The sequence below is a fragment of the Schistocerca piceifrons genome, chromosome 5, assembly GCF_021461385.2.
Source record: "Schistocerca piceifrons isolate TAMUIC-IGC-003096 chromosome 5, iqSchPice1.1, whole genome shotgun sequence".
Lineage (NCBI taxonomy): Eukaryota > Metazoa > Arthropoda > Insecta > Orthoptera > Acrididae > Schistocerca > Schistocerca piceifrons.
This window is the reverse complement of record NC_060142.1, coordinates 136,840,169-136,912,257: the sequence shown is the minus strand read 5'-3', so window position 1 is coordinate 136,912,257 and position 72,089 is coordinate 136,840,169.

The window sequence follows — 72,089 nt, the reverse complement described above, 5'->3', positions numbered from 1 at the left end:
CTTCAACCAGCTTTCTGTACCTATAACGATTTCGGCTTTTGTGCTTTCTATCAGCGCTTGAAGTTCCGGTACTTTACCAACGCAGCTTCGCCAGTTTACAATTACAATACCAATTGCTGCTTGGCCCCCGCATGTCCTGACTTTGCCCCGCACCCTCTGAGGCTGCTGCCCTTTCTGTACTTGCCCGAGGCCATCTAACCTAAAAAAACGCCCAGTCCACGCCACACAACCCCTGCTACCCGTGTAGCCGCTTGCTGCGTGTAGTGGACTCCTGACCTATCCAGCGGAACTCGAAACCCCACCACCCTATGGCGCAAGTCGAGGAATCTGCAGCCCACACGGTCGCAGAACCGTCTCAGCCTCTGATTCAGACCCTCCACTCGGCTCTGTACCAAAGGTCCGCAGTCAGTCCTGTCGACAATGCTGCAGATGGTGAGCTCTGCTTTCATCCCGTTAGCGAGACTGGCAGTCTTCACCAAATCAGATAGCCGCCGGAAGCCAGAGAGGATTTCCTCCGATCCATAGCGATACACATCATTGGTGCCGACATGAGCGACCACCTGCATATGGGTGCACCCTGTACCCTTCATGGCATCCGAAAGGACCCTTTCCATATCTTGAACGACTCCCTCCGGTATGCACACGGAGTGCACATTGGCTTTCTTACCCTCTCTTGCTGCCATATCCCTAAGGGGCCCCATTACGCGCCTGACGTTGGATCTCCCAACTACCAGTAAGCCCACCCTCTGCGACCGCCCGGATCTTGCAGACTGAGGGGCAACCTCTGGAACAGGACAATCAGCCATGTCCGGCCGAAGATCAGTATCAGCCTGAGACAGAGCCTGAAACCGGTTCGTCAGACAAACTGGAGAGGCCTTCCATTCAGCTCTCCAAAAACACGCAAAGAAATTAAGAATTAAACTATGTAACAAATAAGTGAGCTAAGAGTATGCGACCTCGAGACGACCTCCCACTCTACCACAGGTGAGGGATCAGCCTCAATGTGGGCAGTATCTCGGGCAGCCACAGTCGTAGTCCGATCGGGGGATGCGTGGGACGAGCTGGCCGTCCCCGACAAAGCCCCATCCGAACCCCCTCAGTGATGCCCATTGGCAACAGCCTCAAGCTGTGTGACGGAAGCCAACATTGCCTGAAGCTGGGAGCGAAGGGATGCCAACTCAGCCTGCATCCGAACACAGCAGTTGCAGTCCGTATCCATGCTAAAAACTGTTGTGCAAAGAACGTCTGAACTAATCTACAGAGAGCACAAACAATTCGACACAAAATTTAAACTGTTATTAAAATACAAGATTGCCTAGTAAATGCAGTAATGCTGCTACTTGCGCACTGCTGTCACACTGCTCGGCGGCGGAAGGAGACTACGTGATTTTACACAATTCAGGTACTAAAACGCGATGCTACAACTCTCAAATACTACAATACGCCCGAAATTTATGAATTAAACAACGCAAATACCAAAAACACGCAAAGAAATTAAGAATTAAACTATGTAACAAATAAGTGAGCTAAGAGTATGCGATTTGCTGCTTCTGCTGCTTATCCAACGGGGGCAGGGAGCACACTGGCTGTGACCAACCGACACTGGCCGTTCAAAACAAAAACAGAAGACAGACGACTACGCGAATTTACACTATTCAGGTACTAAAACGCGATGCTACAACTCTCAAATACTACAATACGCCCGAAATTTATGAATTAAACACCGCAAATACCAAAAACACGCAAAGAAATTAAGAATTAAACTATGTAACAAATAAGTGAGCTAAGAGTATGCGACTTGCTGCTGCAGCTGCTAATCCAACGGCGGCAGGGAGCACACTGCACACTTTCTGCTTTCCCCTCTTTGCTTAGAGCTGGGTTTCCATCTGAGCTCTTGATATTCATACAAGTGGCTCTCTTTTCTCCAAAGGTCGCTTTAATTTTCCTGTAGGCAGTATCTATCTTACCCCTAATGAGTTAAGCCTCTACATCCTTACATTTGTCCACTAGCCATGCCTGCTTAGCCATTTTGCACTTCCTGTCGATCTCATTCTTGAGACGCTTGTATTCCTTTTTGCCTGCATCATTTACTGCATTTTTATATTTTCCCCTTTCATCAATTAAATTCAATATTTCTTCTGTTACCCAAGGATTTCTACTAGCTCTCGTCTTTTTACCTACTTGATCCTCTGCTGCCTTCACTACATCATCCCTCAGAGCTACCCATTCGTCTTCTACTGTATTTCTTTCCCCCATTCCTGTCCATTGCTCCCTTATGCTGTCCCTGAAACTCTGTACAACCTCTGGTTTAGTCAGTTTATCCAGGTCCCATCTCCTTAAATTCCCACCTTTTTGCAATTTCTTCAGTTTTAATCTACAGTTCATAACCAATAGATTGTGGTCAGAGCCCACATCTGCCCCTGGAAATGTCTTACAATTTAAAACCTGGTTGCTAAAGCTCTGTCTTACCATTATATAATCTATCTGATACCTTTTAGTATCTCCAGGGTTCTTCCAGGTATACAACCTTCTTTCATGATTCTCGAACCAAGTGTTAGCTATGATTAAGTTACGCTCTGTGCAAAGTTCTACCAGACGGCTTCCTCTTTCATTTATTAGCCCCAATCCATATTCACATTCTATGTTTCTTTCTCTCCCTTTTCCTACTGTCGAATTCCAGTCACCCATCACTATTAAATTTTCGTCTCCCTTCACTATCTGAATAATTTCTTTTATCTCATCATACATTTCCTCAATTTCTTCGTCATCTGCAGAGCTAGTTGGCATATAAATTTGTACTACTGTAGTAGGCGTGGGCTTCGTGTCTATCTTGCCCACTATAATACGTTCGCTGTGCTGTTTGTAGTAGCTTACCCGCACTCCTATTTTTTTATTCATTATTAAACCTACTCCTGCATTACCCCTATTTGATTTTGTATTTATAACCCTGTATTCACCTGACCAGAAGTCTTGTTCCTCCTGCCACCGAACTTCACTAATTCCCACTATATCTAACTTTAACCTATCCATTTCGCTTTTTAAATTTTCTAACCTACCTGCCCGATTAAGGGATCTGACATTCCACGCTCCGATCCGTAGAACGCCAGTTTTCTTTCTCCTGATAACGACGTCCTCCTGAGTAGTCCCCGCTCGGAGATCCGAATGGGGGACTATTTTACCTCCCGAATATTTTACTCAAGAGGACGCCATCACCATTTAACCATACAGTAAAGTTGCATGCCCTTGGGAAAAATTACGCCTGTAGTTTCCCCTTGCTTTCAGCCGTTCGCAGTACCACAACAGCAAGGCCGTTTTGGTTAGTGTTACAAGGCCAGATCAGTCAATCATCCAGACTGGTCCCCCTGCAACTACCGAAAAGGCTGCTGCCCCTCTTTAGGAACCACACGTTTGTCTGGCCCCTCCGTTGTGGTGGCACCTACGGTACAGCTATCTGTATCGTTGAGGCACGCAAGCCTCCGCACCAACGGCAAGGTCCATAGTTCATTGGGGAGGACTGGAATTCGGTTATAGGGGAAGGAGCAGAATAAAAATGTTACAGAAGAATATGAGATGGCAGCAGGAATGAGAGAGCAGAAAGAATAACTGAATTCTGCAATAAATTTAAGCTAGTAATAGCGGATAGTTTGTTCAAGAATCACAAGAGGAGAAGGAATACTTGGAAAAGGCTGGGAGGTACGATACGAGTTCAGTTAGATTACATCATAGTCATGCAGAGATTCCGAAATCAGATACTGGATTGTAAGGCGTACCTAGGAGTGCATGTAGATTCAGATAGTGATGAAGAGCAGCCTGAGGCTTAAGAGATTAGTGAGGAAGGATCAGTACCCATAGAAGTAGGATACAGAAGTACTAAGGAATAAAGAGATACGTTTGAAGTTTTCTGAGGCTGTAGATACTGAGATAAGAAATAGCTCACTAGGCAGTTCAGTTGAAGAGGAATGGACATCTGCAAAAGGGCAGCCATAGAAGTTTTAAAGAGAAACATTGGTATAAAGAAGGTAACTGCGAAGAAACCATGGGTAACAGGGGAAATACGTCAGCTGATCGATGGAAGAAGGAAGTATACAAATCTTCAGGAAAACTCAGGAATGTAGAAATACAAGTCGCTCAGGAATTAAATAAATATGAAGTGCAGGGAAGTTAAGGTGAAATGGCTGCATGAAAAATGTGAAGAAATCGAAGAAGAAATGACTGTCGACAGAACTTACTAGCCTACAGAAAAGCAAAAGGAAAAAATCGGGAAAATTAAAAGCAAGGGTGGTAACATTAAAGTGTACAATAGGTATTCCACTGCTAGATGCCGCCGAGAGCGCGGATATGTGGAAAGGGTACGTTTTTGAGGCCTCCATGAGGGGGAAGACTTGTCTGATATGATAGAAGAATTATTAGGAGTGGATATTTAATGGATAAGAGATTCAATATTAGAAACGGAATTTAAAAGAGCTTACGAGGACTTGAAACCGAAGAAGGCAGAATGTATAGATAACGTATCATGAGAATTTCTAAAATCGTAGAGACAACAAAACGACTATTCACGTTGGTGTGAAGAACGTATGAGTCTTGCGATATACCATCTGACTTTTGGAAAAATATCATACACACAATTCCGAAGATTGCAAGAGCTGGCAAGTGTGAGAAATGTTGCACAACCAGCTTACCACCTTATGCATCCAGGCTGATGACAAGAATAGAATATAGAAGAATGGAAAAGAAAATTAAGGAAGTGTTAGATGACGATCAGTTAGGCCTTAGGAAAGGTAAAGACACCTGGGAGCCAATTCTGACGCTACGGACGATGATGGAAGCAAGACTAAGGAAAAATCAAGACACGTTCGTAGGATATGTTGACGAGAAAAAACGATTCGACAATTTCAAGTGGTGCAAGATGTTTGATATTCGGGGAAAAATAGGGATATGTTATAGGGAGAGAAGGGTAAGATACGACATGTACAAGAGCCAAGAGGTAATAATAAGAGAGGAAGATCAAAAAAGTGCTCGGATTAAGAACAGTGTAAGGCAGGGGTGCAGTCATTCGTGTCAATTATTCGATCTGTACATCGAAGAAGTGATTATGGAAATTAAAGAAAGGTTCAGGAGCGGAATTAAAATTCAGTGTGAAAGGAAATCAATGACAAAATTCGATGATGACATTCCTATCCTCACTGAAAGTTAAAAAGAATTACAGATATTGCTGAATCGAATGAATAGCCTAATGACTACAGAGTATGGACTGAGAGTAAATCGATGGAAGACGAAAGTAATGAGAAGTAGCAGAAATGAGAACAGCCAGAAACTTATCATTAGGATTGACGGTCACGAAGTAGATGAAGTTAAGAAAGTCTGCTACCTAGGCAGCAAAGTAACTCATGACGGACGGAGCGAAGACGACATAAAAAGCAGACTAGCAGTGGCCAAAAGGGCATTGCTAGACAAGAGAAGTCTACTAGTATCAAACATAGGCGTTAATTTGAGGAAGAAATTTATGAGAATGAACGTCTTGAGCACAGCATTGTCTCTTAGTGAAACTTGGGCTGTGGGAGAACCGGAACAGAAGAGAATCGAAGCATTTTAGATGTGGTACTGTAGACAAATGTTGAAAATTAGGCAGACTGATAAGGTAAGGAATGAGGAGGCTCTCCAGAGAATCGGCGACAAAAGGAATATATAGGAACACTGACAAGAAGTCAGCAATAGTACCAGAGTGATCTGTAGAGGGTAAAAACTGTAGAGAAAGACAGAGATTGGAATACATCGAGCAAATAATTGAGGACGTGGGCTGCAAGTGCTACTCTGAGTTGAAGTTGGCACAGGAGACGAATTTCCTAGCGAACCGCATCAAACCAATCAGAGGACTGATGACTCAAGATCAAATAAAAAAATTAAATATGGAGTTTCACCGAATGCATTGAAGAGCGGTGCAACATCACTGTGTTGAAGTATTTCCGCAGCGACGGAAACAACATTACAGTGCTTCTGCATCTTAGGGTTTCTACATACTCCGTCTTTTGTTTGTATGTTTTGGTGATTTCATCTTACAGACGTTTACTGTTCTGAAACAGAAACAAATATAACTTTGGTATGAAACGTAATAAATCAAATGGTTCAAATGGCTCTAAGTACTATGGGACTTAACATCTGAGATCATCAGTCCCCTAGACTTAGAACTACTTAAACCTAACTAACCTAAGGACGTCACACACATCCATGCCCAAGGCATGATCCGAACCTGCGACCGTAAATGCCGCGTGGTTCCGGACTGAAGCGCCTAGAACCGCTCGGCCACAACGACCGGCCGTAATAACTCAGTAACAAGCCACAGAAGACCACAGATCCCTTGTACTAAAATGCTCAGAAAATGTCTCTGGACAACCTCTTAAATTTGGCTGTAGATATCTGACACACTGTGTACACATGACAAAAGAGTCAGTGAACGTGAAAGCATTATCCAGAAATTATATTTTAGACAGATACTGGCCGAGTTACGACCTGATTCTGCCAATAGTGACTAGCTACCAATAATATTCTTGAGCAACAACAAATTTTCTCCTATTTTCAGATGATTGTCGTCAGTTATGGGTTTTTTATAGAAACCCTGAGCGTAAAAGTACTCAGTAAGCCCTACGTATCAGGCTATGAATAGCGGCAATTAAAAAAAAAATGCAGAGATTTTTTTAAAAGTACAAATTGCCATTTGGCTGTGTATTACGTGCATTACTACTATATTTATCTTCTGTTCTGTCTAGATTCCAACTTTTTGCCGTTATCAAGTAAAATGCCAACAGTTCTTAGAACATTAGTATGTTATGGCTGTTAAGGCAGGCCAAAGTAAGACCTGATTAGCACTGTATTTGATAACGGTATAAAAACCGAAATTTGGATAGTACAAAAGATAAATGTAGTAATACACAATCAAAAGGCGATTTACTCTTTTTATAAATGTTGCATGACTTTGGGTCAACACTATCGAAAACTTTTTAGGGTAATTAAATAAAAATCAAACTCTATACTAAGGACTTTTTTAATTTGCCATAATTATTCGACTATGCTAGAAAAATCAGTTAACGGTTATTCAATGTATCAGAACAAGAGCAAAGAAACTGGATTAATAAGTTTGTATGAATTTTACCAAAACAAAGCAGCTACTTAAAGGTATATATAGTTTACTACATTTTACATCCCTGCTGTGTGATACTTAACTACAGAATATACTTCAGCCTCTTCAACTTACTGAACTCGTTAAAGTTACCAGTACGTTATTAGGTATTCAGTACCAAACGCTATGATTTTCCATTTGTAGTTAAAGATAAGACCCGTTTGTAATACAATTTCAAAAGTTTCCAGTATGACTGAATATCAGGTTTGTGGTGGCCACACGAAAACTGGAATTTGTTACTTACCAATAATGTTTCTTAAAATCTTAGTACGAGAGGTATTCAGAAAGTAAGGTCCCAGGGGGCTCAAAATCGAAACTGCAGTGAAAATCCGATGAAGCTTCGCACAGATGCATTGCGCAGTGTCTCTAGTATCACGTGGATCATGTCACGTTGCTGCTCTCAGTTCTGAGCACGCAGTGAGCACGAAAAGACGCTTAGAACATAAGCACCTCCCACCAAGTATGATGGCCTGGTGTTAGATTTCGCCTGATGTCATGCAGCCCACATAACATAGCTGTCATGCAGAAGGAAACGCACGACAATTCCTGTCTGCACTCTGCAGGTAAACGGACGTGGCTAAGACGTCATACATACTTAGCTGTCTCCAAGAATGCTGTACCTAATCAAGTATTTGAACAGAACTTAAAGATGTTTAGTGGATCAAGTGTTTTCGATGGGAAGTGTTTGATCACCTGTAATAGAGCTGAGTTTCATCTCAGCTCACATGAACCGCTGGCAATGAAGACAATGTCCTGGCACAGACAACGAGCTGTAGATCAGTTTAGAGAATTGGCAGAAAGCGCAGATGGCTGCCTTCTATGACGAGGGTATTGGAAAGTTAGTATAACGCTACGACAACTGTCTAAATCAGAGGGGCGACTATGTGGAAAAGTAGCTGGAAGGTGTAGCTAACTGTTGGAAATAAAACATTTTTGATTTTCACAGTGGTTTCCATTTCAGACCTTACTTTCCTAATAGGCCTCGTAGTACACTTGTGAGAACACGAATTTAGAGATCAGCGGCATACCAGGCCAGAAATACTTGTATGTAACATTTTGCAGAATGTATTTACACTTTTGTTATTCAAGGCACAATTATTTGTAATATTGGCACTACGTCACAGCACAAAAAGTTTCCTTGAACCACTATCCTAAATTATTGTTTTGATTGGAGGAACATCTATAAAACTTCGATTCCATAGACAATGTCACTTTACTCCAAAGTGGATGCGTTGCTGCTGTAATTTTATGCACAACTGTTTGCACACGATTAACTTTTATGGACAATTTGTTCAGATGCATGTGGTTTCCTTCGTCAATACCACAATAGTTTTGCATTATGTGACTCCCTTCCAATCACGAGGGAAATGGAGTAATGGTAAGGCAATAGTCATGCATTCAACCCCCTTCTAGGCATCACGATTCATGTTTTCCATTTCTTCCTTAAACAATTTTGGGTGGAAGCCACGATGGTTGAACTGAGAAAGACAATGCCGATTTATATTGGTCCATTTTGAGCTCATACCCTGAGTCTAACACTCTCGTCCTAGGCAGTCTGTTAAACACTAACCTATCATCCCCCTCCTTTCACTGCTACACATCTGAAGAGCACTTCCATGATTTTTTAAAATTATTATTCAGTTAGACAATGATGTTTTGCCATTAAGTAGCAAAGTTGTACATCCAACGTTTCCACAAGTCTCACAAGTTTCTCAACTATGTACTTCCGATTTTAATATCATTTTGAACATGTTTCGACGGAACATCAAATTCTGCAGCATTGTCATTTGTGAAGCATCTTTTTCCCATGTTCTACACATCCGCTTCTGTTCATCTTGAGTAGCTTCCTTTGCTCTTACCTTCTCGGAAGGTTAAAAGTGATAAATACTTATGAAGAACGTTTTCCACTTTTCTCTTGACTGTAACGAAATAGTCTTTCATAATATAATTAAATGAACCAAAAACTAATCGTAGACGGAAGAAACGCACCAGATTTTACTTTTGGGCGGGTGCAACAAAACTTATCTTAATCAGCTTGATCCACTTAATATCTTTAAGCTCTGTTCAAATGTTTGATTAGGGACTACAGTTTCAGTGATATCAGTATGAAGGCATTCACTCACAACTGATGATCGTGCTGCTAAACTGTGACAGTGACGTCCCTGCTTATCTAGATGCTGTTAATTATAATAAATCTGTGAGAGAAGGGGAAGAGACATATTGTCCTCAATTTGCTTATAAGAGGGCTGCCCAGAAAGTACTGCACCGCATTTTTTTCTCAGCAGAAACGTTACTTATGTATTCTCTGGGGTCTCCTGAGTGAGGGAGCCATGTTTCCGTCACTTCCGACAGATAGCGTAGCTGCAGGACAGTTTCAAAATGGCGTTTGTATGGGATGTACGTTACAAGCAACGTGCCGTCACTGAATCTCTCACGGCAGAGAAACAAACCGTGGGGAATATTCACAAACGCTTGCGCAAAGTGTATGGAGCATCTGTTGTCGACAGAAGTACAGTTAGTCGCTGGGCATTGAGGGTGAGGTCATCAGAAGGCGGTTCGGCATCGTTCCACTATTTGCAGCGGACCAGGAGACCATCCTCTAATGTCACACCTGACCTATCCCCCTCGGATTTCCACTTGTTCGGGCCATTAATGGATGCCATTCGTGGAAGACATTTTGAGGACGATGAGGATGTGATTCACACAGTGAAGCACTGGCTCCGTCATCAGGACAAATATTGGTACCGACAGGGCATACAAGCCCTTGTTTCGCGCTGGAGGAACGCCGTAGAACGGAATGCTTTCGTTGTGTAATCCTCACTGTGGTCAATAAAGAATCGTAAAAGAAAAAAATGCGGTGCATTACTTTCTGGGCAACCCTCGTAAAAGTCGCTCCACGCCGCAGTCTACGAGGGTGATCACGGGGAACGCAAGCGACAGGCCGGGGAAGAAGACGTTATCGGATTCTGACTTAGCACTGGCTCCTGTCCGCTGCTCGCCAGATGGAAATTGAAAGGCAACCGAAAACTCGATTATTTCTTACCGAAGTTGAGGCGAGGAAACTTTTCTGATTTAAGCAGAAAAGATACCGCAAATCCCCTTTTCGCCTCTTCAAAAGAAACTTTATTTTTTATGTCCTCGTGACATTTGTGATCTGAATCTAATAACAGCTAAAAGCCCCGGTATTATTCTGTGTAAATAGCTTGTTATTTATTGTGGCAGCTTTCAACTCGTTGTGATGCCACGGAGCCAGATAAGCGGCTGCTGAGAAGAAGTTACCCAGAAACTTTTTTATCACACATTGTTCTGTTCCTCCGGAGTACTGAAGTACAATATCATACTGATAAGAGTTTTTTTATACGAAGCTATTCCTTCATTGCACACGGAAAGTATCCCATGTTCCATTGTTCCATTTGCTGATAAACATTCAGCGAAAACGAAACTTCAGTCACAAGCAGAAGAAACCACTATTTGTAAATAATTAACTGTACATTCGCTGAGCTAGTAAATCAATAAACAAATAAAGTAACTAACTATCTCTATTCTGGTGTCTGACTGTAAACACGCAAACACACACCAATGCAGCAGCCTGCAGTCATCACCCGAGTAACATGGTCATCTAATATCACGAAAAGGCGCCATTAATATTACTGTTATGTGGAAATAGTAGCATCTAGGGAATGATTTGTTCTAGTGATGGTGGGTAAGGGGCGCAAATGAACAATATCTGTTCTCTACGTAACACGGGAGTTTGCTTACGAAAGTTAATGCGTCACTGCTTGATTTGGTTGGTAGGTGGCAGGCTAAAAGTTGCAAATTCTTCCTCGGTTCAACTATCTATCAGTCGCCCCTTAGATATTTATTCTATATGTTATAGCTTCTTTCATCTGAGGGAATAATTTGTTGATTCAAAAATTTCCGTGTCGCTTCATCAGACTGTGTGTGTCAGTTCAAAAATCGGAGGAATAACAAATGGCTCTGAGCAGTATGGGACCTAACATCTGAGGCCATCAGTCGCCTAGAACTTAGAACTACTTAAACCTAACTAACCTAAGGACATCACACACATCCATGCCCGAGCAGGATTCGAACCTGCGACCGTAGCGGTAGCGCGGCTCCAGACTTAAGCGCCTAGAACCGCTCGGCCACACCGGCCGGCGGAGGAATATCACGTTTAACAAGATGAAGCCTAGTATCCTTGTGGTCTTCAACTAATCGTTCTGGTTTAGGATAATTTTAAATAATCATTTCATTATATTATAAGAAAAGCTAGTGCGGAAAAGTCACATACGAAGGATTATTTGTTTTATTTCATTGTTAAGTACGACCTTTTTAACCTAATAATTACGTGCTACACACAAAACTAAGGCTCGATGGTCATAGGGCGCAACGCACAGGAGCCAAACTGTAACTGGTTGTTGCTTTCTTCTAAGACTTCGGTGCGTGACAAATTCTTGTTTACATTCTGAATAAAGTGCTTTATTTCAGATACAGCGATATTTAGTTTAAAATGGAAATTATCGCCATTAGGAGTCAGTAGTCATCACCAGATCTACAACATAGAAAAAAAAATTAAAATAAGTTACAATGAAGTTGTGTAGCATACTTCAAAATTAAAACATCTCAAATACTTGATTTCACACCGTGAAGAAGATACAGTAGTCCGATAACATCACCAATGAAAATATCACTTCTTCAACGGAGATGGGTGAACAGCATAATGTCTGTAATGATTGTACCTTTGTTACGCCTGTAACTAAATACTGTTCATGTGTACTAATTTACCATAGAAGGGGTGATAGTAAAGTTTTGATTACCACCCCACAAATGCAATTTCATTTTTCCAGAAGAGTAATGAAATGGAGTAGTGTGCGGTAACGACGAAGAAACAGGAATAGTTGGTGGCAGTGTGTAGCAACAGTGCACCGTTATATGCGCAGAGGTTCGGATGCACCGATACTTCCAGTGTGGTCAGACAAGTCTGAATAACGATTAACTGTAACATTTATGTCAAGTAACGGGTACCTACTATTTCATATGTTGTACAGCATGTTGCCAGGTTAATGTGTGTGTGTGTGTGTGAGAGAGAGAGAAGATGGCATAGAACATATTACAGCGTGGAACCATGCTGACGTGGCTTGGTGTTAGCCTCGTAAGAGAACACCACTGGCGGCGGTAGGAGGCGATATACACTGACGGAAGAAAATCACAACACCAAGGAGGAGTTGTGTGAACTAACGAAAGCTGGTAGGCGTGTTTCTACGTCTGAAAAATGTTTCCTATTCAAATGCCCTGAACTTCACATAAGAATGACGCAAGTGGCGCCACCATGAGAATGCAATTCAGGTTTGCTCTAAATACACGCCGTAATGGACGTAAGCCTTAATTACGTTTCAGATTGGATTTGGTGATTTGATGTTACTGAAGAATGGCTTTACGGCGCCAAAGAAGCTATTATGAAAACCTCACTGAGTTCCTGAGAAGCTGCATGTTCCTTCTGTGATTTTTCAGAAAGACTTGGCAAGAATTTAGCTACTGTATATGGTCGTTGGCACCGGTGGTCACGAGAATGTCTGTCACGTGAAACTACCTAGAGGGAATATCATCGTGTTCGGTATATGGTTCAGGCGCATCGCACGGCATCTGCAGCAGCAATTTGGACAGGTGTTGCTCCACAGTGACACAACAATCCGTTGCAAATCGGTTACTTCAAGGACAGCTGCGAGACAGGAGTTCTGTATCTTGCTTTCCACTGATCCCAAGCCACCACCATTTACGACATCAGTGGTGTCAAGCAAGACGCCATCGCAGAACAGGGTGGAGGTGTGTTGCGTTGTCAGATGAAAGTTGGTTCTGCCTCGGTGCCAGTGGTTAACATGTGTTGGTCAGAAGGAGGTCAGTTGAGTGCCTCTAACCAAACTGTATGTGTGTTACACACACTGGGCCCACACCTGGATTTAAAGCCTGGGTTGCGATTTCATATGACAGCAAGAGTAGTTTCGAGGCGATCCCACGAAATCTGATTGCAAATTTGCACGTCTATCTGGTAGTTCGACCTTTTGTGCTGCTATTCATGAACAGTTTTCGTGGGGTTGCTTCTTATCAGGGTAACCCTAGCCCCATACGGCTGTTGTACGACAACTCCACAAACAGCAGTCTGTATTGGTTTACCATGTGTAACAGGAATGGAACTCCATCCCACAAAGTGACATCCGTCACCTGTGAAACACAATGCATGAACGTTTGCATTCAACATTCTGGCGGTTACACCGCCTGTTAATGTCCCAGTATTTCACGTTTGCGACGGCTTATCTCCTGCTTACATTGACCTCTGATTGTGTAATGTTAATAACTTAAACATGTTACCTAGACAAATGTTTCCCGTAACTTCTTTACTCTACAGTAATCATTTTCTGGTGCTGTGGTTTGTTTCGTGAGTGTATATGATCAGTCAATATTTCCGCGGGTTCGAGTGGCCAAAACATAAAGCAGCAAACCTCTATCCCGTGTCACAGAGAGCTGGAGGGACAGTCACGGGGAGGAAGTCACCATGAATGGACTGTGTAGATTGCAGCTACTGCTCATTACTTTAATATCTCAGTTTTGGGGAATCAGCTGTCTAGCCTCCATAGTCAATATATCGGAAGTAGCTCTCCACAATTATTGTCAAGTTAATTCTTCATAATGTATATTCATGGCATGTGTGAAATATAACGGTTTGGGGAAAATGTTCCTAGAATTGCAGACTAGATATATTTATGTAATGAAGTGTAAAGTGCAGTGTATACACTGGGGAAACGGTATTATGTGGCATCCATTTTTAAATCGTGAACATTCTTTACTGACTAAACGAGTAGCAGAGAATTCCCTTCACAATCTACCACTGCTGCTATACCTGCTGTACCCAGATCCAGCGAGTCCGCTAACAGCGCTTCCACTGCAGCGAAAGGGACATTATCTGGATGAAGCGTTTTAATGGATTTCAGGTCAACAACAGCGAAATGTGAGGGACCTGTATATCTCCAACGACGATCTCGCCACGTACAGTTGCTCTAGTTTAAATAGAGAGCGGTACCAATTTAGCAAACGCAACGGGTGTGTTGAAGAATGGAGAGGCAGACCAGGTAAACCTGGCGCCCCTACAACGGACAACCAAAATCGGAATGACATAGGAAAATGTGAAGATCAGTCACAGATCACTTTTAATTGCCCTGAACTACTTTCAGACCATGACGAACGTCGCCGTCCGCTGAATTAATGCGACTTCTCACATCGGTACAAAAAAAAAAAACAACAGAGACAGCAACGGAAATACTGCAGCTAATTCAATCTGATCCATGTGACATCTCTAGCCGCCGAATGAATATAGATGCCTCCAGTAGCGAAACATCTGCATTCACCGCCATCGAAAATGGCGAAATGACCTTCATCGATCAACATAATGCTGAGTGATTTTTGTGAATGCTATGGTATAATGCTTTCAGATAACGCGTTGAAAGGGTACGCCAACTCAGGACCATACTAACAGAGTGTCCTGAGGCTATTAACAACAAACGTCGCGGGAAACAGTCCGAAGGTATACTTTGCTTCACAACGCCTCAGCTTATTGTCCGTACGGCAAGGTGATGCATGCTTCTTCTTTGAAATATGAAATTTAGTCTCATTCCGTGTATTCGGTCAACATGGCAGCCAATGACTTTTTTCCTTTGTCGCTGCGTGACAACACAGTTGCGTGGCAAGCTAATTCAGAATGATGACGAAGCAATTTTCGTGGTGGAACGTTTCCTGAACAGCCAAAATTGTAGATTTCTACGAAAAAGTTCTCGGTCAAGTCATCCACCGTTGCGAAAATTTGTAAGGACAATGAAAATGTAGAGAACGTCTATCGTTAATAATTTTCCTGATCATGTTGTTGTAATAGGGAGTGACATCTTTCCAGTTATCGATTGGGAGTGTCACGCTGTCAGAACTGGTGCCAGAGACAGGGATTTGTGTGACATTGTTCTGGCTGCCTTGTCCGTAAATTACTTTGAACATATAGTTAGAGAACCGAATCGTGAGGGTAACGTGTTAGATCTGCTGGCAGAAAACAGACCTGAACTGATGGAGTCATTTGAAGTAGAGGAAGGTACGGGTGATCATAAGGATGTGCTAGCATTTATGACAACGGTCTGACAAAGGATGTCAAGAAAGGCAGGAAGATATTTTTGCTTAGCAAGAGTGACAGTATACAAATTTCTGAGTAACTGAGCAGTCAGCATCCAATACTCGGTGATAAGGGCGAAGATCTGGTAAACGAATGGAAAAAAATTGAAAGGAATCGTGCAATATGCCCTAGAGAAGTATGTTCCGAGTAATGTTTTGAGTAACGGGAAAGACCCACCACGGTTTAATAAACGTGTTAGAAAACTGCTACGTAAACAAAGAGAACTTCATCTCAGATTCAAGAGAAGTAAAAACCTAGTTGACAAGAAAAAGCTCAACAAAGCGAAAATGAAAGTAAGGAGAGCCAATTTCAGTGACTTTTAAAGTAAAGCTTTGTCAACCGAGCCGGCCAGCGTGGTCTAGATGTTGTAGGCGCTACGGTCTGGAACCGCGCTACTGCTACGGTCGCAGGTTCAAATCCTGCCTCGGGCATGGATGTGTGTGATGTCCTTAGGTTAGTTAGGTTTAAGTACTTCTCAGTTCTAGGGGACTGATGACCTCAGATGTTAAGTCCCATAGTCCTCAGAGCCATTTGAACCATTTTTTTGTCAACCGATCTGAGCAAAAAGAGGGGTTGGTCATGTATCAAATCGGTAAGAGGGTCCAAATGATATTTTCATTCACTTAGTCACCACATTGGCACCGAAACGGAAGATAACAATCAGAAGGAAGAAATACAGGATTCGGTCTTCCGAAATTGTTTCACAGAGGATGATTGTAAGGCGATCCCTCTTTTCAATCATATTACCAACGTCGAAAAGGCAGATACTGAGATAGAATCACGGAATACAAAAACACTATAAACGCTTAGTAGTGCAAAGGCGTTGGGACCAGATGAAATACCTACAACATTCTACAAAGATTATGCGAAAGAACTTGCTTCCATGCTAGCAGTAATTTATCGTTGATCGCTTGAGGAACGAAAGGTAGCTAGCGACTGGAAGCAAGCGAAGTACCGTAGGACAGATACAAACAATTATAGGCCAATATTGTTGACGTCAATCTGTTTTAGAATTATGGAACATGTTTCATGCTCGAGAATTACGACGTTCTCGGAGAAGGAAAATCTACTCTATAAAAATCAACATGGATACCGCAAACAGAGATCCTTCAAAACTCAACTCGCTCCGTTCCTCCGTGACACCCACAACGCCTTACACAATGGCGCTAAGGTTGATGCCGTGTTTCTTGACTTCAGGAAGGCATTTGACACCGTCCCGCACTGCTGTTTAGTGAAAAAAATACGAGCTTTTCGAGTATCGGAGAAGATTGCGACTAGATTCAAGACTACCTTGCAGACAGAACATAACACGTTGCCCTTAGCGGAACAAAACCGACAGATAATTTTCGTAGTGGCTCAAGCAAGTGTGACAGGACTGTTACTCTTTACAATATACATTAATGATCTCGAAGAATGCGTCGGATGCTCTCCAAGGTGTTCGCAGATGGTGTGGTTGTCTAGAACAAAGTAGCAACGCTAGAAGATAGCAACGATTTGCAGAATGACCTCCACAAAATTGATGAACGGTAGTTGACACACAACATAAATAAATGTAACATATTGCGCATACTTAGGAAAATAAATCCATTACTCTGTAGCTACACTACTTATGACAAACTGCTAGAAACATTATCTGCCGTAAAAATCTAGGAGTAACAATCCAGAGCGACCTTAATGATCACGTACAACAAATAATGGCGAACGCAAATGCCAGACTCAGATTCATAGGAAGAATTTTAAGAAAATGTAATACATCCTTGAAGGAAGTGGTTTATAAGGCGCTTGTTCGACAGACTCTTGAGTATTGTTCACCTTTCTGGGATCACTACCAGATAGAAGTAATAGAAGATTCAGTGAAAAGCAGCAAGATTTATCATGGGATCGTTAAGTTGGCACGAGAGCATTACGAAGCTGCTCAAAAAAAATGTGCAATTGTGTGTGAAATCTTATGGGACATAACTGCTAAGGCCACCAGTCCCTAAGCTTACACACTACGTAACCTGAATTACCCTAAGGACAAACACACACACACCCATGCCCGAGGGAGGACTCGAACCTCCGCCGGGACCAGCCGCACAGTCTATGACTGCAGCGCCCTTGACCGCTCGGCTAATCCCGTGCGGCACGAAGATGCTCAACAAGCTTCATTGGCAGACGTTACAAAAGAGGTGTTGTTTATCACGGAGAGATTTACTATTGAAATTTTGAGAGAACACTTTCCGGGAAGAGTCGAACGACATATTAAAATGGTTCAAACGGCTCTGAGCACTATGAGACTTAACGTCTGACGTCATCAGTCTCCCAAAACTTAGAGCTACTGAAACCTAACCAACCTAAGGACATCACACACATCCATGCCCGAGGCAGGATTTTAACCTGCTACTGTAGCAGTCGCGCGGTTCCAGACTGAAGCGCCTAGAACCGCTCAGCCACAGACGCCGGCAACGACGTATTACTTCCCCCCACATACGTCACGCGTGATGACGAAGAGAAAATTAGAGAAATTAGAGCAAATACAGAAGCTTACCGACAGTCATTCTTTCATGCGATATTCGCGAGTGGAACAGGGTTCGAGGGCTCAGTGGTACAAAAAGTACGCTATGCCACACACGATAAGGTTGCTTGAGGAATTTGATGTAGATGTAGATGCCTAACACCATTACTAAAGCTTATAGTGGCAATCTAATTTTTTCGAGATGGCAGTTACATTTTAGGAATCCCATTTGTTCTTACACAACATTTAAAAGTCAAAAACATGCTTCCTCTTTGGTCTTGATCATCTATACACTGAGGTGACAAAAGTCATGGGATAGCGACATGCATGCAACAGTAAAGGGTACACAAGGTATAAAAGGCAGCGCAGTGGCGGAGCTGTCATTTGTACTCATTTCAAAAGGTGTCGGACATGATTATTGCAGCGCGACGGGAATTAAAAGACCTGGGACGTAGCATAATACTGAAAACTAGACGAATGGAACATTCCATTTCTGAAATCGTTAGAAAATTCATTATTCTGAGAACCACAGTTTGCGCAGAACACCACACGCATTACCTCTCACCACGGACAACGCAGTGCCCGACGGCCTTCACTTAACGACCGAGAGCACGGGCGCTTGCGTAGAGTTTGCAGTGCTAACAGATAAGCAACAATGCGTGAAATAATGGCAGAAATAATTCTTGATTTCTTGATGTCACCTCACACCTATATGAATTTATGCTTGTACGTTTATGTTTCATACTCGTACAATTTAATGAACTTCGTGGCTTAGTACATTAGAGTGGTATACGTGTTCAAGTAAGCAATACTTAATTTTCAGTAAGTGTTTTCCTAGCAAGTGACATTGTCTTCATAAAATCGTACACTCTTTTATGTACAGTAAAATTCCGTAAGTACGGGGTAAAGTAGTTAAGATAGACTAACAGAAATATTTTGAGAACGGGTTGCTATATCGAGTAACTCTGAGCGTGCTGAATTTTCGGCCCGGAATCGCCCTATACTATCAGTAAAATCAAGAAATGGCGTACTGGACTGCACACACACACACACACACACACACACACACACACACACACACACACACACGCACACACATACACACACACACACACACCCACACCCACACACAGAAGGCATTTTTCTTTACATATTTATTTCCATGTACACAAATGACATCACATAGAAGAGATTCTTCCGTAATAAATTTTTGCTCTGCTAACATCAAGACATAAAATAGCAAACAGTACCCAGGCGATTTAGAGTCTGCACCATTTGTGAAATCCAGAACAGTTATCAGTCAGGAGCTCATTTAAGTGTAATGTCAGTTAAGATATAACACTTAATACATTTAACTCAATAACCAAAAATACCGTAAAATATCTACCTACTTACAATTGTTAAAATTTTTGAACCTCAAATTATGTGGATCTGTCATAATTCCAAAATGTCAGAAATTCTATGACGTCCCTGCTGTAGCTTCTACATAAATATAAACAGATTCTAGCTACTGCTACATACACTGATCAGCCAGAACATTATGACCACCTAGCTGCGCATAGTGGCCGCGCGGTTTGAGGCGCCATGTCACGGATGGCGCGGCACCTCCGGCCGGATGTTCGAGTCGTCCCTCGGGCATGGGTGTGTGTGTTGTTCTTAGCGTAAGTTAGTTTAAGTAGTGTGTAAGGCTAGGGACCAACGACTTCAGCAGTTTGGTCCCTTAGGAATTCACAAACATTTTTGAACCACCTACCTAATAGCTGGTGTGTCCACGTTAGTACGGATAATAGTGGTAGCGAGTGGTGGCTTGGAAATAATGAGGTCTTGCTTGGTCGCTAAAGGGAGATGGCAACAAATTTGCAACCACAAGTCACCTAATTCAGGTAAATTCCCGGGGAGGGTTGCGATTAGCTCTGACGCCACATCTAGTCACCTCCGAGATGTGCTCGACATGGTTCAGATCTGGCAAACTCGTGGGCCAGCACATCAATTGGAACTCACCACTGTGTCCCTCGAATCACTCCATCACTCTCCTGTCCTGGGGATATATGTGCGATACGCCTTGGTCACCATGGTGCCTTACACGAGCGCCAGTGGCCCATGAATGCCCACTTGAATGATCCCCAGAAATGATCTCCAGACATAATGGAGCCGCCGCCAGGTTGTCTCCGACCCGCAGCACAGGTGTCGGGAAGCTGTTCCCCATGAAGAAGACGTAGGCGCGCCCTCCCATCAGTGTTATGAAGAAGGTATCGGAATTCATCAGACCATGCAAAGCTCTGCCACTGTGCCAAGATCCAAAGCCGATGGTCACGAACCCATTTCAGTCGTAGTTGCCGATGTCGTCATGTTAACATTGGCACATGCATGGATTGTCGGCTACAGAGGCCCATTGTTAGGAGCGTTCGGTACGCTGTGTGTTCAGACACACTTGTACTCTGCTCAGCATTAGAGCCTGCTGTCGGTTCCGCCACGTTTCGCCACCCGTACTGTTTCATCGTCTGCACATCCGACATCTGAAATGAGGGGCGCCCGCCCAACCCCACGATATCTGGACCTGGTTTCACCTTGGTTTCGTCACATGTTGAAGACACTCATCACAGCACTCCTCGAACAGTCGACAAGTTGTGCAGCATCCGAAAAGCTGGTGCCGACCTTCCGGGTCATCAAAACCGGCCGTCGGTCAAACATTCTACTCACGGACAGCACACTCACCGATACTACATGCACAGTGTGTGTCTGACTAGCAGTCATTCTTCGCCAGGTGGACGGGTTTGTAGCGATAGTAGGTCGGTGGTCATAATGTCTGGCTGATCGGTGTACAGGGTTCTGGGAAAAACCTTCAATAGCATTCTGTGTCATTATTCATTTCTAACAAATGCAAAGCAGGGGCTTACATTTAGACTGCAATATTACAATTTAGTGTTAATACCACGTATTAAATTTTAAACCACTATAAAATCATTCATGAGCCCCACTTACAAACTACGGTAAAATATAAATTTACTTAAGACTACAACAGGTAGTTCTAATTTTTTATACACAGTTTTTTAAATAGCCAGTGAGTTCAATCACCTTTAATGGGACAATAATGCACATTTAGCTACAACGTGGTCAAGAGACAATACATTCAGTAAACGAAAGGGGCGTTAAATCCATTCAATCACAAAATTCTGAGCAAAGTAGTAACTCTCCAGATACTACTCCCATGGCTTATGGTTGAGTTCAAGACATCTTGTACCTCGTAACTGCAGCACACATTACGTCCCCCACATTTCTCAGGTTAAGAGTCATTGTAAATACGGATTTCAACATAGTCTTGCTCCGGATCAGAATGCAATGAATCAACCAGTTAATATAACACGACCCAGTGGACCTTTCTTCCATACTGAGGGCATTCCTATAATCTCCAGTGCGAACACTGGCTACTGCCATGTGGAGCTTCTCGCCGCCTACAACACCAAGTTGTATAATGGGTAGCTGAAGAACCTTCTTTTTTCACAAACTCTCGTCAATTTCCTCCATTCCACAGTACACTGGCTGAGTCCAGCTAGACACACACTCCCTACGGCCCAAGCGCGCGGCCTCAGCGTGCGGTCAGTTCTCGGTAGATGGTGCGGTATGCACTTCCCATTACACCGTAAAATCAGCGACAAATTCAAAATGTGTGGGCCACAGGCACAGTGCGTATAGCTGAAGTGACTGAACAAAATACGGTCGCCGGATTAACGTTACTCAACGGTTCCTCTGAAACAGTAACCGCGCACATTAGTCCTCTGGATCAAAGGGCACCCGTTCCACCCCTCCTCCGGTGTTCAACTGCAATATTGTAACTGTGCATCGATTAGAGAGCTGCAATATCAGTGGGGATCGCAACACACCTTCATGGACTGGTCATGCAATAGAATTTATAAACACAGGAATCCTGCTAAAAGCGGCATGTATTCATAATGACATTCAGTGCACACGCTAAAACTAAAACGCACAATAATCTATTGAGCGTGAGCGGAATCAGAAGGACAAGTGCACCAGGCTTTTGTTGCTCATAGAGAGTTTACCTACATATTGCAATGTGGCTTGCTGCGGCGGTAGTGACCCCAGTCACGAACCCGGCTCCGGAAGCTGGAGTTCATTCTTCATTGAGACGACCTCTCGACAAGTTTCTTCTCTAAAGGAGCGATTGTACTTAAGCTCTTTGCAACACGCGAGAAGAGGCTTAAGCGTCGGTACATAGCTCTATCTACACACTTGCGTGTGTGTGGTTCCACTCCCATCTAGACTCTGAAGGCAAGAAGTAGTCTGTTTAATAACTGTACTCTTGATTTACAAGTAATACGTCATCCTGTTGGCTTACTCTTAGCGACGGGAAACACAAAATATAGTTTTGTGGACTGGCAAGACAGCCAATCCACTAGGACGGGAGGCCGAAGGGCACGCGTTTAAGCTCACGCAGGATGGCGTGAGGTCTGGAAAATGACAAGGAATTGAGACTAGCAAAAAAGGTACATAGCTGCTGGAATACTTAACTTTAATCCATAATTGGTGAACATCGGTCTGACGGTACATGCATCACATGATAAATAGCAAATGATAATGGCGCCTTGCAAGGTCGTAGCAAATGACGTAGCTGAAGGTTATGCTAACTATCGTCTCGGCAAATGAGAGCGTAATTTGTCAGTGAACCATCGCTAGCAAAGTCGGCTGTACAACTGGGGCGAGTGCTTGGACGTCTCTCTAGACCTGCCGTGTGGCGGCGCTCGGTCTGCAATCACTGATAGTGACGACACGCGGGTCCGACGTATACTAACGGACCGCGGCCGATTTAAATGCTACCACCTAGCAAGTGTGGTGTCTGGCGGTGACACCACATATAGCGACTGTATATGAGTGGCAACTTGGTTAGCTCTCACACTTGGAGTTATTTCTACAGGGGAAAGTTAATCCTGTCTGAAAAAAAAGGTTCAAATTGCTCTAAGCACTATGGGACTTAACATCTCAGGTCATCAGTCCCCTACACTTAGAACTACTTAAACCAAACTTAACCTAAGGGCATCACACACGTACACACCCGAGGGAAGATTCGAACCTGCGACCGTAGCAACGGCACAGTTCCGGACTGAAGCGCCTAGAACCGCTCGGCCATAGCGGCCGGCTAACCCTGTCTGAAATTGTAGTTCTAAGTATCTACTGCACTCAAATTTAACATCATCTCTGACACTTCTCAGTCCCTAATGTTTCTTGGGGAGCTACATTAAGATAATTTGACGACATATTAACGTTTATTTCTCTGGAAAGCGGAAAATTTATTTAATACTAAACATTCGCAGTCAACAGTTCGCAAATATGCCCATACGTACTTCTGAACATAAAACATCGTAAAGGTGGATTGAATCGAAGCGCTTGAAGGGCCACACATTACCCTTTAAATATACACTTCATATTCTGCCGGCATTGTTATGTGTGTGAGAGAAACTGCTCACTAAATTTTCAATAAAAAGTAAGAAATGAGATATTTCGATAACATGCACTGCAACTTTTCTATGCAGGTGAGTCATACCTAGACAACTGGTAATTAACATCTTTTACTTGCAAACTGAATGCATTTTAACATGAGTTGGCATTGACTAAACACTATTTACTTGTTTCGTGGATTAAGGAATTATTACCGCGAAATATTTTCCAAAATACTGTAAGTAGGCTGTTTAGGTTGTTTTATATTGGTAACGCCACGTAGCGCTCTGTATGAAAATCACTGGGTGTGCTGTGTGCAGTCTGTGGCTGGTTTGCATTGTTGTTGACCATTGTAGTATTCGGCAGTTGGCTGTTAACAGCGCGTAGCGTTGCGCAGTTGGAGGCGAGACGCCAGCAGTGGTGGATGTGGGGAAGTGAGATGGCGGATTTTTGAGAATGGATAATCTGGAGGTGTGTCCAACAGAAACAGTACATTTGTAAGAATTGATGTCATGAACTGCTATATATATTATGACTATTAAGGTAAATACATTGTTTGTTCTCTATTAAAATCTTTCATTTGCTAACTATGCCTATCAGTAGTTAGCGCCTTCTGTAGTTTGAATCTTTTATTTAGCTGGCAGTAGTGGCGCTCGCTGTATTGCAGTACTTCGAGTAACGAAGATTTTTGTGAGGTAAGTGATTTGTGAAACGTATAGGTTAATTTAGTCAGGGCCATTCTCTTGTAGGGATTACTGAAAGTCAGGTGCGTTGCGCTAAAAAAATATTGTGTGTCAGTTTAAGCACAGTCATGTATAATTTTTCTAAGGGGACGTTCCATATGTCGACCCTTAGCCGAGGATACCTCATTGGAATCTTCTGACTTTTTTCTTGTAGTTTGTGCAATTAGTGCAGCCTTTGTTTATTGCTAGCGTGTAATTGTAGAGAAAATTTCCTTTGTAGTTGTAGTTTTTCATTCTTGTACAGTAAAACAATTGTGGCATGCATGTAGATTTGCACCAAGTATTACGCAGCTGCGCTTACAATTAACGAGATATTATTTTCAATGCTATGTTACTGTGATTTCTTATTTTGCTCTTCAAATTGTGCTTTTCTGTGTTGTCGTGTGAAATATTGTGACAATAATGGCTTGTGAAAAACGTAATACTAGGCTCCAAAGTAAACTAAGAAATGACAGTGAAGACGAAAGCAGTGTGTTAGCGCCACCGTGTAATGAATTAACTAATGTTCAAAGTAGTAATTTGGTAATTGTGCATAGGGAAATGGTGCGGGCTGCAAATAATGGTGTAGGCAGTGAAACAATTAGTGAACAAGGAAGCATTATCGATCGATCGGACGGCAACAGCTTGCCTCAGGAATCCGAAATGACAGGACACAATCTTGCAAATACTGTAGATTCAGGTTTTGCGTCCTCGCTGTTTTCTCAAATATGTCAAGACACATTTCCTGCTTTTGAAAATGCGAATATTGCCGGTTCAAATGCATTGCCGAATAGCACTGAGGAACATGTTTCAGACACCAGTGCATTGTTATTACAATTAATGCAACAAATGGGACAAAAGCTTCAAAAGTTAGACACAATGGAACAAAATCTTCATAAGTTAGACACAATGGAACAACACCAGAGACAAACACAGCAACAGTTAGACACAATGGAACAAAATCTTCAAAAGTTAGACACAATGGAACAAAATCAGAGACAAACACAGCAAAAGCTTCAAAAGTTAGACACCACACTTGAACAAACACGTGAAGATTTAACTACTGAGTTACATAACATTGAATCGAAATGTCAAAAAGTCTGTAATGACGTAAAAACACAAATTTGTGAGCATTTTCAACCTATTTTTTCGCGGCATGAAAATGCATTACAGAATCATGAAGCAGCCATAAAAAAACTGCAAACCATTGTTCATGAAAATCATGAGACCTTGTGGGCTAAAATTGACTCAGTTGCATCTACCGATTCGGTTACGCTACTTGCAAAAACTCAGGAAAACTTAAAGGACACAGTATATTCGATTTCAAGACAAATGGACACTCTGAAACTTGGTTCACAGAAACACACTGAGGAAATAAGTACACTATCGGAGAAAGTAGCCGAACTTTCGGATCAGTTCACTAACTTATCTGCAAAGGTAGATGATGATCTGAATGACACAAGACCAGTAGCCATCACTGACTCAGAAGAGTATGAACAAATTAAGAAATTCAAACAAAATCAGAATCAAATTAATACGCAACACAAAAGAGAAATCCGGGAAGTACAAGATCATTTGGCACAAGTAATACAAATATTACATATTTCAGAGGACACTCGCGCTCCAACATGGGAAGAGGGACTTAGTAATACGGAAAAGCCACAAAATAATAAGACAGGCTATTTCGGAAATTATGAAAGAAATTGGCAAGGTGCATCGAATTTTGAGATGGAACCGCCGACACGACGTAACAATGACCGATATGCTACTCGCCGACACGATGATTTTGACTATAAGCTGTTCATTACTACACGTAAATTCAAAACATTTAAGAATTCTGGCAACGACATTCATCCACAAGCATGGCTCCATCAATTCTCTCATTGTTTTCCTCCCAACTGGTCATTAGAGCACCGATTAGAATTTATGTGTGGCTATTTAGAGAATGAACCAGCTGTAAGAATACGATCGGTCATTCACGATTGCCTTCCTCTCAGCATATTGGTCTCAAGCTACACAAAACCGAGTAAAACATGGCATCATAATGATGAAATATTTCAAACAGTCTGAATTTTCCAGTCATGTGAAATATTTTGAAGACATGTTGCACATGAATCAGTACCTGTCAAACCCATACAGCCCCTCAGAACTCATCCGCATTTGCTTAATCAAACTACCTGAACATTTACGACATATTGTTTTGGCAGGACGTTGCAAAGATGACATTGAAGCTTTTCAGGGACTGTTACAAGAATTTGAAATTGACACCGACAATCGCGGAACGCGGAAACAGGAACACAACAGTTACAGGTCACATCCGTCACAATTCCGCGATGAAAGAAATAATAACTGGACACAACAAGGCTATTCTCACAACACAAATCGTGACCAAAACAGACACCACCCGTATGACAACCGTTGGCAGAGTAGTAATAATTACAGGGAAAGATCACCTCTCCGCTGTAGTGACTATCACAGAGACAATCAGAGAAACAGACAATATGGGAACCAAAATAATTATTGTCAAGGGAGACAGAATAACTTTAGACACAATGGTCCAGCACACAGTTACGACGCAATGGTCCAGCACGCAGTTACGATTCAGGGAGAAATTATCCACCACGTGACCGACAAGAAAAAAACTATGGAATCTACCGACATGATGACAGACGATATGATCGTAACGACAGACCTGAATTGCATCAGAACTGGCGGGATTCAAACAGGGCGGGGCCCTCTCGACAAGGTGAATTTGTAAAAGTTAGGTCTCCAAATCCCAATAACGACGCGCGCCAACAAAGAAACAATAGGCAATGACTCATATCGCTGGCAGCCACAAAACGTACTTATGAAACTGACGACGTAGCTGCCGTAGTTAGTAATTATGTAAAAATGGAAGACATTAGGGACATCTTACTCCAGGAACACGACGTAAATCATAACAACATTGCATATCCTGTGATTCACGTTACAGTAAATGACGTAAAATTTACGGCACTACTTGACTCTGGCAGTCCCATTTCAGTAATTAGTGAAACAGCCTTTAGCAAATGCTACAAATCGAACGATTGCCCCACACTTCCGTTACGTAAGATTAAATTACAAGGTGCAATCGTTGGAAAAAGTGTAGATGTACGCCAACAAACCAACTTAGAATTCTTTTGTGAAAGCCACAGCTTCTCTATGAACTCTCTTATTGTTCCATTATGGTCGACGGAAATTATATTGGGAGTAGACTTTTTGAATGAATACAAAGCAATCTTAAACTTTCACGATACTAAAATAAGTTTAGAGAAAGAAAGTAAGTCTAGCTTTGAAATTTGAAGATTGGCTCACAAACCATGACGATGAAATTAATTGGCTTTACCTCCTGTTAGACAACAGTATGGAATTTTCGACGGATCTTGACACTAACAATCACTCTGCAAGTACTGACAGTGATGATATCGACAGCGCATTTGATACTAATGAGTTAATTCAGAATAAAATTCAAACAATTGAGAATTGTAATGACACTTATAGGCAAGACCTTTTTGAGATTTTACAAGCACATTGCACAGTTTTTACTCACGAAACAGGAACAATCAAGGAATTTCAATACCAGTTTCGTGTTCGTGAGCATACTAAATTTTGTGTTAGACCATACGTAATTCCGGCACATTATAGGGACCGTGTTAGAACAGAAGTACAATCTATGCTTGACGAGGGCATTACTGAGCCTGCAGTAAGCTCATACAACAATCCATTACATGTTGTTGAGAAGAAAAATTGATCGATCAGACTTGTCTTAGATTCGAGACAAATCAATACTATCATCATTCCTGAAACAGACAGGCCACAAACGTTAGAAGAACTTCTCCAAATTTTAATGGTGTAGACGTGTTGTCTTCTATTGATCTCAGATTAAGCTTTTATCAGATCGAACTTCATCCAGAATGTAGAAAATACACAGCTTTCCTTTGTTTCGGCGTTTGTGATCAGTTTCGGAAGCTTCCTTTTGGTTTGAACATTTCTTCGGCAGCATTCATTCGCGGGCTAAATTCCATATTACCTGAGTTCTTAAAACGTCACATCACCTTATATGTGGACGATATTCTGATAGCAGAAACCTCATGGGAACAACACAATCGCATCCTCAACAGCGTGTTACATATTTTTGCAGATTCTGGAATTACAGCTAACTTGGAAAAGTCTGAATTCGGTAGGACAAAGGTGAAGTTTTTGGGACATATTATTTCTTCTGAAGTCATTCAGCCGGATCCTGAAAAGTTAGAAGCAATCAGAGCCATTCCAGTTCCATCCACAAAAAAACAAGTCCGAAATTTTCTAGGTCTCGTAAATTTTTACCGTCGTTTTCTGAATATGCAAATTCTAGTTACACCAAAACTTTGTTCTCTCACTGGATAAAATAATATTTGGAACTGAGACGAACAAGCACAGTTGGAATTCAATTCTTTGAATGAATCGCTACTTAACGCGCCAATACTAGCTCATCCAGATCTGTCACAATATTTCTGCCTTAGCACAGATTCTTCTAAAGTCGGTCTTGGTGCCCATTTATTTCAAGAAGCCACAGAAAATGACACTGCAATTCAGAACACCATAGCTTTTGCTAGCCGACTGCTAACAAAATCTGAAAAAAATTATTCCGTTACTGAATTAGAAGCTTTAGCTATCGTTTGGCCATTTAACAAATTCAGTTTCTTTCTTTCTGGTAAGCACGTAAAAGTATACAGTGATCATCGTGCATTACAATTTCTTATATCTTCAAAATTAAATCATGACAGGTTAAAACGTTGGGCATTGTTTCTGCAAGAATTCCAGTTCACAATAGTCTATATTCCCGGCAAGGAGAACATTGTTGCGGACGCACTGACACGCGCACCGGCTGGGCTTGAGAAAAGTAACACAGAAGGCAACCTCGAGAAAATTTTCAGTATTTTTTACATTCAGAAAGTCCCCTTTGAAAAGTCATCTCCACATCTTTAAAGGACATTGCTCATGAACAAGATAAAGATCCGATTTGGAAAGACTTCAAAAGCAAATGGCATGAAAAGACACACACACAGATTCTGGTTAGAAACAACATACTGTTCAAACGCTGCACTGTTGATGACAAGCTATGGGTACTTTGCATTCCTGAAGAATTTTTTAATAAGATCATTTGGGACATTCATTTCAGCTATGCACATTTTGGCCCACGAAAATGTTATCATATTCTTCGGACGACTTGTCATTTTAACAATATGGAAAAGAGAATTCGAAGAGTCTTGTCTATTTGTAAACTTTGTCAAAAGGCGAAACCATCTACTATCTCACATCGTGCTCCGTTGTTTCCTATCATTCCTTCTAAATTAAAAGAATTTGCTGCTGTTGATCTCTTGGGACCCTTTGTCAGAACATCAAATGGATTTTCGTACGTTCTAGTCGCTGTTGAACTTACTTCAAAATTTGTTTCTTTCACTCCGTTACGTAAAGCCACTGGACGGTCTGTATCTAACGCCTTTGTTAAAAATTTCTTACGTGAAGTGGGCCACGTTGCTAAAGTCGTTTCAGATAACAGACCGCAATTCAGATCTGCTGTTTGGTCACGCATGCTTCGGAATCATAAAATCAAACCTGTTTTTATTTCATTGTACTCACCACATTGTAACCCCTCTGGATGGATAATGAAAGAAATCAATAAGCTTTGTAGACTTTATTGTCACAGAAACCATCAGCATTGGGACAGATATTTACACTTATTTCAAAACGTGCTGAATGAAATGCCTCATGACTCCACTGCTTTACCACCTAGTCTTGTACTGAAGAATGAAGAACCACCTAATAGAATCAGAGAGCTTGTACCTTTCCCGAATACACGTAAACTTCGACACAAAGACATATTTGATTTGGCTATTAAAAATATGAAAACTGCAGCAGACGAAAGGAGAAAACTACATGGTAAAGCAAATGCAAAGAAATTATATATTGGTCAGAAAGTTCTCATTAAAGCTCATTCATTGTCACATAAGAAGAAACACTTGAGTCACAAATTCTTTCTAGTTTACAATGGACCTTACAGAATCTGACGTATACCACATGATAATTGCATTGAAGTAGAAACTCTGTGTACTAGGAAGAGTAAAGGTTTACATCACATTTCACATGTAAAACCGTTTATTGAAAGATAATCTGCTTTTTAACTTTGTCTTTGGCATATAACTTTTCACTTTACATTACTAGTATGATTTGTCAGACTTTAAATCTGTTAACATGCAACAATGTTTGAAGTTAAATATCCAGTCAAGAACCAAGAGAACTTATTTCAACAGAAAGTACGAATGCATTGTTATAGTGAACAGACGACACAGTGTTGTTAATTGTATATTCTTGCTTGTTAGTTGCACGATTGCAAGGCTCACATACTTAGAACATTTACCAGTACTGCTAATGAGATTTTAATGCAACATTTTGGTTTACTTGAAAATACATTCTGGATTTAAAGTACTTTCTGTGAGATACCAGATGACACAGTGGTTAGTTTATGTGACAACTACACGGTTTTATCACGACGCTACTAATGAGTGACAATTTACAATGTTGCTTTTGTGGTGTTTCTGTTTTATATCTGCACAGTTTTTCTGAATTATTCTGGAAAGTAAAACATGTTTTAGTAGTAACTTTTGTGCTATAGCTACAATGAGACAGCCTTTTCTGTAGCACAACAATACGTTACAGCACAGTACTTTCCTCATCAAGGCAATAAGCGTCATAACTAAGATATCTATACGCAAAGCATTTCACTTTTGAAACTTCCTGGCAAATTAAAACTGTGTGCACCGACCGAGACTCGAACTCAGGACCTTTACCTTTCGCGGGCAAGTGCTCTACCAACTGAGCTACCGAAGCACGACTCACGCCCGGCCCTCACAGTTTTACTTCTGCCAGTATCTCGTCTCCTACCTTCCAAACTTTACAGAAGCTCTCCTGCGAACCTTGCAGAACTAGCACTCCTGAAAGAAAGGATATTGCGGAGACATGGCTTAGCCACAGCCTGGGGGATGTTTCCAGAATGAGATTTTCACTCTGCAGTGGAGTGTGCGCTGATATGAAACTTCCTGGCAGATTAAAACTGTGGCTAAGCCATGTCTCCGCAATATTGCGGAGACATGGCTTAGCCACAGCCTGGGGGATGTTTCCAGAATGAGATTTTCACTCTGCAGTGGAGTGTGCGCTGATATGAAACTTCCTGGCAGATTAAAACTGTGGCTAAGCCATGTCTCCGCAATATCCTTTCTTTCAGGAGTGCTAGTTCTGCAAGGTTCGCAGGAGAGCTTCTGTAAAGTTTGGAAGGTAGGAGACGAGATACTGGCAGAAGTAAAGCTGTGAGGGCCGGGCGTTAGTCGTGCTTCGGTAGCTCGGTTGGTAGAGCATTTGCCCGCGAAAGGCAACGGTCCCGAGTTCGAGTCTCGGTCGGTGCACACAGTTTTAATCTGCCAGGAAGTTTCATATCAGCGCACACTCCGCTGCAGAGTGAAAATCTCATTCTGCATTTCACTTTTGTTTATCATGAGGTAAGTACATTGACTTCTGCAGAATTTAGCTTTTGGAGGACGATAACTACAACACTTCCACAGAGATTATCTTACAACAAGACGCACGGTTTAGCGCTACAATACGCGTATTTGAGTGATTAATTTTGTACTTAAAACATTTATTTTTAAAGATATTTGAAGTACAATGACACAAAGGTCTTCTGTGATACATTTCATTCCATTGCCGTAATCTTTAACACCTGAGGGTATAATTGCACTAATCCTCACGGGGTACACGCCTACTTTGTGTACCATGTGTTTGGCAAGCACAAGGAGCCCTAGCTAATATGGTATCTGCTTATACAACTTTACACATCGGTACCATATTCCTCTAACACAGAATTACACAGCTATCTGATTATTTAACAGAGAAACAAACATTTATTTAACTATGTTAGTGACAGATGTTTACACACTTACAAAATGGTTCAAATGGCTCTGAGCACTATGGGACTCAACTGCAGTGGTCATCAGTCCCCTAGAACTTAGAACTACTTAAACCTAACTAACATAAGGACATCACACACATCCATGCCCGAGGCAGGATTCGAACCTGCAACCGTAGCAGTCGCATGGTTCCGGACTGCGCGCCTAGAACCGCGAGACCACCGCGGCCAGCTTACACACTTACACAGTTGGATAACTTCACACTTATGAAACTGTATTTTGTATGTACTTTGTGAACTCTTCATATTTTTTCAGAACCATTGTGATACTATGAGAGCTTTGAATGATGTATTTGGTATGAGATCATGATTGTTAAAGTTCGTTTGAGGTAGATGACACTACTGAAATGAGCAGAGAACTTTCTTTATGTTTTGAAATTATTGCAGAAATCTACAACGTTTTTGAGATTTGGCTGAGTTTTTATGATGATATTATTATGATGACAATGTGTATTATGCTGTTGAGGTATGTTTATGATCAATAAGCTGATGCTATATGAGGAATTTGATTATGCTATGTATTTATTATGATGAATTATTGAAGAAGTGTCGACGAATATGTATATGTGTAATAAGGTAAGGAATAATGAGTAGGATGTTGGAAACCAAGAATCGTACTTTAAGAGTTATGAAATACGAGTAAATGTGTGAATGTACAACAATGGTGGAGAAAATTTTTGGACACTGTTATATTTATAGGATTTTGTTTCTACACATTTGTAACGCAAATTCTCGACATGTGAAATTTTTATATGAGACTGTCACTGTAGTGCATTCTGGTGTCGTAAATACACTCCTGGAAATTGAAATAAGAACACCGTGAATTCATTGTCCCAGGAAGGGGAAACTTTATTGACACATTCCTGGGGTCAGATACATCACATGATCACACTGACAGAACCACAGGCACATAGACACAGGCAACAGAGCATGCACAATGTCGGCACTAGTACAGTGTATATCCACCTTTCGCAGCAATGCAGGCTGCTATTCTCCCATGGAGACGATCGTAGAGATGCTGGATGTAGTCCTGTGGAACGGCTTGCCATGCCATTTCCACCTGGCGCCTCAGTTGGACCAGCGTTCGTGCTGGACGTGCAGACCGGGTGAGACGACGCTTCATCCAGTCCCAAACATGCTCAATGGGGGACAGATCCGGAGATCTTGCTGGCCAGGGTAGTTGACTTACACCTTCTAGAGCACGTTGGGTGGCACGGGATACATGCGGACGTGCATTGTCCTGTTGGAACAGCAAGTTCCCTTGCCGGTCTAGGAATGGTAGAACGATGGGTTCGATGACGGTTTGGATGTACCGTGCACTATTCAGTGTCCCCTCGACGATCACCAGTGGTGTACGGCCAGTGTAGGAGATCGCTCCCCACACCATGATGCCGGGTGTTGGCCCTGTGTGCCTTGGTCGTATGCAGTCCTGATTGTGGCGCTCACCTGCACGGCGCCAAACACGCATACGACCATCATTGGCACCAAGGCAGAAGCGACTCTCATCGCTGAAGACGACACGTCTCCATTCGTCCCTCCATTCACGCCTGTCGCGACGCCACTGGAGGCAGGCTGCACGATGTTGGGGCGTGAGCGGAAGACGGCCTAACAGTGTGCGGGACCGTAGCCCAGCTTCATGGAGACGGTTGCGAATGGTCCTCGCCGATACCCCAGGAGCAACAGTGTCCCTAATTTGCTGGGAAGTGGCGGTGCGGTCCCCTACGGCACTGCGTAGGATCCTACGGTCTTGGCGTGCATCCGTGCGTCGCTGCGGTCCGATCCCAGGTCGACGGGCACGTGCACCTTCCGCCGACCACTGGCGACAACATCGATGTACTGTGGAGACCTCACGCCCCACGTGTTGAGCAATTCGGCGGTACGTCCATCCGGCCTCCCGCATGCCCACTATACGCCCTCGCTCAAAGTCCGTCAACTGCACATACGGTTCACGTCCACACTGTCGCGGCATGCTACCAGTGTTAAAGACTGCGATGGAGCTCCGTATGCCACGGCAAACTGACTGACACTGACGGCGGCGGTGCACAAATGCTGCGCAGCTAGCGCCATTCGACGGCCAACACCGCGGTTCCTGGTGTGTCCGCTGTGCCGTGCATGTGATCATTGCTTGTACAGCCCTCTCGCAGTGTCCGGAGCAAATATGGTGGGTCTGACACACCGGTGTCAACGTGTTCTTTTTTCCATTTCCAGGAGTGTATTTCGGTAAGAAAGTGACCACCTTCATGTAATGCGTCGTGGGCACCCAGATGCGTGACAGTCGCCTGGAAAAAGCCATTAGTGTGTGCCTTTCAGAGGCACAGGTGGAGAAAAAAAAAGAGGCCATTATCCTCACTATTGACATTCCTTTGTAGAAAGCATCGCAAATACGACACGCTGAAACTTGAACACATATGGTTACACTGTGGAGCTCTCAGTTTATGATATTTACTAATATGCTTAATGAAATGATGAGAAACATTTTTACATCTATTGTCTTTCTAGTTGAGCGATTGCTCAATTTGTTTAATATCTAGTTTCTAGCTGCTCTGCAGCATTGGTTAAAATAAAATTTTATAGATGTACTAATATAAATATTTTCTGTCTACAGATCCAGTAAATAATAATTTTGTGATATACTTCCAAAAAAATGAGGTAGCACAAAAAGTCAATTCCCTTCACAGGAACTGCTTACATAATACTCTTTTCAACTACTTCGTAATTTTTTTGATAGAATAACTTCTTGTGGTGCACCACTTTAATGACACAGATATTAAGATGTGAATAGATATTTCCCTTTCCTGTATTGTTGTCTTTAGTGCAATATTTTTTTTCTGCTTGAGCTTTGTCATGTTTAGATTTAAGTTATTGCATTTGGTGCTGCTGTTTGCCAGGCATAGTGCTACTAAATTTCACTTTGTAATACTCTGTTAAGCCAGTTTTACTACTGATTTATTTTTCTTGTTGCTGCACATTGGCTCATATTAGTTGTAATATTGCAATTTCTCTGATAATTTAGATTTATTGCTGCTTGCTTTGCCAATTTGCATTTTTTTTGTCCTTGCGGGGGTATTTAAGTGGGCTGTTTAGGTTTTTATATTGGTAATGCCATGTATCGCTCTGTATGAAAATCACTGGGTGTGCTGTGTGCAGTCTGTGGCTGGTTTGCATTGTTGTTGGCCATTGTAGTGTTGGGCAGTTGGCTGTTAACAGCATGTAGCGTTGCGCAGTTGGAGGCGAGCCGCCAGCTGTGGTGGATGTGGGGAAGTGAGATGGAGGATTTTTGAGAATGGATAATCTGGAGGTGCGTCCATCAGAAACAGTACATTTGTAAGAATGGATGTCATGAACTGCTATATATATTATGACTATTAAGGTAAATACATTGTTTGTTCTCTATTAAAATCTTTCATTTGCTAACTATGCCTATCAGTAGTTACTGCCTTCCGTAGTTTGAATCTTTTATTTAGCTGGCAGTAGTGGCGTTCGCTGTATTGCAATAGTTCGAGTAACGAAGATTTTTGTGAGGTAAGTGATTTGTGAAACGTATAGGTTAATTTAGTCAGGGCCATTCTCTTGTAGGGATTACTGAAAGTCAGATTGCGTTGCGCTAAAAAAAAATTGTGTGTCAGTTTAAGCACAGTCATGTATAATTTTTCTAAGGGGACGTTTCAATACAAATTTAGGAGATCCGAATTATTTCAGTTTTTGATACCTTGGTTTACATTAACAATTTTTGCAATAATAAAGAATAACAATCTAAAATATTAATCATGTTTCAAATCAGTGCAAAATTCAAGTCACCCTTTCATATAAATTCACATAAACTACGGCAATGGACACAACTTAATATTGGTTACTTCATTAAATAAATACTGACATTTAACTGATTAACAACAACTTTTTAATCGCATTTCCAGGATTATATACAGGATCTTTACCTGAGTGGTGGCTGTCAACACCATCATCAGATTCTGTACAGGTCGCCCTTGTAAAGCAGTCTCCTGATACGAGCACCATACGCTTTACTGCTGCTGGTAGCCATGTTTTTGGCACTTAAGTACTGCTTACATCAGGACATTCGGACAAAATTACCATTACCAAGAACCAGAATTTAGATATATAGCTTGTATCTCTCGTGCCTTTTTTTACGTGTAGTAACTCAGCTTGTTTGTCATTCACTGTCCTCTACCATTGTTTACAAGTAAGGTTTTCAATTATAAGCACGATTTCAGGGCTCTAGTTTTTGCTCTCTTCCATATAAGTTGTTTAAGAATCGAAGCAGCATCTGAAAGAATTGGAACTGGTGCAGGACATTAGGGGCCCCAAAATCACTCGTCTTGTCCAAAATTTATTCGTTAGAACTACGATTAAACACTTTTTATTTTGTTCGGGTTTGCCTCTGTTATACCCATAATGCACTGTTTTGTAAAGAAGTGTAGATAGTAAAAGAACTAAAACAAAGAAACTCACGATAGTGCTCTTCAAATTACATTCGTTTCTCATCAGACAACTCCGCGAAAGCGATAATTCTAACGCAATTTAAGTGCAAGCGAAAAACTCAATCTTTTAGCCATGAGAGACAATAAAACAAAACACGAAACATAACTGCGGATAGTGTACCTCTGTGCGCCGCATTACCTCTACACGCAACAGCCGCATGCACGTAGTATGACTGGTAAAGCTGCATACGTGTAAATGAACCACAAAACACTCCATCGAGAAGCGGAATGTTGTACCATCCCGAAAGCCGTTGGCCTCTCTTAGATGGCTGGTTTCAGAGAATCTGCTGCTCTGGCTTTTTCCACGTTGATGAATGACATTATGCTACAAACTTTTCAGACTGTTTCTGACCCCTTAGTTTTGTAAAGCGAATAAATTTTTGCTGGAGGCCATAGTACTAGAATTATTCAAGTAAAACATACAGATGTGACTTTCAAATGCGTTTTTCTTCAATAACTCGGAAACCGTGGTCTCCAGCGAAAACGTATCCAAGTAAAAAATTTAATTACATTACATTTCCTACATAAAGCTCCTGTTATTTTTTCTGCAGGCTCGCAGATTGCGCGTGATAAGCTATAAAAGATGGAAATCTCGCGCATTGTTGTTGAAGGTGTTGCAGGTTGCATAAAACCTACTGGTAGAGGTGGCTTTATCACCCTGTATACACTACTGGCCATTAAAATTGCTACACCACGAAGATGACGTGCTACAGACGCGAATTTTAACCGGCAGGATGAAGATGCTGTGATATGCAAATGATTAGCTTTTCAGAGCGTTCGCACAAGGTGGGCGCCGGTGGAGACACCTACAACGTGCTTACATGAGGAAGGTTTCCAACCGATTTCTCGTACACAAACAGCAGTTGATCGGCATTGCCTGGTGAAACGTTGTTGTGATGCCTCATGTAAGTATAAGTAATGCCTACCATCACGTTTTCGACTTTGATAAAGGTCGGGTTGTAGCCTATCGCGATTGCGGTTTATCGTATCGCGACATTGCAGCTCGCGTTGGTCGAGATCCAATGACTGTTAGCAGAATATGGAATCGGTGAATTCAAGAGGGTAATACGGAACGCTGTGCTGGATCCCAGCGGCCTCGTATCACTAGCAGTCGAGATGACAGGCATGGCTTTAACGGATCTTGCAGCCGCGTCTTGATCCCTGAGCCAACAGATGGGGACGTTTGCAAGACAACAACCATCTGCACGAACAGTTCGACGACGTTTGCAGCAGCATGGACTATCAGCTCGGAGATCATGGCTGCAGTTACCCTTGACGCTGCATCACAGACAGGAGCGCCTGCGATGGTGTACTCAACGACGAACCTGGGTGCACGAATGGCAAAACCTCATATTTTCGGATGAATCCAGGTTCTGCTTACAGCATCATGATGGTCGCATCCGTGTTTGGCTACATCACGGTGAACGCACATTGGAAGCGTGTATTCGTCATCGCCATACTGGCGTATCACCCGGCGTGATGGTATGGGCTGCCATTGGTTACACGTCTCGGTCGCCTCTTGTTCGCATTGACGGCACTTTGAACAGTGGACGTTACATTTCAGATGTCTTACGACCCGTGGCTCTACGCTTCATTCGATCTCTGCGAAACCCTACATTTCAGCAGGATAATACACGACCGCATGTTGCAGGTCCTGTACGGGCCTTTCTGGATACAGAAAATGTTCGACTGCTGCCCTGGCCAGCACATTCTTCAGATCTCTCACCAATTGAAAACGTCTGGTCAATGGTGACCGAGCAACTGACTCGTCACAATACGCCAGTCACTACTCTTGATGAACTGTGGTATCGTGTTGAAGCTGCATGGGCAGCTGTACCTGTACACGCCATCCAAGCTTTGTTTTACTCAATGCCCAGGCGTATCAAGTCCGTTATTACGGCCAGAGGTGGGTGTTCTGGGTACTGATTTCTCAGGATCTGTGCACCCAAATTGTGTGAAAATTTAATCACACGTCAGTTGTAGTATAATATATCTGTCCAACGAATACCCGTTTATCGTCTGTATTTCTTCTTGGTGCAGCAATTTCAATGGCCAGTAGTGTATATAGCGCGATTTAGAATCACACGAAAAACTTCGAGGGGTCATAGAAGGTGGCTTTAGAACCAAATGAGGATAGGAACTCGTGCCCAGAGACGTCATCCAGCTACAAAGTATTGAAGTACCACAAAGCCTCACCCCCAGCAGCAGACATGAAACTATATGTGGGATGACTGTGGGCAGTTCGAGACCTGCGGTATGTGATATTCTGTGATCGTGACTGACTGCCGGGATGGAGTCTGCTGTATAGACAGTCCTCTGCCTCTATGAATGCGATGCTGTGTTGCCATTATGACTGACGGTGTCGTACACGTGGCCATATCTGGCTGCCCCCGTCCGAGGTTCGATTCCTCCCTAGGTTATGTGTGTGTGTGTTGTCCGTAGCGTAAGTTAGTTTAAGTCAGGTTATATAGTGTGTTAACTTGGGGAGCGATGACCACGGCAGTTTGGTCCCATAGAACTTACCACAAATTTCCAATTTCCAGAATCCCGTACACAATTTCCGATGTGCGAGACACAGTCTGAGAATGTCGAAAAGACGTCGGTGAACGTTAGCTAAGTCGCTGCCATGGCTATATACTCCGCTGGAGTGTGCGGGGGTTGGTAACATTACATGAATAACGTCAGAGCATTGCACGAATAACGACAGACGTTCAGAGACGTCGGAGCCTTAATTTGAATTTAAAGGGCAACAATCATGAATGCAAGGAAACGTGGAGGAAACATAGGTGTAGATACAGTGGCAGGCAGTAGACAACGGGACCAAAAGAATGTACATCAACATTTACGCCTTTGACACAGGATATTAAATGCATTGTACAAAGAAAACAAAATGTGATACAAACGTTAAAATTTAAATGGTCCATTGCAATCGGAACTGTTCCTTCACTTGGTTAAATTAGTTACTTAGATCGCTGGTATCCCCCTACAACAATGTTTTCACCACTTACGAATTAAATACAGTCACAGAAGCTGCCTAAGCATCTACCTCAAGATTCACAGCATGTCTGACATCTGGGTATCATTGATTGCTGCACCCGCTCTAATATATAGGAAATGGTGTGAATAACCACGCACGCTGCACATAGCCTCTCCAGTAGGTCTCCCGCTGACTCCACCTTGGTTTTCTACACAACATTCATCAGAGTGCCCCACAGGAAGAAGTCCAGTGGGTTGATGTAAGGCGACTGGAGCCGGCCACGCTACAGGGCCACCTCGACCAATCCAGCCATCCCCAAACATGTCTCATATCTGGATTCTAGCAGCTTGACTGAAGGGTGTGGGTGTCTCATCGGGCTGAAACCACATGTCGACAGAGTGCAAGTGGCAACTCCTCCGTTAATGACAGCATTACGTCCTGAATGACAGTTGTCTAACTGTCATCTGTGAGTCGAGGGGAGAGCATACAGGGACCAAGCAAGTGATCGTGGACCATACCAGCCCACACACTGATGATGAATTTATCCTGATAACTTAGTTCGTGGGTGGCGTGGAGTCTGGGTGTGCATCGAACTTCTCAAGTACGTCCTCCGTAAATCTTGGTGTTCGTACGCTTCGTGCGGCCTCTGTCGTGTCAAAGCCCTGTGAAACCACCCGTTTCACCCACAAGCCGATAAATGGCCGCGAACGTGGAGTGGTACGGCTGACACCTACTGCGATATCGTTACCCATAGATGCCTAACGCTGCGTGCCCACTTTCTCTCGCCTCGCCATAAGCGAAATGCATGTTTCGCTACTCGGTCCAAGTGAACGCATGCGACAAACAATGACTTGGCGCTGCGTTTCTGCTGCATTTATCTGTCGTTTCATTCTGTCTTTTCCATCTGCCGCTACCTCTGTTAGCGATCTCTACAATGTTGCTGTGACAGGTGTGGTCGCATTCAGCGCTATATAACGTCCAGGGTGCTGCCAGATACATTTGTGAAATGTTCTCTCCTTGGTCTGTTCGCGTACAATTCATTCCTGCTACCAGAAGGAAGAGATAACGGCAGCTGCCGGCACCTGTAAATTCGACACCATGGCGTTGTTAGGTGAAATTTCTGTATATAGGACCCTATCCTCCTTGTCTTCCTCAAGACACTTACTACATCCTCTCGAAGTTCGTATGTGTAATCTGAAACACACTCTACATATCAGTAAACATGCGACAGCGTGCGTACCTAATATGTTCCAAAACGCTGCACATAAAAAGTGTGATTTTCCGGTGCTCGTTCCTCGGGTTCTATTGGTGATAAAAAGGTACGATCAGATGTTTTGCATAGTTCTTGGACTAAGGACCGTTTGCGTACCCGACAAAAGGATATTTTTAGTCTCAGTATCCTATAGCCTGGGGTCCAAGTATGAGTATTACACACTTCCTTCTGCTGAGGCAAATGGAGCAAATCAGCCGGTTCTCTTTAGATTTGATGTGGGCTACAGTGAATTTGAAGGACTTTTGGGGGCACCATTAGTTCGTGGGTGGTTCCTCGGAAAACCATATTAAAAGGTTTTCCTTTCACTGTATTTTCGCTGTCACTAGTAGTCTAAAGCTCAGCTGAGGATTTCAAGACGGCTATGCATAGAAAATGGCTGAAAATTTTACGATATATTTCTAAGATCCGATCCCGAACAAACTGAAAATTTTTCTTGGTACATTTACCGGTTTCCGAGGTACAGAGTTCAAAGTTACCTCACTTCTACAAGTGAAATCCGGTATGAGGGGAAATCTAAATTATCAATAACCGCAGAAAATTCCTCAAATTTTAACATTATATTTTCTAGCCATTTCTCTAGAAGGTCTATCTCTCATTAAAAAAAAAAAGTACTACGGAAACACACTCCAAAAACTTGTTTTTTGTTTACAAAAACCTATCCGTCGATTACGATACGGCTACAAGCAGAAAATGGCTGTAACTTTTACGATGAATTCTGAAGAGCCCGATCTCGAACAACCTTGAAAATTATGTTCATATTTCTATCCGTTTCCAAGATACAGAAGTTCAATGTTATCCTACATCTACAAGTAAAATACCCACATAAAATCTAGTGCGAGTGGAAAACGTAATTTCTTAAGTAACGTAGCACGGAAAGAAATACTGTAAAGTGACTCCGTTATCATCTGGGAATCCCATGTTGTAGTAGAGTAGCACATCCAAATTTTTTTTGCACGTAAAATCCGGCCTCAATGGTAAAATTAGTTTTACGTTCTTTCAGTCTCACATAAGTAAACTATCTGCATTTGACTGATCGATACATTTCTTTTCATTTGAGTCACATGTCCTCCTGCAGCAGGGAAGGTAAGGGAAACAGCGAAAAAATGCTCCAATCGGAGAAAAAAAAGCAAATATTCCTGTTTGTTTAAAAGACCTCTGACTGAAAAATGGGCTACTGGCGGCCTCATTCCACTTTCCTCATCATTTGCATAAGTTTTCCCAAAAATTATGGCATATGGGAGTTTGAGGTGAGTTGCATTTTAAAAAAAACCGCGAATTTGTTATCACGCCAAAGTTTCTGGGAATATTCTTAGGTGCAGCATATATATACGTAAGTTAGTCATTCAACTTCGTAAAGGCACAGGACATCGTCAATACTAACAGCTAACCCAACTGGTCTTTTAGGCTTGCTCCTTCCTCAGGAATGATAAAAGAATTTTTCTTTGATAAGTTGTCAGATAAGCTCGATTTGGCACCAGATCTGTGACTGATGGTATCTGTCGTCTTCACCAGCGACACCTGAGCATGAGCCATGTGTCACCAAATATGCACCGTGCCTTTCCTGTGTTACCTCCGTCGCTCATGTCATTTACTATTTTTTTGATTATATCTTTTAAACAGCTGAAACTGCTTCAGTATCACACGACCATATCACAACGTGCCAAGATTAATCTTGCTATAGGAAAACAGTTTTACCTGCAAATATTAATGGCTGATAGAAGTAGCACACCAAAGCTGTCTAAACGTGTCCTTTTTCTGTTCATTACTGACATACTCTACCTATCAAGTGATGGTAATGCGCCAGGCCACAATAACATTTACTACAGAACAGATAATTTTATTTTTAAAAGAGTGTTGCATGTAGTTACTATGTGGCTTGTTGACTTTCAGAATCTGAAATACATGCAAGAAATTGAACAATACAGTTTAAAAATAGAAACTGACTTTCTTAACTTGAGATATTATATTGTTGAGTTTCACCCCACTAGGGTGATTCTATTTCAACACAGATTAAATGGATGTCCTTACGCCAGAGTGAACTAACTACAAATCTGGCGAAATTCTGTTTTTAATGTATCTGATATAATCGATACGATATCTTTCACATGCCAGAGTGACGTAAAGTTCCAGGCTTTGCAGCTCACAAAATACTATGTTAGCACTACTTGTGCATGAACAATTGACAAACACTTCATTCAGCAAAGTGAACGAAGTCAGTTGTCAAAGTGGCGGCCCAACAAGTTGACTTTGATTCACATGTGCTCAATAACAGTGATTTGGATGTAGAAGGTGGTTCAATTGATGATTACTTGGCCTCATCAGATATTTATAGCAGTGATGGTATGTAAATTCAAAGAATTTCTTGAAATTTTGTTACCAAATAATGAAACATATAGTCTAACCTAACCTCGTAATTTACACATATTGTCATATTGCCAGACTGAAGCAACTACTCGAAACGTTGAGGTGCTGCCATCTGTTTCTTAAGATGTTTCTTAATTATTTTATTCCTACAGATTTAGGTGATGTGAAAGTGTGTAAAGATACACTACTGGCCATTAAAATTGCTACACCAAAAAGAAGTGCAGATGATAAACGGGTATTCATTGGAGAAATTTATTATACTAAAACTGACATGTGATTACATTTTCACGTAATTTTGGTGCATAGATCCTGAGAAATCGGTACCCAGAACAACCACCTCTGCCCGTAATAACCCCCTTGATACGCCTGGGCATTGAGTCAAACAGAGCTTGGATGGCGTGTACAGGTACAGCTGCCCATGCAGTTTCAGCACGATACTACAGTTCATCAAGAGTAGTGACTGGCGTATTGTGGTATTGTGACGAGCCGGTTGCTCGGCCACCATTGACCAGACGTTTTCAATTGATGAGAGATCTGGAGAATGTGCTGGCCAGGGCAGCAGTCGAACATTTTCTGTATTCAGAAAGGCCCGTACAGGACCTTGAACATGCGGTCGTGCATTATCCTGAAGAAATGTAGGGTTTCGCAGGGATCGAATGAAGGGTAGAGCCACGGGTCGTAATACATCTGAAATGTAATGTCCACTGTTCAAAGTACCGTCAATGCGAACAAGAGGTGTCCGAGACTTGTAACCAATGGCACCCCATACCATCAGGCCGGCTGAAACGCCATTATGATGATGACGAATACCCGCTTCCAATGTGCGTTCACAGCGATGTCGCCATTCACGGATGCAATCGTCATGATGCTGTTAACAGAACCTGGATTTATCCGAAAAAATGACGTTATGTCGTTCGTGCGCCCAGGTTCGTCGTTGAGTGCACCATAGCAGGCGCTCCTGCCTGAGATGCAGCGTCAAGGGTGACCGCAGCCATGGTCTCAGAGCTGATAGTCCATGCTGCTGCAAACGTCGTCGAACTGTTCGTGCAGATGGTTGTTCTCTTGCAAACGTCCCAATCTCTAGGCTGAGGGATCGAGACGTGGCTGCACGACCCGTTACAGCCATGCGGGCAAGACGCCTGTCATCTCGACTGCTAGTGATACGAGACCGTCAGGATCCAGCACGGCGTTCCGTATTACCCTCCTGAACCCGAACCCACAGATTCCATATTCTGCTAACAGTCATTGGAACTCGACCAACTCGAGCAGCAATGTCGCAATACGATAAACCGCAATCGCGATAGGCTACAATCCGACCTTTATCAAAGTCGGAAACGTGATGGTACGCATTTCTCCTCCATACATGGGGCATCACTACAACGTTTCACCAGGCAACGCCGGTCAACTGCTGTTTGTGTATGAGAAATCGGTTGGAAACTTTCCTCATGTCAGCACGTTGTAGGTGTCGACACCGGCGCCAACATTGTGTGAACACTCTGAAAAGTTAATCATTTGCATATCACAGCATCTTCATCATGTAGGTTAAATTTCACGTCTCTAACACGGCATCTCCGTGGTGTAGCAATTTTAATGCCCAGTAGTGTATGTTTCTCAACACACTGTACTGATATTGCTAAAGTACACAGATCCATTCAGAAAGTTAAATCAGGTGATGTACAGGGTAAAAGTTGTGGACATGAACCACGTAACAAATTCCCAGAGGAAAAGATCCAGCATGTCAAAAAACAGATAAATTCATTTCCTTGATATAAAGGGCACTACCGCAGGAAAGAGAGTCCCAATAAGCAATATTTGCCACCGACTTTAAATTTAAGCTTGATGTACGGACTCTACAAACAAAAGATGCAAGAAGACAATTTAGAAACTGAAATTGTGTCTCAAGCTTCTCATGAAATAGTTTTTAGAACAAAATTCAACATCCTCATAAAGATGCTTGCAATAAGTGTGATAAGTTTGAAATAAAATCAAGTTCATTTATGACAGAAGAAAAACATTATATCTTAAAAGCACTTCAGGATGTGCAAACAGAAAAAGAATATCAGCAGTGGCAGGTTGATCTTGCACAAGAACTCATGAAAAAGACAGAGAAAGGGCAAGGAATGCAGAATGTACTGTGCTTTCTTTTGACCTCCAGAGGTCTTTTTCTCTTCCAAAAGTGACAACTGTATTGTATACTATAAACGATAGCTATCTTGTTTCAACCTCAGCATACATGACATGGAAACATCCATAGGCACAATGAATATCTGGCATGAAGGTATAGTGGGACGTGGACCCGATGAAATAGGTTCCTGTATTCTGAAGTATTTAAATGGTATGTCGCCTGACTCAAGTGGTGGTCAAAACAGAAGCATAAAACTAGTAAAGCTATTGATGCATTTCATACAAGATCCAAACAACCGTATCAAGGAGATTGTTACAAAATTTAAAATTCCAGGACATAGTTATTCGCCCAACGATACTGACTTTTTTTCCATATTGAGAACAAAATTAGGAAGCATCTACATATTCACCACCTTAGTGAACTTCAAAGTACGATTAAAACTTGCAGAATTAAAAAACAATCTTTTGAAGTAGTAGAGATGGAAACAAAAGACTTTTATTCTTCATAAAACGTGACATCGGCATTAACCATCAGAAAAAATGTTGAAGGTCATCCTGTGTCATGGATGAACATGAGATGTGTTCGTCTCTGTAAAGAAAATCCAAGTATTATGGAATTCAAATATACTCACAATGAGGAAATGGAGTTTCACCAGGTCAGCTTTACAAAAAGGATTAGAGGCTGAGTAACTGCGCTCCATAACATAGTTTTGAAATTGAAATACCCTGCAGGAAAACCATTGACAGCTCCAAAGCTAAGATACCTTAAATATTTAGTTTGTCTAATTCCTTCAATGTTTGTAATAGTTTACCAAGCAGCAGCAAAGAAGCAGGAGACTTAAGTGAAGATGACTATGTGGATGAAGTGTAAGACCATGTTTAATGACTACTACAAAATAATACTCAATGCATGTAAATAGATGACTATTGGTTTGAAACATTTAAAAACCAACATATTTTGAAGACGTTGTGATTACTTAAACTTGTAAAAGGCTAGTATTAAGACAGTTCTGTAAAGAAAAAAATAACTTTAAAAATATGTACCGAATTCTGTTTATGAACTACAACAACAAGAATTTTTGTAATTAATTATTTGTGTTTCATGTTTAAAAAAGTAATAAATATTCAGTAATATGTATAATCAATGTAATTTACTCCAATTTGAATCCCAAAGTAAATTATCCAATCTACGGTAGTATTGGGAACCTAAAATTTAATTATCTCAAATCGTGAACTTTGTAGTTGGTTCACTCTGGTGTAAGACCGTCCAAATAAAGTAAACTGTGAACTAAAACAGAAAGAAAATCATTTCAATTAACAAGTGTTATGTAATAATAAATCTAACATGAAAGAAAGATTTAGTTATGAGATCAGAACAGGCTATGATGGGGTAAAAAAGACACACTGAAAGTAATCGGCAACGATAAAAGGTATAAAAGTAGAACATTAAAGACGACGCCCAGGTAGCTTCAACAACAAGTAGTAAAATTAATCCTGGGTACCAAAGACAACCCACATACTAATGAAATTACAAACTGTGCTCAAACTTGATAGAAATATAGACAACAAAGACAGACTGGAACAGAATGTACATAGCTCGATTTTAAATTGAATTTATCGAGGCTGATTCCAAAAAAAGAATTCTGAAGACCCAACGGGTTTCAGATAGGACAGGAAAATCGAACTTGCATCTAGATTGATTACACAATATATTATAGGAGCGACTCATATAATGTTCATAAATTGCTAACAGATCTCAAAGCCAATTTATACAAATAACACTGACATAAAATAATTTAACAGTATAAGTTACGGCAAACGGTAAATTTTTAAATAATAAAATGATTAACTCATACACACACAGTATAAATAACACACACTGTATGGACCCATACGGCACAATGGACAGTTCGGAATAGCTTGTTGGTTGGATGATTTGGGGAGAGCACCATACAGCGAGGTCATTGGTCCCATCGAGTTAGGGAAGGATGGAGAAGGAAGTCGGCTGTGTCCTTTCAAAAGTACCATCCTGCCATTTGCCTAAAGCGATTTAGGGAAAACGCGGAAAACCTAAATCGGGATGACCGGACGCGGGTTTGAACTTTCGTCCTCCTGAATGCGAGCCCAGCGTGCTAACCACTGCACCACCTCGCTCGGTGGTCTGAATAGCAGCTCGTACATTTTTAACATTAAGATGCTCGCCATACATGTCTCTATAATGGCTCAGCCTTCCCACTTTGCCTATAATTTCTGTAGATACCAAACAGATGACTCAATATCAAGGTTGTCTTCCACCAATCCGAGCGACGTGTTTCTCAAGCATGTAAACTTAGCAACACACAGTCTCGCTCAAAGTGATATTCAATTACGGCTGTTGCTTACAGCACCCATGTCCCACGTGCCTGCCAGCACATCCTGCTGGATGGCCATCCTCCAGTTATTGGTGGCCAACGACCGAGCGCAGGCTCATCTCAGCCGCTGTTACGATGGCGCTACGGAGGGAGAGCGCCTGCCCCTCCGTGGGAGGCGAAAGAGATCAAAAAAGGTTATATCACGCTTCTGATTTTATATCAAAAGTGGACACGAAACTAAGACGTAGCCTCGCTGTCACAAACCAAGAAATTATTTGCAACATTCTGGTAAATTAGGAATTTGTGCCAGATCAAGACTCGAACCCTAGACTTTCACAGGCAGGCGTTCATCCGACTGAGGTACCCAACCACGCCTGACAACCCGTCCTCACAGCTTTACTGAAGTGTGGAAGGTAGGAGATATGGTACTGGAGGAAGCACAGCTATGAGGACGGGTTGCGAGTCGAGCTTTGATAACTTAGTCAATGGGAGTGTTACGCGCCAAAGGCAAACGTCCCGAATTCAAGTCCCGGTCCGGCAGACAGTTGCAGACTTCTAGGATGCTTCAAATTAGCGGCTAACCAGCTGCAGTGAAAATTTCGACAGTCAATTGTTTATTAACTGAGCCGGGCAATGCTTTGTGCTTAGGAGCGACATACGCTTATAGCCTATGATCGACGATACATTTCCTATTAAGCACTCATGAAAGATATGAGTTTCGCCGGCCTCTCACAGAAGGCACTCTGCTGTCCTTTATCCAGTGGGAGAAATTCCACAAAGCGAGCGAACGAGAGGGTAATTACGAGTGGCGGTAAGGTCTGTCACCAACGCTCTGCAGCTAAAACACTTGGCTGGCTCAACTGAAGCGTTCTTACTTTCAACTACCAAGTATCCTCTTTAAGCAGAGGGACCACTAGTTTAAGACTATGGAATTCATGGAACATTGGGACACGGCCTCCAGCAGAACACGAAAGCAGCCTGAACACCGCTATCTACCCGACAGCGAGGAAGATACAAGTTCCTGAGAATTGCACGAAGCGGACGAGCCAACAACGGCCACTTTGTGGATGCTTGCGCAGTTGATGGTAGTGCAAACCAACAAGCACCTATACAGAGCCGAACGAGACAGAAAACACAGATGGAAATGCAGTAGACAGTGCCTACGACAGGCGGCGAAGTCAGTAATTAGCTTCGGATCACGATTAAACGATGACTTATTTCCCAAGAAAGGAAGCATGCGATAAAGCTATTCCTCAAGATGGAGAAAGGCCTCACATCTGAACTGGGGCTACAGACAGTTATTTTGACCTGGTCTTTGGAAGATGAGGAGTCTGAAATTACGAAGCAGAAGTCTGACATAATACTCTTGCACTTAGAAAAGATTCGAACTCCTGCTGCTTCACTCTCACGTTTACTTACGCTATGAATGCGGAATACATGTACTTGTAGTGTTGCGCCCGCACCTCGTGGTCGTGCGGTAGCGTTCTCGCTTCCCACGCCCGGGTTCCCGGGTTCGATTCCCGGCGGGGTCAGGGATTTTCTCTGCCTCGTGATGGCTGGGTGTTGTGTGCTGTCCTTAGGTTAGTTAGGTTTAAGTAGTTCTAAGTTCTAGGGGACTGATGACCATAGATGTTAAGTCCCATAGTGCTCAGAGCCATTTGAACCATTTTGTAGTGTTGCGACATCCGCGCGAAGTTCTTGTACGCGTCGTAGGTTTCGAAGACTGCCTGGGCTAAGTTGTTTGTCTCTCACAGGTAAACACAGTCGTACAACACCAAATAATTTTTTTGCTGTAGCTCGGCAACGCAAAGACATAATCTGTTAGATGGACGTATCTGCTTTTGTTTTTACATTACTTTTGCCAATTTTAGAACAGAATGTTCTAAGTTAAGCAGATACTATTTTCTTACACAAACATCGCCATGTACGTCGCTGAAAGATACGATGCAATTGCAATTTGGCTGTAAATAACTCCTAGAAATCAGTACGCATTAATTTAGACGCTGACGGAACATGGGGGACAACATACACAAAATGTTATTACAGCTCTTGACGACTTTAATAGATACTGAGTTAGTTCCAGAAACTATTCAGAACTGTTCCATTTCATTAAAATTAGTCATATTCATTGTTTTCTTAGTCAGCAATATGTAGTCCGAATACTGAAAAATACACTGCCGAACAAAAATCAGTAAACTTGGAAAGACGACGACGATTTAGATCCGATGACGACATATGCCACCTGGTGGGTGATATAGGTATTCTGATATAGGTTTTAACGTCGCCCGCCAATTCGGCATAGCTACCAAAGCGCCATCTACTCGTATATCACCCCTTTAATAGCCACAAGCTCAATGTAGTGCAAGCGTGTGAAGCAAGCTGGTAAACACGCCACGCAGAAGCAGTCGTGGCTTCCTACAGCCAACTGAGCGAGCTTGAAATGGGTCAGATTGTGGCCTTCGCGCTTCAGTCTGGAACCGCGCGACCGCTACGGTCGCAGGTTGGAATCCTGCCTCGGGCATGGATGTGTTTGATGTCCTTAGGTTGGTTAGGTTTAAGTAGTTCTAAGTTCTAGGGGACTGATGACCTCAGGTGTTAAGTACCATAGTGCTCAGAGCCATTTTTGTGGCCTTCCGAGTGGCCTTGTATTCAGCGATGAAAGCAGATTCTGCCTTGACTGCTGTCTCATAGAGTGCATTCGTCGAAGATACTCTGGCCGAACCCGAAGTATTATGATCCCGGGAGCGATAAGCTACAACTCTCGTTCACCTTTAGAGTTTCTGGAGGGGACGCTCACCAGTGTTCGATACATGCGGAATGTTGTTAGAGCCATTCTTGCTACAGGAAGGTGATGTGTAGCTCCAACAGGATAATGCTCGTCCATACACTGCCTATGGAAGTGGAAATAAGCGTATGGCGTCATTGGCCGAGAGGCCCCTTAGGGGGCAGGTCCGGCCGCCTTGGTGCATGTCGTATTAAATTCGACGCCACACTGGGCGACCAGCACGCCGGATGGGGATGAAATGATGATGAAGACAACACAACACCCAGTCCCTGAGCAGAGAAAATCACCAACCCAGCCGAGAATCGAACCCGGTACCCTTAGTAAGGCAGGCCGCCACGCTGATCATACAGCTATCGTCACACTGCCTATGAAACTTGTGTTCTGCAGCTACTTCCCTGATCAGCACCATCTCCGGGCTTGTCTCCAAACGGGTATGCTTGGGATGTAATGGATGAGAAGTACTGATTTGTGCGATCCGTCAGCCAACAACTCTAACAGAACCACCCGCCTGCTGGCCTAGACATCCTGCGTGATTCGGGTTCCGTCGTCTGCTGATATGACACCTCGAGGTTAGGCCACTTGTACACCACTGCTATGAGTAGGTTGCCAGTCTATCAAGCGTACAGCCTTTACACAGCACCCTCTAATGATGAGTCCGCCCTCACAACAGCATTGGTTGCTGAATGTTTACTCTCCGATGCCTATTGGTTTCGTTCCTACTCATCATCATTACAATCATAATCGTCCATTAGACATCACATATTGGATAATGTCTCCTCGATACCAGTCCAAACATTACAACCTTTAACCTTATGTATCCATGCTGTCTCCGCATGTTATGTAATGTAATTTGTCCACATTTCTCTTCTACATCTTATAGGTCTTTACTTATCCCCTTCAATTTCCCGAACAATTTCCTTGTTTGTTCTTTCTGTCGATTTCTTAGCGACACGTACTGATTACTGACAGTTAGTTTTATTATGTCTTAACGAAGTCTTTTATTCCAGTACCCTGATATTCTCTTATCTCTGTCTCTCCTAGTAATGTACTTAATTTCTCCATTGTCTACAGACCAACCCTCACTTGTAAACTGTTTTAGAACGGAAAACCCATGACTCACTGATAACGGAGAAAATGGGTAGTACACACTGAATATAAGCTTAACACATCAGACGTGTCAGAAACTTGGCTTCACAATTCCTCCAACAGCACTTTGAGCCATTCCTGTTCTTCTGTTGATTGTTTTCATCACCATCAAGTCAACGTCATCACTTTTATAAACTCAAAAATCTGCTAGCAGGTTTTTAACATACTTGTTTATTTCTACATTTTTTCTGAATTGTTGATTCTACGTTATGTTAATGTTGTTACAATCGATATTCAGATCCACAGCCGAAGTTTTTTTAACAGGTGATGAAGTTTACCTACCGTAAGAAGAAAAGTATCACATGCGCAGTACAACTTCAGAAATTTTCTATAAACACGTATTCTTCCTTTTTCTCAGCTTGGAATTCTGAAAATGTCGTTTCGGATTGCTTACAGCAGTTTTTGTGACAAGGAGTCTCCTAGTCCGGTTTTCCAAAATTATAATTTTTTTATAGTTGTACTGGAACATTCTTCACACAAACGAAAACTGTGATACATTACATCATACAATTAGAAAAGGAAATTTCATGAGAATACACGTTCGTTTATACATATTTTCCGACCTTTGCATTTTTGGTTGCTTAAATTTTCGAAGGCTTGTATGTATCATGGAACTGTGACACAGCAAAACGTCATATTTCTTACAAAGAAGTATCAGCCATAACGGAAATTGCTATAAAGATTAAATTACAGTAACTACAAGTTACACATTGTAGCATTAGGTTCTCATGTCACAGACAGTAGACTCAAATGTCGAAAAAACTATAGTAAACTTGTGAAGTTAGTTTTGAACTAGCCCTAAATGGAAATGGAAATTGACCATTAGTGAAAAATCTATCACACATGTAGTAAAGACAGTTCCGTTGTACAGGGTCACAATTATCTTGGGCGCAGCCATAAAAAATGCTGTCGTAAATACAGTCATCTTACGATATTTTTTTCCTAATCGTGCCTAGATTTTCTCGTAAAAGATTAAATTAGATTAGATTCAGTTTTCGTTCCAAAGACCTAAAATTAAAACGATTCTCGTGGTTGTGGAACATGTAAAAAAGTACGACAGAAAAAACATAGAACATTTGAATATAACACTTACTTCCCTGATTGTTTGTCATGAAGTTTTCAAAACACGTGAATACAATACAGTGAACTGCAATAGTTTATTACTTAAAACAGGTTTCATGGGTACCTGTTAGTTTTCCACTAAAGCTTTACGTCTGTCACCTAATGTACTTCTTGTAAATGAATATTTCTTCCTTCCCGAACTTAATTCAAGGAATTCGACATATTCTTCGGTTTTATGTTATTATCATTTCATTCACTTCTTGACTTCCCTATTTGTACATGTTTTTTTTCGGTATTATCAGAAATTGCTTCTTCGTGATGCGATGCAACGCAAACGTACATTCGAATTATTGTTACTTGGGCTAAATTTGGTCGCAGCCTACAGTTGTCAGTGAAGATGCATTAAAACTGAATTATTATTTACTTGTCATTAGAACACAAAACTCTTAAGCCAAGTTCTTTCCCCGAAACACTCAAATAGATGACATATGGTGCATGGGGGCTTAAATAAATATAATGGAAAATATTTTTTGTTTTTAGTAGCTGTATGACCGATTACGCTGTTTCGTAAACGGTTGGCCCTGACTAGTATTATTACGCTATATGACTGCAAAGAACAACAACAAGAATGAAATGAAATTTTTCGTTAACACAATTAATTAATTAAGTCCCCAGCAACTATAAAACCTACTAAACCAAAGCATAAGTATAACTGTTCTGTATGTGGAAGTATGACTCAACGGACATCTGGCACGGTTCTTCTTCAACAAGACAAGAATTTTTAAATACCAATTTTACTGACGTGATAAAAGAAAATTAGAAATACGATAATTGCGTAAGGAAAGCAGAATTACACTCTAATACAAGAACACACGCCAGATGCTTTGTTGACTGAACCTGTAACGACGCTTTATTTAGGACACTAAAATAAAAAACAAACTGAGTTAATTACCTCATTTATATTGATGAAAATCATTCTAATCCTTACATTATATCTCAACCAGAACTCTCCAATATCACATCTCAGCAAGCACTGCCTAATAGCACATCTCAACAAACATTCTCTGCTACAACATCTCAGCACAGACTACCACGAGACCTCGACAGGCACTCACTACTACGAGCTCTCTCCAAGCACTGACTTCTACGAGTTCTTAACAGGCACTGACTACGACGAGTTCTCTCCAAGCACTGTGGAGGCGGCTTAATAATACTCTTTGGCGCAATCTCTGGCGCAGTGGCTCAGTGTAGCCACCTTTCATATGCCCCTCCTCCACAGGCCAGAATTTGATGGTATTTTTGCCAGCATTGGTGGTGAAAATACCACCAAATTCGTCCAGAAAAATACAGACAAAAATAAAAGATAATATTAATACCTAAATATCACATAATTAGTTAAAATTTTGGCTTTGCACTGACCTTTCAATAACCTAATATATAAAATACAGTAGGAAATACAAATTCTTTTCATACATGTGGCTTTACATAATAGTTTACACAATACATAAGAAATCAGTTTATACAAATGTTCACATAAAATACTTTTCATTGTTAAAAAAAAACAAATAGTTGATAATTACAGCCCAGCAATGGTCAACAGGTGCAAACACCAACAAGTGACATCATTTCAGCAGAAACAGCCATCAGTTGCACCCAGCAATGTTGAGAGCAGGTGCAGACACCAACAAGTGACTTCATTTCAGTAGAAGCAGTTCCATTAGTGGCACCCAACAATGTTGAGTAGGTGCAGACACCAACAAGTGACATAATTTCAGTAGAAGCAGTCCATTAGTTGCACCCAGCAATGTTGAGCAGGTGCAGACACCAACAAGTGACATCATTTCAGTAGAAGCAGTCCATCAGTGGCACCCAGCAATGTTGAGTAGGTGCTGACAGCAACAAGTGACTTCATTTCCATACAAGTAGTCCATCAGTTGCACCTAGTAATGATGAGCAGGTCCAGAGAGCAGTCCATGATATTCACTATCACTGATCACACAGTTCATCAGCAGAAATTAATCATTCCTAAGTGTCACACATTATGTTGAAAAAGTGCGGGTAACAGTTCATAATATTTACACTCACTAATCAGACAGTTCAGGCATGAACAATAGTTTGAATGCACATACAAATGCTTTTACACTAAACATACAAATCATAACAAACACACAAATGATGTCAGATAATTTTCATATTAACTATTACAAATACTCAAATATCAGTAAACCTCTAATATTTATGGGTGTCAGTGCAAGCCACAACAAACAATAAAATAATATTTAGGAGATAGGTCGGTACCAATTATCTGGGATTAGGAAGGGAAAACACACAAAACACACTCACTCATCTTTCGTCCACATTAGTGCTACTGTGTAATTGAATAGTGTTAACTGTGTAAATGCAATTCTGTTAAAATTTGATGTTCATCATGTGTATCAAGTAGTAGTGGCAGCAATGTATAACAGTCAATAATAGTTAGGTCAACGTCATAGTCATCATGTCAAGACCAATGTTTGCCAAGCCAGATCAAATGTACTGTTGTTGAACAACTGTCAGTGAGCCAAGATATGCAAAACTTCCTCTCTTCAAAAAATAGTATATACTGCTTAGTGATTTAACAAAGTGTGTGTATAGACTATCTTCCTTCTACTTTAGTGTTCTAGTCTGCTATCTTCATCCTCCTTGTTCCATAAGACCAACAAAAAAAATATGCACCTCACTTACTTTACCTCTTATCCACCAAAACTCCAATAATCATCAACTTCAATAATACCTCAATAATACCTCTTCAATGCGTCGATACATATAAACCTTATTACCAATATCATTTCACTTCCATAACAACTCTTTCCTCTAGTCAGTCTCCTCGAACAAGTACAGATAAAATCCTAGGGCAAACTTCAGTTCATCATCCCATACAATCTGAAGACACATTGTCAACACACAACCTCTGTGTAATCCATCTGAGCCAAATCTTCTACTCATTATGAATTATAAACAAAAGAAATGCATACATGACCTCTAACAGACTTAGTTCGAATAACTCTCAGTAATTAAGTACGATTACGGAGTGTGAATGATCACAATATTTCACAGTGTGTACACCACTTCAAGAATTATGGCAAACAGAAGCAAACATGTGGAGTATTTCTTGTGTCAAGTGTCCCTTCCTATTTCAATTGCTCACGAAAAATGCAGTGTAATAATTGTCAATGGTCTAAACCTATTTTTGGTATGTCATGTCGTTAGCCTCCTTCCTATTAGCATACATTTATACAGCTTCCATAAAACCTCAGCTCATGTGACTTCTATGAAGTTTCTTGTACTAATGTCGTTCGTCGAATTATAGCAGTTCATTTTCTTATCTTAAAAATATAAGGCACTGAGCGTAAGCAAAACAAGCAATAGCGAGTAAATATACCAGTAGAGAACAGAATGTCAACAAGTGGATGCAGCACAATTCCTACAACGAGGCTCTGCCAAGCGAACAATCTATAATTAATCCAATAGCGTGACCTAAACTCTATGTTCGTCCACTGTACATCAGCATTGCTATATACCAAATTAAAGAGTAGTTATGACAACAACAGATATGTATAAATATGCAATCCATACGCAAAGCAGTAAACCTGTCATTAGCATCATATCAGCATAAGCAAATAAATGTTCATATGTCATCTTAATAAGTAAACATGAAGGCGCAAGCAGATAAATCACAAAGTATAACTTACATACATAATCACAGTCAGCACAATTAATCAGGTTACAATTATAATTTAAATAAATAAGCACAGCAGGCACATAATTAAAAAAAATATGACATCAGTGAAAAAGCAGTGCAGCCAAGCGATGCATAATATATACAAGTTACAACCCAGTTCATTAATAATCATTGTCAAAATCAGTTAACGTACGCAAGCACGTCGCTTCACAAGTAAATTCATAGAACATGAAAGTAGCACAATGTATGAATCACGTAATCGCGAGCAGCAAATTACGTCTAAAGTACGTACCTAAGTGGAAATATGTTACCTGAAAAATGAACTCAATTAATAGTTACCCTTTTTAGTTTATTAGTTTCTTCTTCGAAATTACATTCTTCCTGAAAATTTCTCGATAGCAAGTCGTCTTAACGTCGGACACGCACAGAATTTACCTGAAGTTCTTAAATATTTTATAGAACCGTATCCTGAAAAATGCTGAATGTTAATAACATAATTCATCAAGTCACTATAGCTTTATACTGAAATTAGTCGGAGAAATTGAACTGTGTATTTGTTTACGGCTGTCAGTGCATTCGCACTGAGCACTCGATCAGCTGTAGGCGCGTGACGTAGGAAGCAATTGTTCGCGGTCAACGACTGCCTTGTGCGGCGCGCAGACTTGACCGTTGCTTTGAGTATGTGCCGCCGCCAAAACACAGCGCTGTATCCTTGTACTCTCCGCATGTTTACATGTAGCTGTTAGTTTCTCACAAGTATGTCATTCCACAAAAATTTTTACGTTGGATATATGATGTATTCCTTTAGAGCGTCGAGATTTAAGAGTTTCTACTTCGACAGTGTTACCATGAATAATTTTGCGAATTCTATATGGACCGTTATAAAGCAGAAAAAATTTGCGACACAAGCCTTTTCCTTTGTGAGACAAACGATGAGACTTAATTAATACCTTTTGGCCAACTGAAAAAGTTTTTAAACGACCAGGACGCTTAGCTGATTTCTCTCTTCTAGCAGCCGCAGATGCAATATTTTGCAGAGCCAGGTTGACAACTTCAGAATGCCGCAGTTTCCGTGAAGGCGGAAAAGGAACGATTTCAGATATGCGATTTGTCGGTGCTTTATTTTTTAATACCAGTATAGGCGGTAAAGAAGTTGAATCATTAGAGAGATCATTCAGAATGTTTTGAAAAATATGAAGATACTGATCCCACGTTCTGTGATTCTGATGACAATAAAGTCGACACAATTTATTGATTTCCTTCATCCATCTCTCTGAAGCGTTAGATTGAGGGTGAAAAAGTGAAATGAAAATTGGTTTAATTTTACGACGCTGTAGAGTACGAAGCCAAATTTTAGAACGAAACTGTGATCCATTATCTGATATAACCTTATCAACATGACCAACTTCTTTAAGAAAATGTTTGATGAAAGCGTTAGATACTGAACGAGCTGTTGCTTTGCGTAAAGGTGTAAAACACACATATATTGATGTCAACTACACTGGTACGAAAATGTACGCAAAACCATTAGTAGAACGAACCACTGGACCGAACAAATCGACTGCAGCCATCTCCTTTAATTTCGCTGGAATGATAGGAAACAACGGTACTCTGTGAGAAACTGTTGGCGGCTTAGCCTTTTGACATAATTTGCATTTGGCCAGAACAGATCGAAAACGTTTTTCCATATTACTGAAATAACAATTTTCTTGTAATTTATGAAAGCATTTTCTGGGACCAAAGTGTGCATAACTGAAATGCGTATACCAAATCAATTTATTGACCCACTCATCAGGAATACAAACTAACCAAACGGAGTTGTCGACCGATTTTCGTTTAAAAAGAATGTCATTGCGGACTAAATAATGCTGTCTAATCGCTACGCTTTCCTTTCTCCTCCACTTCTCCTTAATGTCCTTCCAGATTGGATCCTTATTTTGCTCCTTAGCGATGTCCTGGAGCGAAGACGAAATAAAGTTCTCAAACGCAACACCTTGAACATACATCAAACAATAATTGTTCTCTATGCAGTCCTCTTCAGCACTTTGTTTCAAACCCACAGGTGCACGTGATAAAGCATCGGTAACAATATTTGAAGAACCCTGTATGTAAACAATACTAAAATCAAATTCCTGTAGATACAACGCCCATCGTGACAATCTGCCGTGAGTTAATTTTGTGGACATAAGAAATTCCAGAGCTCGATGATCGGTATAAACCTTAGTATGTCTGCCAAACAAAAATGTGCGAAATTTTGTAAAAGCCCATACAACAGCCAAAGCTTCAAGTTCCGTAATCGAATAATTCTTTTCTGATTTAGAAAGAACACGACTTCCAAATGCAATAGTTTTCTGTACTACAACGCCGTCTTCTTCTATCTCTTGAAATAAATGTGCACCTAGGCCTTTGTATGATGAGTCCGTCGCCAAACAAAAATCTTTAGATAAATCCGGATGTGAAAGAAGTGGAGCAGCAACTAAAGCATCACGAAGTTGTTCAAATTCTGACTGAGCTTCCTCATCCCAACACCAATTAGATTTCTTTCCAGATAGTTCACATAAACGAGGTGTGGCCAAATCGTCCAATCTAACAAAGCGTCGAAGAAAATTACAGACACCAAGGAAACTACGAACATCACGTTTTGTAGTAGGAACAGCATAATTACGAATAGCGTCTAATTTTTCTGGATCAGGAAGAATACCTTCTGTAGAAATAATGTGACCGAGAAATTTCACCTGAGAACGACCAAATTCAGATTTCTCTAAGTTCACTGTAATGCCAACTCTTGCAAAGATACGTAACAATGAATCCAAAATTTTGTTGTGCTCACTCCAAGAATGTTTAGCAATAAGAATATCGTCAACATATGAAGTAATGTTGTCACGAAGATAAACAGGTAAAATTTCATTTAAACTACGAATGAATGCTGCTGAAGATACAGTAAGTCCAAACGGTAATTTCCGAAACTGGTAACAGTTACCAAAGGCTAAAAAGGCAGTATATTTTCTACAATCAAGGTGGAGTTCTATTTGCCAAAAACTTGCGTGCATATCAATCGTGGATAAAACTTTAATTCCGTGGAAATGTTGAAGAAGTTCATCTAAATTTTGTGGACGGTCAATTTCAGGAATGATGATATTATTTATCTGTCTGGAATCCAGAACCAAACGAATTGACCCATCCTTTTTAAGAACAACGTGTAATGGGCTAGTATAAGGACTGACTGCAGGTTCAATAATGCCCTGATCTAACATGTACTGAAGTTCATTCTTAACCTTGTCTCTGTAAGCCAAAGGAATAGCTACGTTTTCCCGCGAAATGGTGCGTGTTCTTTTACTTTAAATAAATATTGTAAGCCTTGTATAGTTCCTGTGTGATGACTAAACACTGTAGCATGTGAAGTCAAAATGTGGTGCAGCTCTTCTCTTGGAACGTCATCTGGCACTTCAGCTTTCTTAACCTTTTCATTAATTAATTCTTCGCTATTAATTATATCATCCATCGCGTCTCTGTATCTATTGTCATTGTCATGAATGAACACATCGTCGTCATAATGCTCAACGAAAACATCAGAAGTAAGAAACCTTAAATGTTTTGTGTCTGACTCAGATCTTGTTAAACACTCGAAAAATTTCAAACATTTCGGCATTCCGGCAACAGTCAAATTTACACCTCCTTCTTTAAAGTTCAAAATTGCCATATGTGCATTAAGAAACTCCATACCTAATATAATTTGGGTACTGAGTAATGGAACAATAATAAAATTAGCAGAAAATTCGTATCCTTGACAAATGAAATTTAAGTTGGTCTGTTGTTTGACTTCCACACTTTTTCCAGAAATAGCACCTCGAATTGTAGTTTTAGAAATAGGTAACACAGGACAGGCAATAGTTCTTTCACATATACGAAAAACTGATTCACTAATGACATTCAGTGGGCTCCCAGAATCTAAAACTGCAGTGAACTTATTCTTACCCACACATACTTCAATAACAGGGCGTAAAAATGCGTCTACATTATTTTCCTTTTCATCTAACAAAATGTCTCTCATGTCTTCCAGGCGTACGTAGTGTAAAGTCGTAGTGTCATTACTTTCTGAACCGTCTATATTGGTGCCAGAAACCGAAGCTGCAAGTCATTGTCGATTGTTTGCGTCACGTCTTTGATTATTCGCGTCATTTCGCGGATCAATTTCTACTATTTGCACTTGTCTCTCTGAAATTTTTCACATGGAGGATGCCAATTAGGTCCCTCCTGTCTGTTAGATGCAAATTCTTGGTTGTGTCTGTTATTAAAATTTCTGTTTTCCTGTCTGTCTGCATAACTACTTCTTGTGTAATTTCGACTGTCACTTCTGAAATTATTGTTGTATCTACTACCCTGGTTATTTCTGTAGTAAGAATTTCTATTATTGTATGAATAATTTCTGTCTTGATGATACCGATTACTGTTTCCGTATGATTGATCATTCCGGTAGGAATTGCCGTTATTATGATTGTCTGTGTAATTTCTGTTAGAACGTCTGTTATTGTCATAAGGCTGGTATCTATTGTCCTGTCTGTTTCGTCTGTCATTCTCAAAATTACCGCTATAACGTCCGTTCCGATCACTATCCCTTTTCTCTGAAAATCTATTGTAATTACTGTTACTGAAAAAGTTACAAGAAGTCCCGTCGTCGTTGTCATACCCAAGTTCTTGCAACAAAGTCTTAAAAGTCTCAATGTCGTCTTTACATCTTCCGGCTAAAGCAATTTGTCTTATGGATTGTGGCAGCTTAGTTAAACAAATGCGAATTAATTCAGTCGGGCTGTAAGGGTTGGACAGGAACTGATTCTTTCGAATCATGTCTTCAAAATATTCTGCTGGCGTGCGGAACTCAGACTGTTTGAAATTACGCTGCGTTATAAGACTGTGTTTGACTCTGTCTTGCGTGTTTTCGGACCAATATGCCGATAGAAATGCATGATAAAAATCATTCAGATTATCACAATCTCTAATGAGTGCGCGCATCCGCGTCGCCGGTTCGTTTTCTAAATATCCACACATAAATTCCAGTTTGTGACTTAGTGGCCAATTTGGTGGAAGTGCGTACATAAATTGATCTAACCATGCACATGGATGTATGTCATTCTTAGAATTACGGAAGATCTTAAATTTCCGGACAGTCAAAAAGTGTTTATAGTCAAAATTTTCGCCTCGTGGTGACAAAGACCTACCGCGTCTGTCTCAGTCCGAATGTCGATTATTGTAAAGTACGCGCCCCTGGCGCTCTCTTGTTGCATCCCGTAAATGAAATAAATTATTTTCTTCAAACCCTTCTGGTATCTGTGATTCTAAATTTCCTTTGCCGTCTTTTCCTACGATTTCGCCTTGAATTTGTTGGACTTGCTTTTTTAATACCTCAAATTCCCTTTTCATGCGTTCATTAAATTTTCCCTGATTTTCAACATGCTTATTTATGTTCTGATACTCTTCGGTTTCTGCAAATGGTACTGGAGCTGAATCATCCGAATCTCTGTCCCCATGTAAACTAAGATTTGTCAATTTATCTGAAATTTCCTCAACTCTTTCCGATAAGTCACCTAATTGTTCTTTCTGTTTATTTACGTCTTCCGTAAGTGTCGCGACTCGGGTTTCAGTATTGACACATTTGGTAGTTAACTGTTCATATTGTTGTGTTAAGTTATTTATTCTGTCATTTGGTACGGATTCCTCGATTCTCTCAAATATTTCTTCCTTATCGTTTGCACGTTGTAAATTTAACTCTGAAAATTTCTGTACTATCACGCGATCTCTTTCTTCCTGTTCTCTATCCTGTTCCCTTTGTCTGATTTCTACTGCAATTAATCTATTATTGTGAGCATTCAAAATTGGTTGTACTTCTTCTCTGATTTCCTTCTTTAATTCATCTTTCATATTTTTGAAACATGTCCCTATTCGTAAGTCTAACCGTGTTTCCAAAGTTCCCATCTCTGTTTTATATTCAGATCGTAAAGTTCCCATCTCTGTTTTAAATTCAGATCCTAACCGTGTTTCCATTGTTCCCATATCAGTTTTTAATTCAGATCGTAAAGTTCCCATCTCTGTTTTAATTGTTCCTATCTCTGTTTTAATTGTTCCCATTTGTGATCCCAAATTTAATATTGCACCCATCAACTGCTCCATATAAACTGGTTCAAAATTCTTTTCGCCCCGAACAGTTCCCGCAAAACCAGTTTCCTTCGTCATAGCTGTAAAGCTATCTGTGTTCGATACTATTTCAGAATCTTCGATCGTTAATCTCGTATTCTGTGAATTTTCTGATTGAGAAAAATTTTTAAATGGTTCCGGACTATTTTCCCGACTTATTACATTGTTTTCCTCTTCATTATTCATCACACTGTTCTCCTGTGCTGGCGAGTTCGCCATGTCAACCATTTCGTCATTCTCACTATTCATCATTTTCGCCTTTTTCATCGACCGCGTAATCATTTACAAAACATAAAAAAAAATTCGTCACTGTAAGAAAATTACACACAATGACTCTTTATCTCCAACAATACCATTTACATGCAATGTCTCCCTCAAACACGATCAATCGAACAATTGAAATAATTGCACTAGATTGTCAAACGCGTATACAAGACAACAATTTAAATTTTTAAAAAACACCATTAGAAGAATGACAATTACCAAATCTACACATGCAATACAGACTACAATTACTAAACTCAAATTACTACAACAATACTACGGTCTACTATTTTTACAATCAGAAGAATTCCAAGGGACGATCCGAAGCAGCGGTCGCCACGTGCATGGGGGCTTAATTAAATATAATTGAAAATATTTTTTGTTTTTAGTAGCTATATGACCGATTACGCTGTTTCGTAAACGGTTGGCCCTGACTAGTATTATTACGCTATATGACTGCTAAGAACAACAACAAGAATGAAATGAAATTTTTCGTTAACACAATTAATTAATTAAGTCCCCAGCAACTATAAAACCTACTAAACCAAAGCATAAGTATAACTGTTCTGCATGTGGAAGTATGACTCAACGGACATCTGGCACGGTTCTTCTTCAACAAGACAAGAATTTTCAAATACCAGTTTTACTGACGTGATAAAAGAAAATTAGAAATACGATAATTGCGTAAGGAAAGCAGAATTACACTCTAATACAAGAACACACGCCAGATGCTTTGTTGACTGAACCTGTAATGACGCATTATTTAGGACACTAAAATAAAAAACAAACTGAGTTAATTACCTCATTTATATTGATGAAAATCATTCTAATCCTTACATTATATCTCAACCAGAACTCTCCAATATCACAACTCAGCAAGCACTGCCTAATAGCACATCTCAACAAACACTCTCTGCTACAACATCTCAGCACAGACTACCACGAGACCTCGACAGGCACTCACTACTACGAGCTCTCTCCAAGCACTGACTTCTACGAGTTCTTAACAGGCACTGACTACGACGAGTTCTCTCCAAGCACTGTGGAGGCGGCTTAATAATACTCTTTGGCGCAATCTCTGGCGCAGTGGCTCAGTGTAGCCACCTTTCAATGGCCAATCCGAAACGTGGTGTTATTTGAATTCAAAATCGTGTGAGCGGTCTTGGTACTCCGCACTTCACACTGCAGTGGTCCGACAGGTGCTGCCACTGGCGCGTAAGTTCCGGAACCGCTCTTGTCCGATACAAACCATTCCCGTCACTACCCAAACTTCGACTGTGTATATCTGTGTTAACACAAGTTTAATATTTTAGCGTTATAGGCCCAACCAAAAATTTTTTTAGAAGACGTAATCATTTTCCACCATGGCTGTATAGGGAAGCGAAACTTGCGTTCAGTTAATCACTGTTGACCTATTTCTGTGTTTGAACGGGCGTGCCTTAGACTTTCAGAAAACCACCTCAGATGTCAGTCAGTGTGTCTTCTTAGTTTGCAGTCAGTCAGGAGTAAGATGGCATCCTCTGTACAGAAGCCGTTTTGCATGCTGCAATTTTCAAAGAGTATGTTAGCAATTTCAGTCAAGAGTGCCTTTCGTCGGCGTTTTGGTACTCATTCGCCTGCACCCAAAGACATTTATCGTTGGTATCGCCAATTTGAAGTGACAGAATGCCTGCGCAAAGGTAGGAGTCCAGGTCGACCTTGCATTTCTGATGACGTTGTGGAAAGAATTCGGCAAAGCTTGAGCGGAGTCTCCGAAAATCTACTCGCCCCGCAAGCAGAGAACTGGCAGTGCCTCATGGAGAGTATTATCGCATCGTTTGGTCTAGACACCATACAAACTAGAATTAGTGTAAGTTCTTCGGGTTTGTGATGAAGGGAAACGGATTTTCAGCAATTCTCTGTTAGAGGACAAGGAAGGTGATACATTTTTAGTGTTATTATTATTTTTTAGTAGTGAAATGTTGGTGGTAAAGTAAACATTCTTGTGCCATTTCTCGGAAAAGTGTATGCTCCCTTTTTTTAAGGAAAACACACTGACTGAAATGATCTACCTTCAGATTCAGCAGAAACGGATTTTTTTACATCAGTAGAACTCTTCGTTTTCAAGCATGCTGGAGCTCCACCACACTGGCACAACGAAGTACGTCAGTTTATCAGTGACATTCGGTCTCATGGGACCCCGAGACACTGCCCTGCATCCTTGCCCTTCGAGACCACTAGACATGACACGCTACATTTTTTCCCTGTGGACATATGTGAACGAAAGCGTGATCGTTTCTCCTTTACCTAGTGACAACGAAGACGTAAAGAAGAGAATAACAGGCGCCATATCTTCCGTAAAAGAGAATATGTTGTGTAAAGCTTACGACGCACATTGCTATCGTCTAAATGTTTTTTGTGCTGCTGCTGGTAGACACATACAGCCTTTCTCGTAGCATAGCTGAAACTTTAATATTTTGTGAGTATTTTGCAATCCATCCCAAGATTGTATTATGCTTTTATCAATAAATATGGTGTTTCGGAATCAGGTCATTCCTATTCAAACACCCTGTATAATATGAGGTAGATTAAATCACGAAAATTACTTGTACATATTTTCGTAAAACTGTGTGAAAGTCATTCTTAAAATACAAAGACGTCACATATTTGCCGATCCACAATCAGCACATTACTTCCTAAAGGAAACTAAATATATTTCATGTTTCTCACTGCAGGACTCCATATTTCTTTTTTCCTTTCTTTAAAGCACGTTCTTATTTTCCACTGTCTGGTTACATCTGTTTAAATAAAATAACAGAAAGAAATCCATCAACGACAGAGTTGTCACGTTGCTTTCACGTACACTTAGAATCTCTGAATCAATGCTGGATAATAGAACAAATAAAAATCTCTAGAACCAAATCTCACGGGAGCTGGAAATATCTTTAGACCACTTACGAAGACCTCGTTTCGGTCGCAATAACTATTCGTTACAGTAATAAAAAATAAATTATAAAATATTCCCTACAGATTGTCGATGGAATTACCTTCCTGGACACCAAAGAAAATAAATGATCCAATGCCAAATTCGTATATATGGTAATGGTTAGGAAGTGAAAAAATGTTTGAGAATGTCTTCTCAAGAATACACTTTTGTAAAGGGATAAAGTGAAGCATGCTTGCCCAAAAGAACCGCAGAATAGTATCCAATTAGGAAGCTGTCACTAATTCTGTCCAACGAAATAATGGAAAGACAGTCAGTTGAAAGACAGGACTTGCACATAACGCCTTATTCTTCGCCTATGATGTAACGGTATGGTTTGAGGCAGAAGTGGAAGCATCAGTTAAATATCTTACATTAATAATTTATGGTAATAAGCTTCAAGATTAGAGAAACCAGGACTGCACATATCAGATTGTTTACAAATTCTCCAACACTTCGTCTACGATTTGAAACAAAGATACAGGTGTAGCGGAGAACGTTTTCTATTTAGGTAGCGTCGCTTCTTCAGATGACACCATACACCAAGAAGCTGACAACAGAAAAAACTTCCAAATTCTGCAATGAAGTAGGTCCGATACTTTGGTCTTGAACGTAGTTACAGAGTTCCGATGTCAGCTTGACAAGAAATATCTAAATTAAGCTTTTGCTAAGGGACGGAAAATCGAAGAAGATCCTCCAATTTCATCTATAAAATAGAGGACGGATCATGGGTTGTAGTAAAATTTCGTTTGGTTATTAAGAGATTTTGGGGATATTTACACAATTATAAATTATAGGTACCTGTTCTATATCCATTGCTGGTTCTGTAATTTTAAAAAAGGTAACGTCGAAGAGTTTTTTAATCAAATATTAATTATTTTGGCCTCAACAAGCAGTCCCAAGCTTGTGGAGTAAGAGAGTTGATGGGGTAAGAAATGTTTAATCACTGCTTCAAAAGAACTTACATGTTGCACTAAGTAAAATATGTTCGTTTACTTTCATTACCAAACCACGAAACCTTTCCAGGGATACAAATTTCCAAAATTTTATAGTAACTGTATAATAAACAAGGAAACACAAAACATTTTAAACTTCCAACTTTCGTACGTTTCATAAACGTTGATAGGCTTTAGATAAAACTTTGTAACAAATTTTAAAAAAAAGACATCCGTACTTATCAACAAATGTAAATCTTAAAAAATAAGCAATAAAATGGCAAGTAGACCAATCCCTTTAACCCGCAAGTGGAAATCAAACTTGTTCCCAAAAGAAATCCCATTTGTATGGCGAAATTTACTCCAAACTGGGCACTCGGCTTGTATCACTGATATGTATCATCTTTATGACATACAGTGTGACATTTCATCAATTTTACTGATATATCTTCAGCACATAGCAATAGCTCCTACAACACAACATTTATTCAGCGTTTATAATTTGCAGGTAACTCAAATAAAATATTTTTAACCTTGAAACCACCAGCGTTTGAAATAATCATCAGATTTGAGCCAAAGAATTTAAGACCCCAAGAAAGGTTATTACTTCATAAGAGGAGGAGCTAGACAAGTTAATTAACCAAATCAACTAGCGCGTTCAAATATCGATAAACAGCTCCTAATTTACTCGACGCACTGCACTCTTTGAATTTAAGCCACCGTACTACGGCCGGCCGGGGTGGCCGAGCGGTTCTAGGAGCTACAGTCTGGAACCGCGCGACCGCTACGGTCGCAGGTTCGAATTCTGCCTCGGGCATGTATGTTTGTGATGTCCTTAGGTTAGTTAGGTTTAAACAGTTCTAAGTTCTAGGGGACTGATGATCTTAGAAGTTAAGTCCCATAGTGCTCAGAGCCATTTGAACCATTCTCACCGTACTACATGAACTCTGATACTAAATATACGTCTCCTAACCAGGATGGTGAACTTCACACAGTTTTACTTTAGCACGTATATTTAAACCAGGGTAGAGCTCACCAGTAAAAGTCTCTTTGCGTCCTTCATTGGTAGTGCTGTAGTTCCATTCCCATATACATTAGCAACACTTAAAGCCCCACCTAAAGCTGACCGCGTTCGACACCCAGTGAGCAATTACTTGTTCCATGAGCTTTATCTGGAGGGGTGCCTTCAACAGGAAACAAACATCAACTGCATTTGCCGCAAACGCAATTCACACTTGAAACTAAGGCAAGCTAACACGCGCCGAGTGCAGGCACTGAGACACTGCATACTTCGTTCAGCCAGGGAGAAAATAACACCGGCACGTACGACCGCCAGTCCACACAGCACACAGCATATAGACCACGGTGTACAGTTAGCTGCAGGGAGGCTCCACCTCTTCTCTCCAGCAGGAATTACTCGCTCTCCAGTCTCACTCTTTTCAGCACCATCGCGCTCGACCTCCGAAAACTAGACACGACAGAGTTCCTCTATCAATCACAGCTTCAATTTAGCGCGAGATTTCAAAATAAGCAACCACTGGAGCAAGGTCTACTGAGCCACGTATCAATGTCAAAGACTATTATTTCTTAAAAAGTACATCACACACATGGCTTCCATCATTTGCGATGCACTGCTGAAGACATTGTCAAACATTCTGATTACGTTCTGCAACATTTCTAGAGAAATGGCCTCTATCTCTCCCCGTGTGGTGGCTTTCTGCTCATCAGTATTCTGGAGTCGCGTTTGAAATACTTTGCTGTTGAGATGACTGCACGGAAAAAAATCAGAGCCTGAAGGCTCAGAAGAACTCGCTGTCGACTGGACATCATCGGGTCGTGCGATTAATCTAATTGAAAATTGATGACTCGGCATAACCATTGAATTACGGACGGTGTGGGCTGTGGTCATATCTTGCTGAAATCGTATCGAGTCCAGATGGTAGTGTCTTTGCAGAGTTGGAGTGGAACAGTTGTTAATTATGGTCGCATTTACACTCACTAGCCGTCCATTGTTATCTTAAACAAATATGGCCGGATAATTCCAATGAACTGCCCAACAACACACCATATGACGTTGTTTGTGCTACCGTACGCCCTTTCATCAATGATCTGTGGGTTTGTGTCTCCGTAATATTAGAAGGTTCGTTAAATGACAAGCTCCGTCTGATGAAAGTTTACCTCATCAGACACCACAAGATTTGTTAGAAATGAGTCATTCTAGTCTATTCTGACCTGTAATATGAAGACATTGGGTCTAATGATCATATCTCCTAGCTCATAACTGTTAGGCACTTGCAGTTTGTAATGATCATTAGATACTAATTTCACAGTCATCTGCAAAGATATTCGAAGGATTAGTAATGTTTTAGAATAAAGACAGATTCAATACTGTGCGATTCATTGCAGAGCAGCACGAACTATTTGGATACTTTCCAGCATTCTGTCACTTCAGGTCCATTATGCTTCACCAATGATTAGAGAACGAATTTGACGTCATTATTGTATCCAGATAGATATTGTCCTATAGTCAGGAAAACAGATATGGCAATCTCCTTCACGTTGCGCAACGCTCTACAAACGACTGAACTTCTATACTGCTTCAATGCGCACATGCACTGCCCGGGTTTCCGTACTGAATTGACATACTGCGTGGGTCCGATTAGAAGCGATATTGCAAGCACATCTGTATCTTAGTACGGTGGCTAATTGGAAAGGAACTATTTCCCGCAGGTCACCTTGTAGAATTATAGAAGAAATAAAGTTTTGCCGGAGTGGCCGAGCGGTTCTAGACGCTACAGTCTGGAACCGCCGACCGCTACGGTCGCAGGTTCGAATCCTGCCTCGGGGATGGATGTGTGTGATGTCCTTAAGTTAGTTAGGTTTAAGTAGTTCTAAGTTCTAGGGGACTGATGACCTCAGAAGTTAAGTCCCATAGTGCTCAGAGCCAAACAAAGTTTTCTGATGTCTGACAGTGGAGTGGAATGAGGAAGTTTTTTAGTGACTGAAGTACATAATGTGGTATAGCCATGTGTAGACCACAACTGCCACATGACCCCATATCGAAATGTCAATGGGAAGACGAAATTCTAGAAGAAATGACCAACAACTGATTTTCGACGAATCTTTGTGATTGGGGTTCATACGGAATTTCGTTTCGTGGTATTTCAGATAGCGTTGCCATTTCTCTTGTAAACGTGTAAATTCAGAAAAAAAAAACAGAAAGCAAACAGACCTATCGCTGGTGTTTTACGTATGTTGCACATTGTTCGCGAGATACAATTACAGGCAGTGGCATGTTTGCTCTACGCCGCTGGTGCTATCTCCAGCTTAACGCGTGTTTGCAGCAGTTAAAGCGCTTACGGCGTTCGAGAAACAAACCCTGGCCATTCCGACGGGTCGGCGCCGGCCACGCCAGGCCACGATAAAAGGCCGGACGGACGGTGCTATTGCGTACTAGGGGGTTCCCCAGCGCGCATCTAACGGCCGGATCAGCGGCAGTCAATCAGGCCTGCCAACTGCCCCGTGGTCGTTCCGAGCGCTCATGGCCTGTAACGGGAGGGACGCCCGCCATTCTCAGGGGTGGTACTCGTCTCGCTTGCTACAGTCTCGACATTTGGTAGGGAGGGCGCCGAGCGCAAGTAGTCGGCTACTGTGTAACTAAGCATATACAAAGGCAAGCGTCTTCCTCTACAATACCACTTAGAAACAAAGTAGAATATCGATAATAATTGTCACTTTTATGTATTTATCGTGATGGTATCCTTGTATTTGATACTCCTAGTATCTTTTGTCATCTCATACCAGAGTAATAAATATGTTATGTGCATTTAATCAACTACATAAAACTTGTTAATAATAACGCTCTAAAATCGTAAGTAGCATCAGGCTTCAACGATCTTCGACTTTAGTTCAGTTTTAACTTCACATTCCTACTGCTACAACTTCCTACAGGAACACTAGTCTTGCGTGGTCATTGTCAATAAACGTTCTAATGACACGTATTTAAACTTTTTAAGTGCAAAGAAACAAAGTGTGAGACATACTAACAGTTTGGCCTGTCCCTAGAGCATAACGCACAAGGTGCAAGCTTGCAAGAGAAGAAAACACGCAGGCCGTTGTGGTAGAGCGGTTCTAGGCGCTTCAGTCCGGAACCGCACTGCTGCTACGGTCGCAGGTTCGAATTCTTACTTGGGCATGGATGTGTGTGATGTCCTTAGGTTAGTTAGGTTTATGTGGTTCTGAGTCTAGGGGGCTGATGACCTCAGATGATAAGCTCCGTAGTGCTCAGAGCCATTTGATCCATTTGAAGAAAACACTCCCAACACGCATCGAATCCGCACAACTAATTGATGAGAGCGGCCAGTCTGAGTATGGTTTTTATATGATTTCCCACGCTCGTTCAGCCAAATACTGTGCTGGTCCCCACTTTCCGCTTCAGAAAACACTTTATACCAACGGTTTAAGCACGATACACACAGAACGAAGTTTATACAATTCGCAGAAATGGGCTTTCCACTTGTAAGTAACTTACGACTGAGGCGACAGGAAAGGCATCCAACCGTAAAGTGATATAAAATAAAATTGCCAGTACAGTGAAGTCTGGAACGAAGACGCAGGTAGATACTTAGGAAAAGGAGATATACTAACAGTTTAGGAGATTATAGACAACTTTTTTTAACTTAATGATGAAATGAAAGATAAGGATCTGAGTTCATCAGCCCCCTAGTACTTAAAACTACTTAAACGTAACCAACCTAAGGACATCACACACATCCATGCCCGGGGCAGGATTAGAACCTGCGACCGTAGAGATCCCGCGATTCCAGACTGAAGCGCCTAGAACCGCTCGGCCACACCGGCTGACTAATGATGAAATCCTTTCAGCTGTATTTTGCAATACTAACAGCTCACCATACCCTGAAGGGCTATTCGGTATCGCCCTGCTATTGTGTCGTTATCCGGCATATGTGTTCTTTCGGAGGCGGTACGGAGGAACATGGGGATAGCACAACATTGTCAGTTTCTCAGACATTGGATCCGGTACTTCTCATTCAATTGGCGTCACGAGGCTGAATGTCCCATGTTTCAACACTCCCACTACGGAAAAATCCAAGACAGTGTAGGGAACTGAACCAGGATCCTTCGCTTAGCCGTCTGACACGCTGACGATTTATCAAAAAAGACAGGCATTTTGTAATACTGGATCGTTTCAAACCAAAATTTTACGGATTTTCAATTATACATTTATACAGCATTCTACAATCACCCTTATGCCTTTCACAGCTTGTAGATTTTAGCATAAATCAAATCTATTTTTCGATATTATTTTGACAAACAAAATGAGGTGAAACGTAACACAAAGTTCAGTGC